The sequence below is a fragment of the Muntiacus reevesi genome, chromosome 12 (assembly GCF_963930625.1).
Source record: "Muntiacus reevesi chromosome 12, mMunRee1.1, whole genome shotgun sequence".
Lineage (NCBI taxonomy): Eukaryota > Metazoa > Chordata > Mammalia > Artiodactyla > Cervidae > Muntiacus > Muntiacus reevesi.
In genome coordinates, this window is record NC_089260.1 from 66,737,920 (window position 1) to 66,810,008 (window position 72,089).

Consider the following 72,089-nt stretch of genomic DNA (forward strand, 5'->3'; position numbering starts at 1 on the left):
TATAATATTCATTCATGTGAAATAATCCATAATGGTAGTAAAAAGACCAAAAAATAAAGGATTCCATAGTTGCCTTTCTGGGTGAATTTGGTAAATTATATAAAATGAAAGATAAATACAAGCATGACCTGTTTCACAAAACTTCAAGGTACATAAGAAAGCAAAATATAAAATGTTCTAAAATCATCTGTGATCACCAAGCATGTAAGATTGAAGTTAAGTCTGTGTTCACTTGATTCCTTCCATTTCATCAGCGCTCCAATGAAGAGCTCAACTTCCATGGGTAGGACTTTTATCCTGTTGGGAAAGCAAGTACTTCTGATAACAAGCCACTATAGTTTTTACTAGGATTTGCCTTAGGGTAAAAATCAGTCAGGTAAAAGTCTTTGGGGTAAATTTAAGTATCCACCTACCACTTCATGCACTCAAATTGCATTGACTTCAGCTATACTTGGAAAGAATTCTTGCACAGTCAAGTTTTGGCCCTCTTTTACATAGCTGCATCCAGAGGCATGAGGCATGTTTAGGGAAAAAGTGAGACTTACACTAGAAGTTTATATTTTTAAATGAATATATTTTTTTTCCTCAAGTAAACTTTTGGTACTGTAGATAAAAGTAGTTCTCAGATGGTAAAGGTATATTTGTTAATGAGCTAAATTGTGTGCTAACCAAATTTTACTCATCAGGTAACCCCCAAATTATATTTGCTTTAGTGTCTATTTCATTAATTACAAATGTAGTTGATCTTCTTTAGGGTTTTTGGTTCAGGGTTTCTTTCATTTCACTTATTGTTTTATTGGAGCATAGTTAATTTATATTATTTTCAGGCATACAATATAGTAATTCAGCATCTTTATTGATTATACTCCACTTAAAATTATTGCAAAATATGGCTATACTTCCCTGTGATGTACAAAATAGGCTTTTTACTTATTTATTTTATACACAGTAGTTTGTATCTCTTAACTCCATAGGATCTTGTCCCTCTTCTCATTGGTAACCACTAGTTATTTCTCTGTATCTGTGAGCCTTTCTCTGCTTTGTTATAAACATTTTACTTTTTATATTCCACATGTAAGTGATAACATACAGCATTTGTCTTTCACTGCATTATTTCACCAGGCATAGTACTTTCAAGCTCCATACACCTTATTGCAAATGGCAGAATTTCATTGTTTATTATGGCCAAGTAATATTCCTGTGTGTGTGTGTGTATGTTTGTATGCCACATCTTTTTCCAGTCATCTGTTGATGGACACTTATGTTGCTTCTATACCTATATATGGTTATCATAAATAATGCTGCTATGAACATTGGGTTGCCTATATCTTTTCCAATTAGAGTTTTCACTGTCTTAGGATATACCCAGCAATAGAATTGCTGGATCACATGGTGGTTCTATTTTTAGTTTTGGGGGGAACCTCTATAGTGTTTTCCACAGTGGATTCACCAATTTACAGTCCCACCAACAGTATACTAGGGTTATCTTTTCTGCACATCTTATCAAAATTTGTTGTTTGCAGACTTTTTGGTGATAGTCATTCTGAAAGGTGTCAGTATGAAGTGATATATCATTGTGGTTTTAATTTGCTTTTCTCTAATGATTAGCAGTGTTGAACAGTTTTTCATGTGTCTGTCAGCCATCTGTATGTCCTCTTTATTCTAATGCCTATTTTTTGTTTGGGTTGTTCGTTTTTATTTCACATTGAGTTGTATGAGTTGTCTATATATTGATGATATTAACTGCTACAGGTCACATCATTTTGAAATACTAAATATTTTCTCCCATTCAGAATGTTGTCATTTTTTTCATCTATTATCCCTTTGTTGTGCAAAAGCTTTTAGTTTTGTCACCCTTGTTTGTTTCTTACTGCTCTTTCTTTTGCCTTAGGAGATAGATCACAAAAATATTGCTTTATGTCAAAGACTGTTTTGCCTATATTTTCTTCAAGGAGTTTTATGGTTTCTAGTCTTAGATTTAGGTCCTTGATACTTTTTTTAGTTTATTTTTGTATGTATTGTGAGGAAATGTTCTAATTTCATTGTTTCACATGCAGCTGTCCAGTTTTCCCAGCATTACTTATTGAAGAAACTCTCTTTTCACCATCATATATTCTAGATTCCTTTTCATAGATGAATTGATTGCAAATGTGTGAGCTTATTTATTGGCTTTCTTGGATCTCTTTAATTCTCTTGATCAATGTGTGTCTGTTTTTGCGCCTGTACCATGCTGCTTTGATGATTATAGCTCTATATAATATTATATCTGGGAGCACGATACCGCTAGCTTTACTTCTTTTTTCTCAAGAATGGTTTAGCAGTTCAGAGTCTTTTGTAGTCCATAAAAAATACAGGATCATTTGTTCTCATTCTGTGAAAAATGCCATGGATATTTTGATAGGAATTATATTAAATCTGTAGATTGCTTTGGATAATATAGACATTTTAACAACATTCTCCCAACCCAAGGTCACGTGATATCTTTTAATTTCTTTGCATCATTTTCAAATTCCTTCATCAATGGGTTGGAGTATTCAGAGTAAAGATCTTTCACCTACTTGATTAAGTTCATTCCTAGCTATTTTATTCTTCCCTAGGTTATTATAAATGGGATTGTTTTCTTGCTTTCTCTGATGGTTCATTATCAGTGTATAGAAAAGCAAGAGATTCCTGTATGCTAATCTTGTATATTGCACCTTAACTGTGTTTGTTTATTCTAGTAGTTTTTGGATGAAGATATTTCAGTTTTCTATATACAGTATTGTCATCTGCAAATAATGACAGTTTAATTCTTCCCTTCTGATTTCTATGTCTTTTATTTCTTTTCCTTATCTGATTGTTGTGCTTAGGACTACAAATCTTCCAATACTACAATGAATGGAAGTGGTGAGAGGGGCATCCTTATCTTCTTTCTGGTTTTACATCTTCATGCTTATTCCTCTACTGATTATTGTAGTTATAATCAATTGTCTGTCTTTAATCTTTGTACTAGTGTATTTAAATGGTTGGTTCTCAGCATTTACTACATTTTCACTTTGTGGAATTTTTTCCTTCCTTTAGCTCCATCTTGTTATGACTGTTAATTTCTACTCGGAGAAGAACTTTTAACAATTCTTTTAGGGTCAGTCTAGTAATGATGAACTATCAGGTTTTGCTTATCTGAGAAATTCTTTCTCCTTCAACTATAAATGATAATTTTGCTGGATAGAGTATCTTAGTTTTGCAGGTTTTTCCCTTTCAGCACCTTGAATATATTATGTCACTCCCTTCTGACCTTTAAAGCTTCTGCAGAATAATTAGTTGGTAGCCTTAGAAGGGTTCCCTTGTATATGACTTTGTTTTTCTCTTGCTTCTTTTAGAATTCTCTCTTTAACTTTTGACATTTTAATTGCAGTATTTTTGGTGTTGTTATATTTGGGTTCATCATGTTTCAGACCCTCTGTGCTTCCTACACATGCATATCTGTTCCCTTCTTCACATTTGGGAAGTTTTCAGCCATAATTTCTTCAGATATACTTTTGACCTCCTCCTTTTTCTCTTCTGCTTCTGGGACTGCTATAATGTGAATGTTTGTATGCTTGATATTGTCCTAGATGTCCCTTAAACTGTTCTTATTTTTTAAAATGTGCTTTTCTGTTTCCTATTCTGATTGGATGATTTCTATTCAATCTTCGAGGCCAGTTTATCATTCTTCTGTATCACCTACTCTGCTGTTAATTCTTTCAAGTGTGTTTTTCACTTCAGTTATTATATTCAGTTCTGGCTTGTTCTTTTTTTATATTATCTAGTTCCTTGTTGAAATTCTCAACTGTAGTCATCCACTTTCTAATTCAGTTCTTCAATTGAGACACTCTCCTGTGTCTATGAAATTAGGTGAAATGCTTTCCTAATGTGGTCTTGAAGGGGAGTCCTTATGCTGGAGCATCCCCATAGAATCTGTGTGTGCTCAGCAGCTTTGGTGGAAGAGCTGACTTTGAATGAACATAAGTCAAATCTTTCCTCAATGTGTGTTGGTGGCTATAACCTCGGTAGAAGGTGGGGCTGGAAATGGAGGGGCTGGAATCAGAGCCAGATGTGAGTGGAGGTTTCCCTTTGGCTCAATAACTATAGCCCTGTGAGGGATGGAGACAGGTCCCAAGTTGCCAGAGCAGAAGCCCTGAAGAGTTGAGGCTGAGCTGGCTCTGTTCCCTCTAAGTGCCTACAGCCTCACCCCAAATGGGAACAGTTCTGGAGCAAGGGGTGGTGTTGGCACTCAGCGTGGGTCAGGGCATTGGCTGTAGCAGTTCAGCTAGAGTCAGAGACCCAGACTGCTTCGACGCACTGCTTGTCTAAGCACCAGTAATGTCTGCCCCCACCTTGCCGCTGAAGATACCGCTTCAGATCTGAGCTTCCTTTGTCCCTTACAGCTGACCTCTCCCTTCAGCCTTTGCTGCCCTCATCCTGGGGTGGAACTGTACCACAGGGCATCGGTGCCTATGTGGGCTCTTGGCATAAGTCAGGTCAGGAGCTGTGGGGGTGCAGTCAAAGAAAGAGACCAGGGCTTTTTCTGATGTGCTGCGTGTGTAAGCAGCTGTAATACTGTACCTGCCCTGCTCAGGTAGATGTGGCTTTGGGTCTGAACCACCTCTGTCTCAAGGCCAAGTTTTCACCTAGGATGTGGAAGTCCTTGCCCCAGTGTGGAACTGTGTGTGAAGCAAGCAGGGCTAGAGGGGTCACTGAACTCAGGTTGGGGTGTGTGCCGCGTCAGTCAGGGGAAACCAGGCGGCCACTGGAGGAACTCTCCATCCACCCTCTCTACCCTGTCTCAAGAGCAAGCATGCATGTTCCTCATGAGCAGAGTCCTGGTTTCCTTCAGCCCTGCTGTGAGTCCCGGTGGCCCGGCAACCAGCCAAGGGGACCTGTCTTCTGGAGGATCCCAATATGTGACTGGCAAAGCTCACTCCCCAGGGAGGGTCTCTGCCCACATTATAGCCCTTTTGATCTGAGTCCCCTCACAGAGGCAGTTCCAGATCTGACCACTTATCTTCCTACCCAATTCTGGGTGTGTCTTTCTTACAACCTTGGTCATATAGGAGTTTTCCAGCCAGTCTCATTAGTTTTCAGTGAGAAGTGTTCCACAAGTCAATATATTTTTAATGATTCTGGGGAGTGAGGGGAGTTTTGCATCCTTCTACTCTGTCATCTTAATCTCCTCTCCCTTTCCTCTTTGTATTAGTGTATTCACCTTTTTTCTTCTCCTAGGAACTGCATTTTTATTTTGCCTATTTTTAGTCTATTTTGGTGTTGGTCTTTTAATATTTGATTTGTTACACTTACTGTGTCTTAAGGAAATTAGCTTGAATGTGTTCCACAAAAGTTAAATTATGAAAAGGCAGATAAGGTAACTCACTAAAGGTGGATAAGTGATAAATCATGCTAAAAATAGTTTTTATAGATGAAGTTTCTAAAAGTTACTTAAGATATTCAATGAATTTTCACATTGGTTTGTTGGCTGGAATTTTAATCCAGGCTTGGTTCACTAAAAAGCCTATGCTTTGAAAGATTTAACTTATTTTCCCATGTGTCGAGAAACAGACATTGGCATTGGTAATGTCGTGTGTGTGTGTGTGTGTTTATGATCACTACAGCAATCTCTGAATTATTGTTTATGCAGGATTCATATTTCAGCCATTCATGGATTAGTCTTAGGAATTTCAGCAAGATATTTAAACTTTGTATGCATCACTTTCTTCACGTGTAAAAGCTGATATGATAATACTTAACCTCTTATTACCTAATTTTTCATATTTGTATGGTTTTCATACAGATAGAGCATAAAAATTACATGTGTTCTCATCTCATATGAGAATCAAGTGAGAAGTGGCAGTCTTGCAGAGTTCAGGAGGCCTGTTCTCTCTTCTCTCTGCTTAGTCTGAGAAGCAATTCCTAAGCATTAGCCAAATGACAGAGAAGAACGCTTCCTCGTGTGTGTGTTTCGCTCAGTCATGACTGACTCTTTGCAGCCCCATGGACTGTAGCCCACCAGGCTCCTCTGTCCATGGAATTCTCCAGCCAGGAACACTGGAGTGGGTTGCCATTCCTTTCTCCAGGGGATCTTCCCAACGCAGGAATTGAACCCGGGTCTCCCACATTGTAGGTGGATTCTTTACCATCTGAGCCACCAGGCTTCCTTAGGCTTCCTCAGATCACACAGCAGCAAAACCCAGTCTCCACCTAAAATATGGGTGGAATTTGGAAACATTTCTGGATGGGTGTTCCTCCTGTGGAGAATTTGTGACAACTTTTCCAAAACTTTTCCTCAAATCTTTATTATATTCTGTTAATGACTCAGTGGACTTTTGGCAGAAAGGACAAGTTTCCTTTGGTTCAAACACTTCTATAGAGAGTTCTGATTAATCTATCCAATGGTCTGAAATCCAAATAACATATGCAATCTTTGGCTGAAAAAGCTCACCCGTGGTGTTATAACAATAATTCCTCTCCATGTTTTCATATATAACCTTTTGGAAATATTTCTGTTGGAGCCAACATTTCTATATTTTGGAAACTTGGCCTATGGACAGATGATGGCTCAAGTCTGCCATTTATTTTCCTTTCAGGGTGTACTGGAACAGGAAGAATGGTTGTTAGACTATTTCTTACAGGAAAGTTTGTAGGACAACCCAAGTTAATGTGGAATAAAGCCCCTTTCTCTGTCATCCATGTCACAATGCATATTCATTTTAAGATGTCTTTCCTGACCACCCAAATTAAAGTAGTTATACCCCAAACAGTCACTTTCTGGAATGGGCCAGAAAGTAAACATTTTATGCTTTGTGGGACATATGGTCTGTGTTGCTGAACTGTACCACAGCTGCATGAAAACAGCTGCCGATAACACATAAACAAATGAGCAGGGTTGTCATCCAATAAAACTTTATTTATAGATGCTGAAATTTGAATTTCGTATAGTTTTTTTGCATCACAAAGTATTACTCTATTTTTGATATTTTTCCAACAACTGAAAAAAATATAAAAGCCTTTCTTAGATCACAGACCATACAAAACCAGGTGGTAGGTCAGATTGTGCCGGTGGACTGTAGTCTGACCTCTTGTTCTGCAATGGTGTTGTATTTAGGATTTTTTTTACATCATTTATTATTTAATTAAAAGATTCTACTTATGTATTTATATTGTTTCTTTACTGTCTTGTGCTAGATTCTAAGTTTTATCTCTGAAAGAAGGGACATAATATCCTGTTCACCCTTCAACACAGCATCACACTCAGTGAATATGTGTTGAATGTGTAAATCTGCAGCTTTCTGCTAAATCAGTTCTTCTAAATAAGTAACTCATTTAACATGTAGACCATATTGAATTCTTTAAGTGATTCTTTTTTTTTTTTTTCAAATTTTACATATAGCAGAGAATTTCATGGTGAAGAAACAGTACAGAAAAATGCTTTTAGGCTTTGGAGTTATGAAGCTCAGCCTGTTCTATCAATTAGTGTTTGTGATTTTGAGTAAGTCATTAAACCCGTCTGTTTTCTCAATATAAAAAGAGAATAGGAATAGTAGCTGCTCTATAAAACTAATGATGGGGTTTCGCCTGAACTTCCATTTCCCTTCCCAAGCCCACCCCCCACTCTTATCCACCCTGTCCTGTGCCTGGTAGACCAGCATGTAAGGAACACATTAGTGACGTGCCTTTCCCTCTGAATCCCAACTGGGTTTTGCTAATGTGGGAGGGAGGAAAATGAGCTAAGAAAAATTTATTCTCTTAAATTGCTCCTAAGTTTCAAGACTGACTGTATTCCTGGAAGAAAAGTATCAGCTCACAAAATTATAAATTTATAGGTGTTCTGCAATGTCCCCAAGCAGTGAGAACAATCCTGCTACTAGCTCAGGGTGCTACGCTGTCTCCCATGGTTTCCCTATACTCACAGCATTAAAAATAATCTTTTCTCAAGTCTCACATAGACCTAAATTCCTTCTGGATCATGAACTGATCGTAGAAGTTTAAAGAGAAACTTCTAGAGAATGAATGGTAGCTTGAATTGAAACTATTCTTAGAAATCTGGTTGCCTTCCTTGAAATTATATTAAAATACTGACCGATTCTTCTTGATTCATGTTTCTCTACAGAGTTATGAACTTGGGGGAAGGGATGTTTATAAGGTATTTCCTAGCTTGCTGAAACATTTTTTTTCACTAAATATTTAAAATCAGGAAAGTCTACATCAAAGTATGAATTTTCAAATTCTCTTGAAAAGACCACACTTTCTGACTACACCAGCCTGGCCCACTTCATAGCCATGATAAACTGGATCTGAGAGCATTTAACCATTCCCATCGCTTTGGATTTGGCAGGCAGCTTTAGTCCCCATCACTCCCTATTATGCACTACTCCTAGTTCTGCATAGGTTTAACTACCTAGCCCCTGTGAACATTTTTCTCAGAGAATAAGAGGCAAAGTCACCAGCTCCCAGGGAGGATGGGGCCAGAGGGGCGTAAGGAACAAAATGGGGTGTAAGGACAATAAAAGATGATAAGACCTGGACACCGTAGGATTGCAGGGTGGGAAAAAGTGCCCTCTTGGAATTCCGGGTTATAAATGGAAATTGTGATCCATGAGCAAGGCTGTGTGTGTGTATCCTGCCCCTTTGTCTTTTCTGGGTAGATGTTGAAGAGACAGTTGAGTTGGGCGTGACCAGAGTAGGGTTTTGTCTGGAGACAATATGAGAGCAAGAGTGGCCAGAAGGATGAACCTCTTTGTGAGGGAAGGAACATTATGGATCGTGGAATCTAGGTTGGTTAAAGAGGGCTGAGGACAGGAATGGGTGATGGACATTGGTTAAGAACATGTGCACAGTGGAGCCAGACTGCATGGATTCAAATCCTATCTCTACCTGTACTACCTGGGTAAATATATATATATTGTCACATATAGAATAAAGAATAGCAATGTACGTTACATATGAAAGATATATATATATATGTAAAGTGCTTAGAACACTGCATAGGTCATGGTAAGTGCTAGGCAGTGCTACAAGAGTATTTTTCGTGCCTTACATTGAATTTAATTTTAAAAATAAAAATTTAACTTACATTTTGATTAAGATACTTATGGAGTGTTTACAATGTAAAAAATATTAAGAGATATTCTGTGGGGACTGCAGAGATAAATCAGATATGAAGCTGATTAGAGACTCACAAAGCATCTTTAGGGCATATAAAGACGGCATGCTTCCCATGAAGGGAAGCACAGAGAAGGCTCACCATGGGGGGTGTTCTCGACAGACCTGGTTAGTTTTGGACACACCGCAGGAAAAAACAAGTGGCTACTATGTGAAGTTCACCAGTAGGTGCTGAGTCTGGGATTTCATGGATTTTTTTCTAACAGTGCCTTTGAAAGACAGTGGAATTTCCCCAAAGTCTGATTCATAGAGAGAATTTCTGATACTGTGTCCATCTAAGTTGGGAGATATTTTCGAGGAGGTGGAACTTTTTTTCTTTAATAACTAGTTTTTGTTTTGAAGTAAAAAAAAAAAGATGAGGAACATGTATGGTGGCAAACATGTCAAGGAGTAAAAATGCCTGTAGAATGATAATGAATTTTGCATCCAACACTCAGTCCCTCAGTTGTTTGTGTCTATCAAAAAATATTCTTTTCAACTGTATTATGTATATTTATACACATTTTTAAAACTTATTTTTTATTTGGAAGATAATTGTTTTACAATGTTTTTCTGGTTTCTATCATGTATCAACATGAATTAGCCATAGGCATACATATGTCCCCTCCCACTTGAACCTCCCTCCCACCTCCCACCGCATCCTATATCCCATCCCTCTATGGCATCCCATTGTCACAGAGCACCAGTTTGAGCTCCCTGCTTCACACAATAAACTCCCATGGCCTATTTTACATATGGTAATGTGCTTCCATATTACTCTCTCAATTTAGCCTACCCTTTCCTTTCTCCATTGTGTTCAAAAATCTATTCTCTATGTCTACTTTTCCATTGCTTCCCTGCAAATAGGTTCATCAGTACCATCTTTCTAGATTCCATACATATGCATTAATATACAATATCTGTTTTTCTCTTTCTGACTTACTTCACTCTGTATAATAGGCTCTAGGTTCATCCATTTTATTAGAACTGATTCATGTGTGTTCCTTTGACATATGCTGATTGCCTGCAGGATGAAAGTGAAGTTGTTAAAATGATGTGTGCACTTTAAAATAAATTATGTTTTAAGAATATTAGGAAATACTGTCAAGTTGCCCTCCAAGAAGATTATGCTAATTAATGTTCCCAACAATAGTTTGGGAGAGAGAATGTTATTTAATATAGTCTCACAAGAACCAAAAATATTTTACTATATCTACTCTGTAAAAAAATAATTTTTGTTTCATTATACCTCTCTGATTTTGAGGGAAGTTAACATCTTTAGAAAAATTAATACTATTTTTTTTAAATATTGAACATTTGTGCCTTTGTCCATTTTATATAGAATTAGTGTCTTTTGTTAATTGATTTGTAAGAATTTTATTTAAGAAATTTATGCATATTCACCTATCGTATTTGCTACAAGTATTTCCCAAGTTGTTTAGATTGTACTAATTTTATTTAGTATTCTTGGCAAGTAGAATTTTAAATTTTTATGAAGTTATATTCATCAATGTCTTGTGACTTCTGAATTAAATACTTTGCTTAGAAAAATGTAGACTGCTGTAAGTATACAAAAATCTGTATACTAAATTATTGGTAAATTTCTATAAATGATAAATTTGGGATTTTTAAAGTTTTATTGTATGCTGTAGTTGATTTATGATGCTGTGTTAGTTTCACATGTACAGCGAAGTGATTCAGTTATGTATATATATCTCCATTCTTTTTCCAATTTTTTTTCCCATACGGATTACTACAGAATATTGAATAGTATTCCCTCTGCTATACAATAGGTCCCTGTTGATTATTATTTTATATATAGTAGTGTGTAAGTTTATCTTTCTCTGTCTGACTTAATTAACTTTTTAGTATAATCATCTCTAAGTTTATTCTTGTTGCAGCAAAGGGCAATATTTCTTTTTGATGGCCAAGTAATATTCCATTGCACATGTATATCATATCTTCTCCATTCCTCTATCAGTGGATATTTAGGTTGCCTCCATGTCCTGGCTACTGTAAACAGTGCTGTTATGAACACTGGAGTAAATGTATCTTTTCAAATTATGGTTTTCTCTGGACATATGCCTTGGAGTGGGAATGCTGAATTATATAGTAGTTCTATTTTTAGCTTTTTAAGAAACTTCCATACTGTTCTCCATAATGGCTGTAGCAATTTTCAGTCCCACCAGCAGCAGGGTTCCCTTTTCTCCATATCATTTCCAGTTACTTATTGTTGTAGACTTTTTGATGATGACCATCCTGAACTGGCATGAAATGATATCTCATTGTAATTTTGATTTGCATTTCTCTAGTAATTAGCAGTGTTGAGCATCTTTCCATGTGCTTTTTAGCCATTAGTATATCTTCTTCGGAGAAATGTCTATTTAGATTTTCTGCCCATTTTTTATTGGGTTTTGTTTGCTTGTTTATTTGTTTTTTAATATAGAGCTGCATGAGCTGATTTTGGGGACTAACCCTTGTTGGTTGCTTTGTTTGCAAATGTTTTCTCCCATTCTATTGGTTGTCTTTCCATTTTTTTGATGGTTTCCTTTGCTGTGAAAAGCTTTTAAGTTTAATTTGGTCCCATTTGATTATTTTTGGTTTTAGTTTCATTAAGCTACAATGTAGATCCAAAAAGACATTGTTGTGATTTATGTCAGAGAGTGTTCCGTTTTCCTTTAAGAGTTTTATAGTATTCAGCCTTCATTTAGGCTTTTGATCCATTTTGAGTTTGTGTATGATGTTAGAGACTGTTCTAGTTTCATTCTTCTATTAATACATGTAACTGTCCAGTTTTCCCAGCACCTCTTATTGAAGAGACTGTCTTATTTCAGTTGTACAGTCTTGTCTCCTTTGTCCTAGATTAATTGACCATAGATATATGGGTTCATTTATGAACTTTTTATCCTGTTCCATTGATCTATATTTCTGTTTTCATGCCTGAATCATATGGCCTTTGATTACTGTAGCTTTGTAGTATAGTCTGAAGTCAAGGAGTCTGATTCCTTTATTTTTCACTTTTCTTTCTCAGGAAAGTGCTAAATTTTGTATGTGATAATTTGTTCATTTCTCAATAGATTGTCCCATAATTTTTTTATTATTCTGCCTTTAACACACTGATTTGAAAGGCTGATATTACCATAATCTAAATATCCACATTATGTGAGTCTTTGTCAAGACTCTGTCTCATTCCTTTATTTATACATAATGTAAAAGTACCAAGCTCTTACTTACAGAAACTTTGTAAAAATGTAGTTTGTTCCTTTATATTCTACAAAATTTTCTGCCTAATCATGACCTGACTATAGACCTATCATGCCTAGTTTTATAAAAAACAATTCTATTGGTAATTTTATTGGGATCACATACAATTTATACATTAACACAGGGTAAATTAGAATCTTTACAGTATTGTATTAGTTTAAATAGAACTGGGCATTAATTCCCATTCAAAATGTATTTTAACCTTTCTTAGATAACTTTAAATTTTTTTCACTTTTGGTGTCCTATTAATTAGAGCACTTGAAAGTTTACTTACATAAATCTAGTACATTCTTACTTACCCCTATTTCTGGGTGTTTAGTTAGTAAGTTTTATTTAACTGATTTTTCTTTAATATAAGTACATCTTATTTGAACAAAATAAAGCCAACAGGGTTTTCAATATCAATTTTTAAATTTTTCTTACTAAATTCTTCCATCATTGACAACAGTTTTCCCAGTTGATTTTGGGCTTTACAAGTTTATGTAATTATCTAGGTATTTGTAAATTAAATTTTTACTTCTATGTTAGAACTTTTATAATCTCATATTTATCATTTTTCAAATCATTGGAAAGTATTTCCCACAGAATTTAGGTAACAGGAGTGATAATCAACACCCCTATCTTATTTCTTTATTTAATAGAAATATTTTTGTATTTCACTATTAGGCACATTGCTAATTAAGTATTATATATTTCTACTTATCAAATTTGTTAATCTAGAATGATAGCGGCATTTTTATCAAGTACTTTGTTAGCATCAAACATGTTTCTCTGCATTAGCCTGTAATTAATATAGAAAACATATTAATGTATTAAATTTATTAAATGAATCACTCCTGAAGAGTATCTCTCAATCTTTAAATAAGCTGCTGAATTTGATTTGCTAGATCATTTTAGAAGTTTTACATCAATATCCATTAGGCAAATCCATCTGTAGTTTTATTTTATTATGCTGCCTTTATTACATTTTCTACCAAAATTTTCCTATATTTGTTAAAAACCTTTTAGAAACTTTCACTTCCTTTATGCTTTCAAACAATTTAATTGCATTCCTTAAATATTTTGTAAAATTTACTTTTGAAATAAATTAATGCTGATGCTTTTTGAAGTGGTTTTTGACAAATTTCTTAATCTCTTGTTTCATTACATATATTTTCTAGAACATTATGCTTTATAGTCAAAATTTCAAATTCATTTGCATAAGATTAAGCAAAGTGATCCTCATATTTATCTCCTCGATATACCTGGTTGTTTATTCTAATGTCTTATTTTTATATTTCTGCCTGTTTCTTTGATTCACCGTTACATGTATTTCAATATATTGTTCATAGACTTGATCATTTTTCTTAACTTGTGCTGAGTGCTAACATATGTTTTAAGCAGGTAGTTGTATTGGTAATCGCTCATATAATCTGTCATTTATCTTAAATTCATTCACCATTTATGATGTCCCAGACACTACGCACGTGCTGTAGAATACAAGAAGGCATCCAACGTTCCCTTTACTGTCAAAGACTTTAGTTAATCATGTTCTGGCACAGTGGGCTAGAGCGTAAGAGTAGCATCAACCTGGAAATTGATGAGAAAATGTAAAGACTTACGGTCTCTCAACTAGAATGAAGCAGAGAAATTCTTAAACATGGGTCTATAGGACATCAAGGTTAAGCCTATGTATTTAGTGATATAGCTTCAAATATATTTTTAGACATATTCCTTAATAACTACTTTCTGAATCAGTAGATACTGAGAATGTCTTCCTGTCGCTCTAATACACGTGCACACATACACAGTCTACCATAATGGTTTGAAAATAGAGTTGTTGAATCATAAAGTTCATTCTTTATGATTCCATGATTTTCTGAAAAAGTCCTGGTCAGGCTTACTTACATTCCCCTGGAGATGAACTGTTTCTTCCTAACTCACTAATCACAACCTTACATTGAGAATTATTTTCATTATCTTTATCATTCTAAAATTTCACAGAATATGTTCAGATGGTTTTCTAGTTTCTTTTCACCTAGAATACAGTATATGGTGTATTTCAGCCTCTGTATTCTGGGTTTTTTTTTCAGCTCAGGAAACTATATTTTATGTCTTTGGTTTTTTCCTTGTTTGCTTTTTCTTTTGGTTGTTGTCATGTGTTACTTTGGAGTTATAAAAGGCAAGGTCACTGAAAGTGCTCCTCTGCTTTATAAAAGTAGGTCCTAGATAAAGCATCATTTCTAGGTCATTGCCGAACTCACAGAAGATAAGCAAAATGATTAAATATCAGTAAAAGCTGTACATTATAAGGAACAGCTAAAGATTCCATTGTCTAGGGGTAAGTTCTGATACTACCACTCCTAAATACAGAATATTGTAAAGAGAATCGACAGAGGAGAAGTGTGGAGAATCTAGTACATAGATCTGAAATGCATATAACCAGAGTCCCAGTCTAACCAGACATATAGCTTCATCACTTGATGGCAGTTGAGGCTTAAGAGGATCAAAACCATGTATTTGCTTATGAATCTGCAATTCAGGCCGGGACCAGAAAGGATGGCTTGTGTGCCCTGTTCAGCATCAGCCAGTGCAGCTCATCAGGGAGCTGCAGATCCCACTTTCAGGATGATGAGCTGGGTTTGGTTGCCACTGGGAGTTCAGCTGTGCCTACGATCCATAATCCTAGGTTTTTCTCTATGTGATACTTCCCACAGTCAGCCTGAAACTCCCAATTAATTGGCATTTTTTTTTTTTTTAACAGCAAAATGGCTGTGTTCCAAAAGAATACAATGTATGGCATTAATCACATAGCAACAACTCCACGATATTCTGTTGGTCTAAGCCTACATCATCCAGTGCAACAACCACTGAACATATATGTCTATTTAACTGCAAGATTAAAGTTCAGTTCTGGAATTATATTAGCTAACTTTCAAGTATCCACTATGGCTAGTGGATATTGTATTGGCAGCACATTTCAGTAATTGCAGACTGTTCTGCTGAACAAGCCCTTGATAAGGAAGCCACTGGGACCCATTCAGGTTTAAGGAGAAGGAGCTAGAATACACCACTTGCTGGAGGAAGCATCAAGGTTGTAGTATGAGAAGTGTGTGGGATGGGACATATTGCTGTGTCTGTCCTTGTGAAATACAGTTTGCTACATCAGTTGGACTTCTCTTGTAGCTCAGCTGGTAAAAGAATTCACCTGCAATGCAGGAGACCCCAGTTCAATTCCTGGGTCAGGAAGATCCCCTGGAGAAGGGATAGGCTACCCACTCCAGTATTCTTGGGCTATCTTGGTGGCTCAGCTGGTAAAGAATCCACCTGCAATGCAAGTAGGCCTGGGTTCGATCCCTGGGTTTATAAGATCCCCTGTAGAAGGGAATGACTACCCACTCCAGTATTCTGGCCTGCAGAATTCTATGGACTGTATAGTCCATGGGGTCACAGAGTTGGACACGACTGAGTGATTTTCACTTCACATCAATTAATTCATACTATAAAAAATGATGTAGAGAAAAACTATCAACTCATATGTGTACTATAGCTTAACATATGCATATCCTATAACCCAGCAATTCTACTCCTAGGTATATCCAAAAGAGAAATGTTGCATGTGCAACAAAAGAACAAGAATATTTTTAGAACAGTCCCAAAGTGGAGGCCATCCAAATGTCCATCAGTAGATAAATGTTTAAGTTATGACTTAAATCTTAGATCTGACTGTGTTTTCTGTGAAAATTGGAAAACCTCTCCAAAGTGTACTTTTATTAACTATAAAATAGAGGTGATTCTATCCAGAATTATTGTGAAAATTAACTAAGATCACATATGCAAAACCACCTAGGATATGGTTAGCACTTGATAAAGTATTAGTACTTTTTGGAACACCAATGACTATCACAGTTACTTATAACGTGTGAAATGAATGAATGTATGTAATAATCTGATTTACACATCTGAATGCCTGCCTCTCTACAGCTCATAGAAGTGGATTCTCAGAATTAGAGTTAGAAAGGACACCCCTCTTTGAGGACAATGATTAGCATATCATGAGTATTCAATGTTGGTGTATAAGTAGATAGGTGTATGCAGAAGGAAACGGCAACCCACTCCAGTACTCTTGCCTGGAGAATCCCAGGGATGGAGGAGCCTGGTAGGCTGCCATCTATGGGGTCACACAGAGTCAGACACGAGAGAAGTGACTTAGCGGCAGCAGCAGCAGCAGATAAATGTATGCAGAAATTTAACACAACTTACTTATTGAGATTCTATCCTCTGTTTAAAAACCCCACCCCATCCCTGCAAGAACTCTTCTTAATTATTGAACCCATAGTTTGGCAAGATAATGATGGAATCTCAGAAAAGGAAAAGAGAGGAAGAATGGTTATGGATCTAATAGCATACAGTGACCCACCTCTGGTCTGGGAATTGAAGCTGGAAGTCTCTTGAGAAAATGACACCCACATGGAATTCTAGGGCTTCAGGTTTCAGCAGGGTTTCAGCAAGGGAGGGAGACCACAAGTATGACCTTCCTGTTGGTATTTGGGAACCTCCACTTCAGGTCCAAACCAGAGACAGGAAGCTCAGTGCTTGCTAAGCAAGAAAAGGGAATCAACTAGAACACATTCCAGCTTGAGGCTGGCATTGGAATAGTTCTTCCTTTGTCTAGGATATTTCTTTCTTTCCTGCTAATGGTCCCAACCGGCTGAAAAGGAAACATTCCTTTCAATAGTATGTAGCAAAAATGTCTCAAGCACTTCCTAGGTATGTCTGTCTAATTGTAAGATCTATTCTCATTTCATATAAGCTTTGTTTTACATTTGGTCTTCGAGAGATAGGTGAAACACTGAAGATGGAGGGTAAGACAAATGCAAGTTAAAAAGATACAGTTTAAAGTCAAAAGGTTTTGGTGACTTGCGATACAGAAAATGTGATCTTGGATTTTTTTTTAGTATCTTTCCCATTTCAGTTAAAGTCACAACAGAAAAAAAAAAAAAAAAAAAAACGTATGAGTAAAGCCATAAGGGGCGAACAAATGAGATATTTTGTAGGAAAGGTAAATTGTACCTTCCTTTGGTGTTCAAGGGCATTTTGAAGGGATAGGAACAAGGTTAAAAAACAAAAATGTATTGAACACCTACTATGGCCTAAACATATACTGGGCTCCTCACTCATGTTACTCACGTGCCTTAGTTAGGGAGTTTAAGCTAATTGCAAAATATCAAACAGAAGTCATGAAGCTAAATTCATATTTTTTGGTGAGCTTTTTTTACAAGGGCAGTTGCATTTTGGAGCATGAAAGATAAAGCACTTAGGACACTTCAGGGCAGACAAGGGGATGTCTTAAGTGCAAAGCTAGGCAGCTAATTTAAGTGCTACAGGAAGTTTGAAGCATGATTCCAATATGATGGAGTCTGACTGTGCTGACTGTTGTCAGTGGGGTGGGCAGGCTGGGGAGTGAGTTACACACAGGGCCTCAGATCCTGGGAAAGCTGGTTCATTCATTTGCAAAATGCCTAGCCAGTGTATGTGGACTGGCTCTGGTTTTCATTATTAACAGCAGAAAATCAGAGTGGAGGCCTGGACGGGGTCACCGCTGGAATCAGAACCAGAACTGGAATGAACTCTCAGGGCACTTGGATGCTAATTACGCGCATGTCACCTCTTGCTACGCCACCTAGGTTCCTAACCTCCTAACCTCAGTATTTCTTTCCTGTGTGAGCTTTGAAATTTTGAAAGCGGATTAATTTATTGTTTTCATCTGGAAGAATTTTCCTATTTGGATACAGATATTTTAAAAATCCTCCTAGCTTTTCTGTGTTTCACATAATGTGCACACTAAGCATACTTATCTAGAAGCCGAAACAAGGCAAATATTTACCATCTTCTCACCACTGGATCTCTATAGTACTTCATCCTACTTCACGGTCCTTCAGTGCAGACTGATTCTAATGAATACGATACCCTCAAGAGGCAGAAACTGTCCCTTCTACTTCAGAGCCCAGAAAATATCACATCTATCTTAGGTTGCTTCTAACTTCCAATGTTATGAACATTGAGTTCTACATGTTTGTCCCTATATCTGCTTGCATATTTGTGACTTTCTATTTCCCTAGATTATTGAAATATTCCCTAGAATATTGGAATATTCCCTAGATTATTGGAATATTACCTATTCCATTATTGAATATCTTAAATCTTTAAAATATTTATCAAAAATATTCTCAAAGTTTCGATTTTTACCCCCTATCAACAAATTAACACATTATTGACCAGGGGATTTTTACAGAAACTAACATCTGTGGCTGGCAATTGTTATGTACGTGAATATTGAAACACTCTAGTCAATAAGGTTTGGGTAGAAGCCTGGTGGGCTATAATCCATGGGGTCGCAAAGAGCTGGACATGACTTGGTGACTAAACAACAACAAAAGACATATTAATACATCTCTGGTCAATAAGTTGTTAAAATACTTTCAGATGCTCTTAAAAAGCAAGTTAAAAAGGCACTGCTTTGAAATTTGACTGAGGAAGTTTCAACTGTTCACAAGGTGAATGACTTACTGTGCCAGGATTTTTCATGTCATCCCCTGACTCCACCCACTGCTCTGGATGGAGCACTGGGGATTACACCTTCCAGGTGTCTTTGTCAGCTGGCTTCCACGTAGATGTGTCCACTGGGTGATGCTGGTGGAAAAGTGCAAAGTCAGCAGGGAGAGAGAAAGCAAGGGATTTCTCCCCTCTTGCTATATGCTTCTGGCAGCGTTTCTGATAGTAGCTGCATCTCTTCTGAAGTTAGTTCCAAATCCTTTCCAGACAGACCCTCCCTCTTTGGTTCAGGCTCCCACATAGTAGCCCCATCACAGTTTAGCTCCTCCTGTTTCATCTTCTGTTCTCTGGTACACTAGCGTCTCCCCGTGTTCTTCCCACCCCTTTGTTGCCAGTGGCCTTCTGCTCTTGTACTCTTTGGCTGTCTCACCATCTCCAGTTTGTCTTAACAACTTCTACCTGTGCATTAAATTGCCTCTGTGGATCTCTGTAGTGTGGATACTGTTTTCCCAGTGTTTCCCTGGCTAATATACTTAACTGAAATATGCTTGTCTGCAAGTGGTGATAGGACAAGCAGGATCTAGACCTGCTAACTGACGTCTGGTGCTCCTCTGCTGAATCATGAAGGAAGTGTTGGTATTTAAAAGAGGGCCTTAAGTGACCAGTGTAGACAACTGCTGTGGCAGGCTAGAGTGGGAAACTATGGCCTGAACTGGTCATAGACGGCTGTGTGGAAAAGGTGTCAGTTAGACAATGTCTCAAGGGTGTGTCTAAAAGCAGACCATTTTTGGACAGTTAAAAATACCATCAAACTACTGCTGCTGGATATCCCCAATCAAATTCTGACCTACATCCTCTTTTTTACTGCCCCTAGGAAATTTTTTTAATGTGAGAAAACATTTTGAAAGATTTTAAATTTGAAATTCCAAAGTACATATTAGAAGATTAAAGATAAATATTATCAGAAATACTCTAATCCTACTTTACTCTTAACCTTACTTTACTGTTAGTGATGCTTTGATTTCTTCAGGAATCTAATGGTTGGCATAAAGTGAAGAAGCACGAAAGAGTCTCTTGATGAAAGTGAAAGAGGAGAGTGAAAAAGTTGGCTTAAAGCTCAACATTCAGTAAAATAACATCATGGCATACAGTCCCATAAATTCATTGCATATAGATGGGGAGACAATGGAAACAGTGAGAGACTTTATTTTCTTGGGCTCCAAAATCACTGCAGATGGTGACTGCAGCCATGAAATTAAAAGATGTTTGCTCCTTGGAAGAAAAGTTATGACCAACCTAGACAGCATATTAAAAAGCAGAGACATTACTTTGCCAACTAAGGTCTGTCTAGTCAAAGCTATGGTTTTTCCAGTAGTCATGTATGGATGTGAGAGTTGGACCATAAAGCAAGCTGAACACTGAAGAATTGATGCTTCTAAAGTGTGGTGTTGGAGAAGAGTCTTGAGAGTCCCTTGGACTGTAAGGAGATCCAACCAGTCCATCCTAAAGTAAATCAGTCCTGAATATTCATTGGAAAGACTGATGCTGAAGCTGAAACTCCAGTCCTTTGGCCACCTGATGCGAAGAGCTGACTCATTTGAAACCCTGATGCCAGGAAAGATTGAAGGCGGGAGGAGAAGGGGACGACAGAGGATGAGATGGTGGGATGGCATCACCGACTCGATGGACATGAGTTTGAGCATGTTCTGGGAGTTGGTGATGGACAGGGAAGCCTGGTGTGCTGCAGTCCATGGGGTCCCAAAGAGTTGACACAATTGTGCAACTGAACAGAACTAAAGGAGAAAGCATGATCTTTTACTAGATGTTTTTATAATCTCTAAACATCATAATCTATTCTTGGGTATGGATAAAAGAAATGAAAAATCACAGAATATCTACTATGTAAGACTTAGATCTTTCTGAATCAGTGATTAATAATGATTTTATTTAAAAAGCACTACTTGATTGGGTCTGCTTAGGTATTCATTTCACAAAGCCCCCTGATAGCTCGGTTGGTAAAGAATCAGCTTGCCATGCAGGAGACCCTGGTTCAATTCTTGGGTCCAGAAGATCAGCTGGAGAAGGGATAGGCTGCCCACTCCAGTATTCTTGGGCTTCTCTGGTGGCTTAGCTGATAAAGAATCCACCTGCAATAAGGAAGACCTAGGTTCAATCCCTGGGTTGGGAAGATCCCCTGGAGAAGGGAACGGCTACCCACTCTAGTATTCTGGCCTGGAGAATTCCATGGACTGCGTAGTCCAAGGGGCTCAAAGAGTCAGACACGACTGAGCGACTTTCACTTCACTTCCCTTTCCTGACTGAAGTATTTCTATTGTCTCATATCAACCTTTTAATTCATTGTCACCAATTTCTATTCCAAGGATCTTTTCAGGAATTTTTTTTTTTTAGCAGTGACTTCCACATCATGTAAAATGAACATTCTATAATAGAACTTCAGTGACCTCTACAAGGTTCATGTCTACAAAAAAAAAAAAGTATAAATATGGCTTTTTGTGTATCTTCCTCCTTGATCTACATTTAGACTGTAATTGATTGATTCTAGCTTTCAAATGTTTTCATGCTCTTTCAGAGCAGTAAAAAGTGAGTAACCTAAAAATCTAATTGACTGAAATGATCAGTTTTACCACAGTTCACTACGCTTGCTCAGAAAGCTGCTCTGAGTGGCAATTTGAAAGAGCTGTCCTTTGAAATTGGCATTCTCTAAGTATTCTAAATTACAGTTGGGCCATAAATACAACAGGTTAAAACTAAAGCAGCTGAGAAATTATATAGGTGAAAAATTACAAGGATACAATCTTTCCACTCGGGCATGTAAAGATTTAATCTCCCAGAGTGAAAACCCAGAACACAGTGATGGGGTCAAGATAACAGTGGGAGGATGCTTCAGGACAGAGTTCCCAGGGTGTTTTCAGGGGACCAGGTCTGTGGCTAACAGGGGCAGGTGCCACGCAAGGGGAGCCCAAAAGCCCTTTCACCACATCGGGCCAGCTGGGAGCTTATCTGTGGTATCTTGCTTTCAAGGAACGGTTCCCCATTGTTTGCTTAAGAGAAGAGAGATAAACCACCAGCATGGGAACCTCACTGCATGTTGACAGGATAAAAAAGTCACAAAAGAGAGAGGCTAGGAGGCTTAGTTATATAGAAGAAGGATCTATTCTGTTAACATACCTGTAGTAGAAGATACTAAAATATCAATTGTCCAATTAACTAAATAAGCAGTGTTCTTCTTCCTAGTTGGTCTCCTGAATCTCTCTTGATCCTAATTCCCATATGGATGTCCATGACCACTGCCCTTCTTTAAGTCCAATTCAGATCGCACTAGAGGTTTGCTTCTTAGCAGATGATGTCTCCAAACCACTGTTGCTTCCTTCTAATGCAGCCTTATTATTGCAATCAGAGTGGTTCCTTTGGAAAAGTAACCTATCCATTGTCCTCCTACCTATAAAACTCGCCTACGGCCACATACTGCCCTCAAGGTCCAGCCTGAAATCCAAAATCTATCATTTAAATCTTCTATGAACTAGCTTCTGCTGACATCACTGGCCTAAGCTTTCAACTCTCTGCCCCATATATCTTATACCATAGTCACAGAATACACATGGACAGCTCTTTCTTAGCCTGTGTCCACATCTGCTTTGGAGAAGTTTAACGAAAGCCTTTAAGAGGAAATAATAGTCATCACATGCACGGCAGTTCCAGGATCTGCAGGCACAGATCCTAAAAGAGACGTGCGGAAGCTACGTTACCTTTTGTGATCCAGGTTGTACATCTCACAGCATCACTTATGTAGCATTCTATTAGTTGTATTCACAGAGGTCTGTCCAGTTTCAAGGGGAGGGAACACCAATACTACTTCTTGTTAGGGGTTAAGGGAGGCAGCATGATTGTGGAAGAGCATCAGAGACTAGTAGCATTATTGAAGCCATTTCTGTGAAACACAATTTGCTACAGAGAAGGAGTACAGATTACTCTCTTAAGAAGCTTGCCTAAGGAAAGTATAGAAAGATAAGAGAACAAAGCAGGATCAAAGTAAATGTTTCTTTGACCTGGACATATAAATGCACCACTGGTAACAGGAGCAGTTTGGAAACAAACCCAGTAATCTGCTTAAGAGGTTGAACATTTTTTAAAAGTTTACACTTTTAAACACCTTGCTAAACAGTAAGGGTCCCCAAACTATAACTTGTAGATGTCTGTTTTTGTAAGCCTGCAAGCTAAGAATACATTTTTTAAAATTATCACTGGAGTGTGTTTGATTTACAATGTAAGTTTTAGGTGTACAGCAAAGTGAATCATTATTCATATGTAGTGATATGTATGTGTGTGTATTGTGTATATACATACACACACTCTTTCTTAGATTCTTTTCCTATATAGGCTATTAAAAAATATGAAGTAGAGTCTGTGCTATACAGTAGGTCTTTGTTGGTTATTCCATATGTTAAATAAATGTGGTGCGAGTGGACATTCTTGTCTTGTTCCTGTTCTTAGGGGGCAATGTTTTCAGATTTTCACTGTTGAGTATGACGTTAGCTATGGATTTGTCATATATGGCCTTTATTATGTTGAAGTAAGTTTCCTCTATGCCTGCTTTCTGAAAAGTTCTGTCATAAATCAGTGTTAAATTTTGTCAAAAGCTTTTTATGCATCTGTTGAGATGATAGTATGGTTTTTATTCCTTAGTTTGTTAATGTGGTGTATCACACTGATTTGCAGATATTGAAGAATCCTGTATTCCTGGGGTAATCCTGCTTAATTATGGTGTGTAATTCACTTAATATATTGTTGGATTTGGTTTTTGCTAGCACTGTAAGTATTTTTGCTTCTGTTCATCAGTGATATTGGCCTGTAATTTTCATTTTTATGGTATCTTTGTCTGGTTTTGATATCAAAGTGATAGTGGCCTCATAGAAGAAGCATAGAAATGTTTCTTCCTCTGCAATTGTTGGAAGAGTTTTAGGATAGGTGGTAACTTTTTCTAAGCGTTTGTTAGAATTCACCTGTGAAGACATCTGGTCTTGGACTTTTGCTTGTTAGTAGATTTAAATCACTTTAAATTTCAGTACTTGTGATAGGTCTGTTCATATTTTCTATTCTCTTTTCCTCTTCAGTCCCTTTCTGAATGTTGTCCCTTTCTAAGAATTTGCCCATTTCTTCTAGGGTGTTCATTTTGTTGGCATATAGTTGTTCATAGTAGTCTCTTATGATCCTTTGCATTTCTGTGTCATTTCTCCTCTTTAATTTTTAATTTTATTGATTTGAGCCCTCTCCCTTTTCATCTTGATGATTCTCAGTTCAGTTTAGTTCATTTGCTCAGCTGTGTCTGATTCGTTGCATCCCCATGAATCACAGCATGCCAGGCCTCCCTGTCCATCACCAACTCTCGGAGTCTACTCAAACTCGTGTCCACTGAGTTGGTGATGCCATCCAGCCATCTCATCCTCTGTCGTCCCCTTCTCCTCCTGCCCCCAATCCCTCGCAGCATCAGCGTCTTTTCCAATGAGTCAACTCTTCGCATGAGGTGACCAAAGTGTTGGAGTTTCAGCTTCAGCATCAGTCCTTCCAAAAAACACCCAGGACTGATCTCCTTTAGGATGGACTGGTTGGATCTCCTTGCAGTCCAAGGGACTCTCAAGAGTCTTCTCCAACACCACAGTTCAAAAGCATCAATTCTTCGCCACTCAGCTTTCTTCACAGTCCAACTCTCACATCCATACATGACCACTGGAAAAACCATAGCCTTGACCAGACAGGCCTCTGTTGGCAAAGTAATGTTTCTGCTTTTTAATATGCTATCTAGGTTGGTCATAACTTTCCTTCCAAGGAGTAAGCGTCTTTTAATTTCATGGCTGCACTCACCATCTGCTGTGATTTTGAAGCCCCCAAAAATAAAGTCTGACACTGTTTCCCCATCCATTTTCCATGAAGTGATGGGACCAGACTCCATGATCTTAGTTTTCTGAATGTTGAGCTTTAAGCCAACTTTTTCACTCTCCTCTTTCACTTTCATCAAGAGGCTTTTTAGTTCCTCTTCGCTTTCTGCCATAAGGGTGGTGTCATCTGCATATCTGAGGTTATTGATATTTCTCCCAGCAATCTTGATTCCAGCTGTGCTTCTTCCAGCCCAGCGTTTCTCATGATGTACTCTGCATATAAGTTAAATGAGCAAGGTGACAATATACAGCCTTGAAGTACCCCTTTTCTTATTTGGAACCAGTCTGTTCCATGTCCAGTTCTAACTGTTGCTTCCTAACCTACATATAGGTTTTTCAAGAGGCAGGTCAGGTGGTCTGGTATTCCCATCTCTTTCAGAATGGCTCAGACGGTAAGGCGTTTGCCTGCAATGCGGGAGACCCGGGTTCAATCCCCGTGTTGGGAAGATCCCTTGGAGAAGGAAATGGCAACCCACTCCAGTACTCTTGCCTAGAAAACTCCATGGATGAAGGAGCCTGGTGGGCTACAGTCCATGGGGTTGCAAAGAGTCGGACATGACTGAGCGACTTCACTTGATGATTCTAGCTAAAGGTTTATCACCTTCTCAAAAGAGCTTTTGACTCTAGTTTCTTCTCCAGAGGATGTGCAAGATAAGCTTGTAAAAGATAAATCTGATCACTTTATAGTGTTCACCATAAATGATCAGAATATCTTAAGTGTGGACACACAGACCTTTTAGATGTTGCTTGAAAGTTTCCTTTCCAACCTTAAGTCCTTCTCTCCTTCTCCGAGGATTGTCTCAGTAAATGCTCGGTTCTTGACACAGAACAGGGCCCCTTCTTCAGTCTACTCTTTGTCTAGGATGCCCCATATTTTTACATGAAACTCTGCCTCTTCTACTTCAAGATTCAGCGCAAATATGAAACCTTCCCCAGCCCCCCAGGGAGAGTGTACGCTTCTGTCCACCGTTTCCTGTCTCTGTGGACCTGCTGGGTTCTGTGACTCTCCTGGCGTGGGTTCTGTGTCTCTAACTGTGTTCTCTCTGCCTCTCATGGGAACAGAATGCATGATGTTATAGTCTTCCTGTGTCCAATCTACCTTTGTCCTCCTGCTCAATTACACTGTGTCATGTTTCAGACCAGCAGCAATTTATTATTCTTTCTGAATCATCAATCCTGAATATATCTCCTAGAACACAATTTTTGCTGGAAAGAAAGAGGAGGAGGAGAGGAAGGGGGTAAAGAAGAGAATAAATATAGGAAAGCAGTGTCTGTAGAAGTGAGTGAAATTGAGTCAGCAATGACTATGGAAATGCTTTTTAATGGCTACAGCACCTGTGCTGAATGGTCAACATCACTCAGCCAGGGAAATTGATTCTAGAAATGATGATGCCCCAAGAGGCCACTGAAGTGGGTTGAATTGGTGGAGAAGATTTGTCATCTAAAGTCAAATTTCCTGGTTTCCTTCTTAATAGCTGTACAGCTTTGGGAAAATTGAGTATCTCCTGAGTACTTCCACTTCCTCATCTGGCATCTGGGATAATACTATATTTACCTTGATTTTTAAATTTTAAAATATCACCTTAAAGATAGATAAATGTGAGAAATATTTGTTTAGATCAGAGCCCAGTACACTGAAAATAATCAAAGCTAGACCACGTAAAAACTATAAGCAATGCTAAGATAATCAGACTGAGCCATAACTCAGAAGTCTTTTCATAATTGAGAAAACAGGTCCAGGAAGTGGGAGGAGAATAAGCCCTTCTTAATCAAAATCCAGAAGCAGTGGATTTTGGTGACTTCCCAGAAGTCACCAGAGCTAAAGGGGCAGTGAGGACAGATAGGAAAGGACTATGGAGAAGAGGACAGGGTTAGTAATTAATAATTATTACAAAGCAGAAAGCATGTGCCAAGAGCTAGTTCATCTGTCCCTCCTAGCATCCACCAGAGGTGACATTATTCCAGCTTTGCAGATGTGGAAATCGAGGAAGTGGCCACTTAGCAGAGACAGAGAGGAGAACATACTCACTAGTGCTGCCTTAAAGCCCTTATTAGACAGATTTGCCTGTGAAAACACAGACCCCATACCTGCTGTAGACTGCCAAACACTGGTGGGGAAAAAACGACCAACAATGCAGTGAGTAATGAGGATACGGCCTCCGAGTTAAGAGAAACATTATTCTAAGTCATTGTTGTAATAATTAAAAGGGAGAGTGGACTGTAAAATACAAGTTGTCTCAAAAAAAGAACATAAATTGATAGTTGGGCTAGTTGCATAGTCCTGGTTTATATGTTAAAATGTACTAGCTTTGAATAGCTTCTTTGAAATGCTCAAGGGAGACAACAAAGTATAAACCGCTTTGAGATTTTCTTTTCTGTTTTTTTTCTTTTGTGTCTCTCAAAACTTTTAAAAAGTACCTTAAGGAAAACTCACCAGTTTGTCTTAGAAACCATTTTTTTTTTAAAGCTTGTTAGGCATATACTTTCTGAATATTATTCAGAATTATTCTTGCCTTCATCATTTACAAGCCCTTAAAGCATCAGGGTTATCACTCTCCTTCTAAAAGATAGTTACTGGTTTCTCAATCCTCTTAGGAAAGTGTCCTCAAACCTATGCATGTGGAGAATTGTCAGAATACAGCTTTAAGGGGATTTGTAAGTTATACCACAGTAATGTGTATCCAGGTTCCTGAAACTCAGGCATCTAATGCCTGATGCTCTGAGGTGAAGCTAATGTAATAACAATAATAGAAATAAAGTGTACAATCAATGCAACGCGCTTGAATCATCCCCAAATCATCTCCCAGCCCCCGGGCTCCATAGAAAAATTATCTTTCACAAAACCAGTCCTGGTGCCAAAAAGTTGGGGACCACTGATGTATATGGAGTTATCTGTGTGACTAAGATCAAATTATGCTTACTCCATTACTGAATTCCCAAGAATGTATGTGCAAAGTCATTTCAGCAGTTCTGGGTCCTAACCTCCAGTAATACTTTATAAGTTTTTTTAAAAGTTTCTGTTTTTTCTGGAGACTTCAGTTAATGACAGTTTCACATTTATCACTCTATTTTCTGGTGACTCAGACAGTAAAAAATCTGCCTGCACTGCAGGAGACCCAGGTTCGATCCCTGGGTTAGGAAGATCCCCTGGAGAAAGGAATGGCTACCCACTCCAGTATTCTTGCCTGGAGAATCCCATGGACAGAAGAGTCTGGCAGACTACAGTTCACGGGGTCACAAAAAGCTGGACATGACTGAGCGACTAACTCTCTCTCATACACACACACACAAGATTCAAGAGCTAAGGATACCTAAGAAAAATTCAGCAACTGTCTCCAAGTAAGGAAGTTACAAGGGATACCGAGATTTGAACCGTTTGAATGGTTTCACACGTAATGCGTCTTCAGATTCTTGTGAGGTCCTGATTGACATGCATCGTGGCAGAGTATCCATATCATACCCTCAGTGGTACTGCCAACTCTAGACACAATGGCTCAAAATAAATAAGGAAAACCTTGTTGCACCTAATGCCTTAGTGCTCACTCCTAGTGCCACTGGTGCTGAGGTTAGGGTTTTGAGGGCTAGAATTGGTAGCAAGTTTTTTTTCTGGAAAGATGAAGATGAGGAGCTTAGAGAAAGCAGACAGCAAATAAAGGGAACCAAACTCAATTGTGTGCAAGGAGGCTGTGGGTTATAATGTTTCGAGAAATCTTTGACTGTAGAATATACGGTGTGCACCTGGGTTTAATGGGCTAAACAGCTCAAATCCAGAATGGTGTCTATTTTTTCTCCATTTTTGATTTCTTCTTTATGTCTTTGAGTCAGTCAAAAACAGCCAAAGTAATCTCTACATTTTTTTTCAAATACCCTTTTTTCTGTTTCGTCACTATGATAACGTTCCTATAATATGTAATTATGATAAAGAAATTTCTAGCTAGAAGCTATTGACACAAAGCATTGAGTTTTTCAACCTGTGGGACCACATACCTTAGAGGGCCACATTGGAACAATAAATACAAGAAGAAAAATATAGCACATATCAGAGTGTGGAATCCAGATATTTGGGAACTAGCCAAATTGTGATCAATATTGTAGCATATTTTAATCAGTAGTATTAAAAAAAAAGAGTTGTTTGAGGAGATGTAATAAACTTACATAAGCTACAAAATATGTAAATATATATAATTATGAAATAACAGTTGAATATTTATCCTATTGATATATGTTAAAACATCTATTTGCAAATAGAAGCTTTCTATACTGAGTTAGTAGGATTTATATGAAAAACAATGGTATTTATAACGAAGGTGAAAGTGAAAGAAGCTCAGTCATGTCCGACTCTTTTCAACCCCATGGACTATACAGTCCATGGAATTCTCCAGGCCAGAATACTTTCCCTTCTCCAGGGGATCTTCCCAACCCACAGGTAGAACCCAGGTCTCCTGTATTGCAGGTGGATTCTTTATCAGCTAAGCCACAAGGGAAGCCTTGGGGTTCAAATACTAGGTCTGCCACCTAGAAGGTGTTTGGTTTGGTGTCAGGTAAGCCATCATAACCTCTTAGCTGGTTGATTCCCTTTTAGAAGGGTAAAGATTTAAACTGAATATGCACAAACATAATGTGTTTAGAATAATCCTGAAACCCAGTGGGCATTCAATTGAAATTAGCTTTTTTTACATTCAAATTCTCTCTACTTGGATTTTCATGGATGTTAAACAGGTATCAATAACAAGTCAATAAAAACAAAATATACTCACTGGTTGGTTTCAGTTGACTGTGATCCTGAAGTTCTAAGAAACCATGAAGGTTAAATGTTGTAATCTACAGTTAACATGCAAGGAAGTTGTCTATTGATGAAGAGAAAGTCACTGCTTATATAAATGGGGCAGCAGGGAGAATTTATTAATAGAGAGGTTTTCTATCATCTCTGTGCAGTTCTAGAGTTTGAGGAACTAATACAGAGAACAAATTGAATTTATATTGATTTCCGTCCAAATTCACTCAGATCAAAGAGAAAACCAATGATTTTCTTGAGCAACTCTTATAGCTGGACAACACAGTCTTCAGATCCAAGAGGCTTAAACTCTCATGAGAGAGACTAATACATAACACCTAAGACGCACAGCTATTGAGAAAGCATACACAGAAGTAGAGGAAGTCAGCTCAAGGAGTCATGTGTTCTGACGCTGGCTGCACAGAAAGTTTCAATTTATGAAGGAATATCAACAAATAAGACTCGAAAGTCTCACAAGCCATCGGCCGCTGCCTCCTGAATACACCGTCCCCGGGCTTCACTGGCATCCTCTTCTGTGGCTACTAAGAGGCACTCTGATTGGAGAGGAAGAAGACCGACATCACGTGCGTCTTCCTGTCCCCCGAGACGTGGCCTTCTCACCAGCAGAGCGACAGGGACCGCACTGCCGTCCAGCCCTTCACAGTGCCTGCTTCTGGTGGGCTCTACCTGCCGGTACTCGTTAGGCTCCTGAGCTATCAACGATGAGAAAGGCCTATATGCAGTCCAACTGTGTGCAAGTCAGCACTTCCCACCAGCTCCAGGGTGCCTGTGTAAATATTTACACTTATATACAAACAGATAGACTCTGGGGCTCCCCTGGTGGGTCAGTGGTAAAGAATCCGCCTGCCGATGCTGCAGAGGTCGGTTTGATCCCTGGGTCGGGAAGATCCCCTGGAGAAGGAAATGGCAACCCACTCCAGTGTTCTTGCCTGGAGAATCCCATGGAGGGAGGAGCCTGGCAGGCTACGGTCCTGTCACAAAGTTGGACACAACTTAACAACTGAACAACATATATATTTATATAAGGGATATGTAGCTCAAGTTAAATACAAATAACTTATAAATTCTATACATTTATAAATTTATATTTATATAAATTTATAAAGTGACTCTCACTAAATATTTCCAATGACTGTACTGAATTCTTCACTATAGCTAACCTATGACAATTGACAAATGAAAACTACCAACTAATGTTCATTTATGTTAATAAATAGAAAAAAAAAAAAACCAAACTTGGTTGGAACTTTTCTCATTTAAAGACATTGAGTGCTTTCTTTTATGAACTGGATTGTAGTTTTCAAATATTGGGAGAATATTACTTTTTGTGCAACTCGGATGAAATGCCTATAGATGTGACATTTTAACTTTAGTCTGTATTACATTTTCTATCACTTTCATAAGTCAATACAACCAACAAAAGAGTAAGCTAAAAAGAACCCAATAAACCAAACTTTGATTAGTGGTATTTGCCAATTTTCATTGTGTAAATACTCACATCTGGCAGATATTAAGCTATAAAATGATCCCACAGAATGGGAAAAGATGTCAGCAGCACAGCTATTTTATAATATTTCCACCATGGAGGTGCAATAGCTAATAATATCATTATCCTAAAGAGAATAGATCATAGTCAAATGAAGTCAAATATTAGAAAATAATGATTTGGGGTACTTTGTTTTAACGCAGCATGTTAAACGTGCAGTCTATAGAGTATGTCAGTGGTGCTGTGTTCCTTTCTAACTTTTTAGTGGAGTATAGTTGCTCTACAATGTTGTGTTAGCTTCTGCCTTACAGCAAGCTGAATCAGCCATCCATACACGTATATCTCCTGTTTCTGGATTTCCTTCTCATTTAGGTCACCACAGAGCATTGAGTAGAGTTCCCTGAGCTATACAGTAGGTCCTCATTAGTTATCTATTTTATAACTATCAAAAATGATGCTGTTTAAGACAAGTTCCCAAAATTTCTGAAAATAAAACCATCATCTCTCAAATTCCACACGGGCTCCAACACACAACTGCATATATAAACCCTAAGATTCAAACTGCTCATTTTACAGATGAGAAACTGAAGCCCTAGGAAGAAATAAAAGTGGTCCAAATTTCAGTAATTTCACTATTTTAGGTTTAGTGAGTAGAGCTATGGATTTGATTCTCATTACTATTTACTCGGTCTTCCTAAGTAGTTTGATTCTCTAAACCTCAGCTACCTTTTTGTCTTTTATAGAAATAATAGTTTCAAAATGTTAATAATTCCAAAATAATAAAGTTATAGGGAATAAAGTATATTCCAAGTCACATACTTAGCTAATATTTAGAAAGTGCTTCATTATTAATAGTTATCATTTGTTGTTGTTTAGTCACTAAGTCATGTCAAATTTTTTGCGATCTCATGAACTATAACCCATCAGCTCCTCTGTCTATGGGATTTTCCAGGCAAGAATACTAGAGTGAGTAGCCATTTCCTTCTCCAGTAATAATTATTAGTAGTAGAAGGTTACTACATGCAATGAAGACAACTTGAATCCTAGTTCCACATGACAACCTTTCAGATACCTGTAGACAGTTCTCATATTCCACTAAATAAAAATCACTCAACTGCATAACCCAAGTTCTTTCAAAATCTCAATATTCAACTTGTGTTATGCTTAGCACTTGGTGCTAGTAATACAACTTCTAACTAGAGTGGTTTTCCTTTTTGACCATCTACAATTAAAAGTATCTTGAACGAAGGTTTGTTTGGTTTTGCTTTTGGTCCACATCTAGAATTATTAATAGGTTCAGATCTGAGCAGCATTTCAAGAATAACATTAACAAACAGAGTGTGTCACAAGGAGGCTTTTATGATAAGGGTTCTAGAAACCCTCGTACTTCCAGAGAGAGTTAAAGGAAAGGGGCCACTTTGTCCTAGAGGAGAGAAGATTTGAAAAGAATTAGATGCAAAATCACATAAAACAGAGCTTATTTGACTATTTGACCCTTGCTGTAATCCCAACTTGCCATTTGTGTTCTCACTGGGCTTTTGTGAAAGTATAATGAAATGCTGAATGAGAGAATGCACAAGTGAATAGATGTATGAGCCACGTATAATATACTGCTACTGCTGCTAAGTCACTTCAGTCGTGTCCGACTCCATGTGACCGCATAGACGGCAGCCCACCAGGATCCCCCATCCCTGGGATTCTCCAGGCAAGAATACTGGAGTGGGTCGCCATTTCCTTCTCCAATGCATGAAAGTGAAAAATGAAAGTGAAGTCGCTCAGTCGTGTCCGACTCTTAGCGACCCCATGGACTGCAGCCTACCAGGCTCCTTCGTCCATGAGATTTTCCACTGTTTAAATGCAATTGGACTGTTTACTACAGGCTCTTGACCCTGAATTTCCTCATTGGTGATAATGGGATGACAGCAACCTCTTCAACAGGTTGTTATAAAAATTATGTAACAGAAACACTCAGCACATGACATACACTTGATAAATGGTTGTTATCCTTATTCTTGTTCTCCAGCTTTCTAACTAGCTGATCAATCACTTGAGTCCCTATAAGAACTGAGGGGAAACAGGGCAAGAACTGGACAGTATGTTCCAGGGATCTGTGTGCAGCACAGTAACACATATCAGAAATGCGGGCTTTATAAAAAGTTTTTGGAAGGAATAAGGGGGATTCATAGAAAAGTATTGTTGGTGAAAGTGACATAAGCTTAAACAGCCTAATGTGATTCCTACATCTTTAGACCTATAATGAATTTCAATCAGACTCAAAATATTATGGGAAAGACTTATAAAAAGCTAGTGAGAAAGTATACACCAATGTCCATACATGGGTCTGAGATATTTGGGAAGAGTAACAAGGGAATTGTGTGTAAAAACTTGAAAAATTACCTCCTAATATCTATCCTCTGACAATGCATTCACCTAAAAGACTATTTTTGATCCTAATAGGTAGATGAAGGTATGTGCTAATTCTGGCCTAAGTGATTAAGGCAGAATTATTTCCTAGAATTTCTTCCAAGAGTCCTTTAAAAGAGTCAACAAGGGTTTTTTTGTTTGTTTGTTTGTTTTCCACCTTTTAAGAAGTCTTTCTTTGGCCTACAACTAGGAATTGAAGCCTGAAGTTTCACCAGCAGCATTCTGGGACTAGGAAGTGACTATATGGAGGAGCCTGGTAGGCTACAGTCCATGGGGTCGCAAAGAGTTGGACACAACTGAGTGACTTCACATAGGAATGGAAGGCATGAAGTGGATCCAAACGAACAGAGTTGCCACTTAACAGACGGTCACTACCCTACACTGAACTGTACGACCTCCTTTTACATGACAGAGAAAGGTACTCTATCCAGTTTCCTACCCCAGTAACAGTATCAGGCATGTTCAATAGTAAGGGAAAGAACTCAACACTTTCCCTAATGTTTGAGTCCTAGTATATTAAGACAAAGCTAACAAAATCTCTAACAGGCAGAGGTGCCCCAAGCGATATGAGTTCATTAATAACTAACAATAGGGGATTTGACTTCCAAGTCTGTGAATACTGATCAAGTTTCTTAAGTGTCTGTATTAAAAAATATAACTCTCACTACAAATGTTGAAACTGAAGTCCAAAGAGGAAAAATGACATTTCCAAGTTTGACTGATACTAATACAGTGTCAAGGTTTGGGAGCCTCATTTCTGTGTTCTCTTCACCATGTCATGCTGTCCTTAAAAGACATGAAATATTCACTCACTACAAGTATCTATTTTTGTCTATTTTCCTAAACCATGGAATCACAGTGATTGCATTCACTTGAAAACTATGGCAGAAAATGTAAATTTACTTGAGTCAGTCTATTCTTAATGCATTCAGAGATTACAAATGATCTTTTTTTCTTAGCGTATCCTGAAAAGAATTCCAACCTTATTTAGCAAATAGGAACTAGAGAGAACATGTAGACAGGCCATGGCAGAAACCCCATTTTTTTTATCTTCAAGTTGAACCCCTCGTCTCCCCACATTCCGAACACTGAGGAATGAGTCTGTACTTGACAAATGGCTGGCTGGTAGAGAGGCCCCCCATCATTACCCAAATCCAGTTCGAAGAGGAATGCACCCTCGAGAAAGGGGCCTGGTGAAAAGAGCTTAGAGACAGTCTGGGCTGAAGCAGGGTCCTTCTGATTCCATTTATCAGTGGTGTGGTGGTGTCTTTTGAAGTGGCTTCCTTCAGTCTTGGCAGGAGCTCAGAGAGCCACCAGCGTAGGAGGAAATGCCACCCACTGCCTCCATGAGGCTCCTCAAGGAGGGGGCACAGCTGGAGCCAGGCCTTGCTGAGACCAGGCTGTGCCAGGGAAGAAGAGGAGAGAAGCACGCTGACTCATGCCTTTGGCCACTTCCAAATTATTAGGAATTTCCTGAACCAGGGATTGCACATACACTTATTTTTTCTGGGGTAAGAGAAATCATGAGGCTTTTTCTAAATATGAAGGGAAAAAGAACTCACAACCATGAAAGTTTTAGGGATATCATATACACACGTATTTTTCATTAGCCCCTACAGATCCATGTTCCAGCCTTCTCTCCTCTAGTGTGTAACCTAGGAGGCTGACATCATATATACTGTATCAGTGGGCTCTGTTGCCATCAAGCTACCAGTTGACTTTGGCCAGTTGGAGACACCAGTAAAGAGATCAGAAGGGCTGGAAAGAAGTTTGGTCAAACTACTTAATACTGCAGTCCTCTTTCATTTAGATCCCATAGGTTGGTTGAGCCCCTTTTCCATTAGTCAGGCCCTATCAAGCAATATTCATGGAGCAAATGATCAAGATCCATCTTCTCTATTATCTGTTGAAGTCTTAGTAAGACTGTCAATTGAGGTGCATACAATAGGCACATGATCTAAACTAGGCCAATGAATATTTTTTCTCTTGGGGAGCCTGGTGATAGAGATGGAAAAAGAGTTGGAACAGATTGATGCCTGTGTTTGAGCCTCCTCATCACCACCAAAAAAAAAGTCCATTGGTTCCTTAGATTCCAAGAGCTACACACTAGTTTTCTATTCTTTTTATTTTTTTTAAGTCCTGGTTATTCAGTGTTTCCTTAAGTTTTTTGATCCATCCACATTCAATCAAAAAGAAAGCTATAACTGAAGAAATTAAAGCTCAGAGCATTGTAGCAACATGTCCAAAGTCACACAGCTAGTAATTAGAAATCATGGGATTCAAATTAGGTTTGTTTCCAATATAAAACACTGCTTGCAGGTAGGCAGGATTTAGGAGTTCACGACCTATGTACACAAAGACATGAAAAAATGAATCTTGCTATTAAAAACTGAGTAAGCTCATGGAAAATGTCTGTCCAGTGCCCAGATACAGGAAGCAAACAAAAAGCAATTTAGAAAGTTTCCATGACCAATAGAATTATATTTGATACAGTGTATGCCCTCCTGAAGAAAAACTAATTATCAGTGTATGAGTCTATGGTCATTTTCAGAGCACATTTCTTTTCTCATGTAGCGCTTTTTCTTATATTTTTCACTGTTTGCTCTCTCTTCTGAACGTAACTGGATAAGGAAACATGTATTTATATATTACTGACAGTGGGGTTTTGTAGTATACGGTATCTGATATAGATTGAATGTGTGTCCCCCAAAATTTATGTGATGGAATTAGGAGATGGGGCCTTTGGCTCTGCCCTCATAAATGGGATTAGGATCTTAACACAAAATGACCCAGAGAACAACTTTGCCCCTTTCACCATGTCAGTACACAAATGAGAAGGCACTATCTATGAACAAGAAAATGGACCTTCACAAGACAACAAACCTGCCAGCACATTGATCTTGGACTTCCCAACCTTCAGAATGTCAAGAAATAAATTTTTGTTGCCCGTTAAGCTATCCAGTTGACAGTGTCTTATTATAGCAGCTGAACAGACTAAGGCAATATCTCTTTTAATTCTTAGTTATCCTGTGCAGAAGTCATTTTTGTCCTACCTTTCAGGAAATAAAGGCACCATTGCCCAAGGTCACATTATTGTAAAAGAGAGAGCATAACCTTAGAGTACGGACCATGTTTTAAAGAGCACTTCTCAGCAAGGATGCTATCTCACAGGCATCCCTGAGATAACCACAAAAATACTACCCTGATTGAGAACCTCAAAATTACACAGGCCTATGAGCATATATTTCTACCCCATTTTTCTTCTTAAAGCTCTACTTCACTCTTTTTTTCTTTTCCTACATGCAACAAAATCTTTGTTGCTGTTTTTAAGATATAGTAGGTGGGTATATCTAGCAGAAGATTGGATGTAACATCCTAAATAAGGAAAGTGTTAGTTGCTGAGTTGTATTCAACTCTTTGCGACCCCACCAGGCTCCTCTATCTATGGAATTCTCCCGGCAAGAGTACTGGAGTGGGTTGCCATGCCCTTCAGGGGATCTTCCTGACCCAGGGACTGAACCCTGGTCTCCAGAATTACAGGTAGATTCTTTACTGTTTGAGCCAGCAGGGAAGCCCCATCTGTGAGCAGCCTTACATAATGTAAAAGCCCAGTCATTAAATATTTGAGTATACAATATGTTCCTGACAGTGTCCTAGTCATTGTGAATAAACTGATACATTCTGGCTTTTATTTTTTTTTAAAAAAATCACATATAAGCAAGTGAAAAAAACTTTTAAAAAAATGTACTCAAATATGCTATATACAATATCTGTAAGATAACTTTGACTTTAAAAATTAACTGATGGATTTTCAACAAATGGTGCTGGGACAACTGAATGTCCTCATGCAAAGACTAAAGTGGAACCTCACCCTCACACCATATATAGTAATTAACTTAATGGATAATAGACCTAACTCAAAAAACCTGAAAATATAAAACTTATAGAAGAAAACACAGGAGATAATCTTCATGACTTTAGATGATGGTTACCTACATACAGGCTTCTCAGGTGGCTCAGACTGTAAAGAATCCACCTGCAATGCAGGAGACCTGGGTTTGATCCCTGGGTTGGGAAGGTGCCCTGGAGAAGAGAATGGCAACCCACTCCAGTATTCTTATATGTGTCACCAAAAGCACTAGCAATAAAAAATATTGATTAACTAGACCTCATCAAAAGTAAAATCTTTTGGGCTTCAAATAATGTGTAAATAAAGTGAAAAGATAACCCACCAAATGGAGGAAAATACTTGCAAATCATATGCCTGATGAAAGACTTGTATTCAGAAGATATAAAGAGATCTCACATTTTAGGTCATTTTTTTAATTTGTGATTTCTTCTTTCTCTGAGATCAATTTTTTAAATGGGTAGAGAATTTGAAGAGACATTCCTTCAAAGAAGACATGCATATGACCAGTAAACACACATGAAAAGGTGGTCAATATTAATCACTAGAAATATGTAAATCCTAACCATAATGAAATACCCACTTCTTTCCCACCAGCATGGCTATTTAAAAAAACAAAAAACAGACAAGTGTTGGCAAAGATTTGGAGAAACTGGAACCTTGGTACTTTGCTGGTAGAACTGTAAAATGTGCAGCCACTGAGGAGAACAGTTTGGCAGTTCTACTCTTAGGAATACACTCCAAAATGAAAACATATGCCTACAGAAAAAGAATATTCATAGCAGCAGTATTCGCATTAAGAGTTTGGGATTGACATGCATGCGCTACTCTACTTAAAACGGATAAGCAATGAACATTGGGGTACACGTGTCTCTTTCAGATCTGGTTTCCTCGGTGTGTATGCCCAGGAGTGGGCAATAAGGAACTGCTATATAACACTCAACATTATGTAAACAATCTAAAAGGGAAAGGAAGTTGAAAAAGAATGGATATATGTATATGTATAACTGAATCACTTTGCTGTACACCTGGAACCAGCACAACATTGTTAATCAATTATACTCTAATAGAAAATGTAAAGTGAAAAAAAAAAAAAATAGGTAGCCAGCGTAACCATCAACAGATGAATCTATGAACAAATTAGGGTACTTCCCTACAACATAATATTATTAAACCATAAAAAAATAAATTACTGGTACAGGTTACAATGTGGATGAAGCTTGAACACATGCTAAGTGAAAGAAATTCTGCGCAAAAGACCACATACATATGATGCCATTTATATGCCATGCCCAGAATTCCATAGAAACAGACAGTGGATTAATGGTTACTAGAGGCTGCAAGGAAAAGGAAACAGGGAGTGATTACTAATGGGTGTGGGTTTTCTTTCAGGAGTGATGAAGTTTAATTAAGTAGAGTTGATGATTGCAACCAAATATATCATATATATATATATATATATACACACACACACACACACACATATATATATGAACATACCAAATATATCTGAATATACCAAAAAGGTCTAAAATATACACTTTAAATGGGTAAATTTTATGGAAGGTAAAATATACCTCAATGAAGTTGTTATTTAAAACAAAAACTGGTGGGGCATCCAATTGCTCAGTTCCCATCATTGCTCCCATCATATTAAATGACAGATGTGTGTGAACATTTTAGTAATAAAAAGGGTTTGCATTATAACTGCATGTGTATGTGTGTGTGTGTGCTTTGAAAACTTGAAGCAAAAAAAGGCCTAGAACACAGAGTATAATGGTTCTGGGGTACTCTGGAGTCAGATCACTTGGGTTCAGATTATAACACCACACTTTCAAACTATAGAACCTCAGACAATGTTACTAACCTCTCCAAGTTCCAGATTCCGTATTAGTAAATAGGAAAGAAGAGCGCTTATTTTCTGTGTGTGCACGAGCGTATTCAATTAAGCAATGTTTGCAGTAGCTCAATTTATGTTAACAGTTGTTATTTTCATGGTTATTATGACTTTTTCAATAGGCTCTGGACTTACTCTGAACCACCATGAAGTGGTGACCAAGACAAAGGGCCATTCTCCCTTTCTGTTGACGTTCAATAGATGGCTGTCCCCTGCTGCTCATGTTTCTCTCCCTATTTCAACTTCTCGAACTAGCTCCCCCACTATGCACCCCACAAGTCACTGGGGATTGTTTTGCTTTGGGGATGAACCCATGTAGGTGGACGAGGGCTGGGGGCAGCTGAGCCCCATTTCCATCCCCTCTCTCTCCCCGCCTCCTCCTGTGCCCAGAGATGGGAATCATCAGCAATACCCTGGATGTGCTTTATCCCTCATGTGACCTCTCAGGGGACTTCTGGAACCATCGTTTTGGTACATCTCTGAACTAAATGTGATGCATTCGATGGTCCAATCAAAACAGTTCTGTCCTACTTTGGAAAGAGCAAAGTCAAAGTGATGAGGAGGGAACTGTAGTTGTGAGAAGGCAGAATCATCCTTGAAGCTCTTAGAAGAAAAGAAACACAGACTGTAGACAAGTGAGTACCAAATGTGTTCCAGGAATGAACACTCCACCAGCCACCAATGCTTCATGTCCAGGCCCCTGACTCACCATGCCTGCTGCTCCTCACCCCTCCCAACTTTGGATCCAGTGACCACTACTCAGACTGAGGGGCCCAGACAACCCTATCCTCCCTCTGGTTGGGGGCTGTAGACGAGAAGTCAAGGAGCACACCTCCTTTCTCAAGTCTAAACTCCGAAAAGTGCAAGTGTTAGTCGTTCAGTTGTGTTCAAGTCTTTGCAACCCCATGGACTATAGCCCGTCAGGCTCCTCTGTCCATGGAATTCTCCAGGCAAGAATACTCATAAAAGGGAAACTTTTGTTTCTTGATCACTTGCCCTGAGACAGGCCTAGAATAAGTAAGTTATTGGGGAACCAAACTTAATGAAAGAGGCTGAAGGGACAAATGTCTGTACAAGGGAGCCTTGTAGCTAGACATGGGGTAAAATAGCTGCCTGTGAAAATCAGGGGTGGCTTCACAAAGAAAGCAGCAGTGAAGCTGCGAGGAGATTCCCACTGAGCTGTGATGTCCCTCTATGGCCTTCCCCATGTCATTGTACGGTATTTTATATGAATAAGCTAATCTATTTTATATAAATGTGAAATGTTGGTCGTTCAGTCATGTCTGACTCTTTGCGATCCCATGGACTGTAGCCCGCCAGGCTCCTCTGTCCATAGGATTCTCCATGCAAGAATACTGGAGTGGATTGCCATTCCATTCTCCAGGGTATCTTCCCAAGTCAGGAATAAAACCTGGGTCTCCCTCATTGCAGGCAGATTCTTTACTGTCTGAGCCACGAGGGAAGCCCATTTTATGTGAATTAGCTAATCTAAACTAGATAGCTTGAACCCACTTCAGCTCATGTCCAAAATCAGTCTTTTTCAACCTTACATAAATATTTATCTCTGTGGGGCTCCCCTGGAGGTATCTGAGGAGGGCTGTAAGAACCTTGGCAGGAATATTACATGACCAAAGAGTAGGGATGGGATTTACACAGTCTTAGCAGGAGCACAGCCTCTTAGGAGATCACTGACCATCAGCATCTATCTGGCTGAACACCTGACCTGCCTCCTGAGAAATCTGTATGCAGGTCAAGAAGCAACAGCTAGAACCAGACATAGAATAACAGGCTGGTTCCAAATTGGGAAAGGAGTACATCAAGGCTGTAGATTGCTTATTTAACTTATATGCAGAGTACATCAGGTGAAATGCTGGGCTGGATGAAGCACAAGCTAGAATCATGATTGCAGGGAGAAATATCAATAATCTCAAATATGCAGATGACACCCCCTGATGGCAGAAAGTGAAGAGGAACTGAAGAGCCTCTTGATGAAAGTGAAAAAGGAGAGTGAAAAAGCTGGCTTAAAACTAAACATTCAGAAAACTAATATCATGGCATCTTATTCCATCACTTCATGGCAAATAGATGGGGAAACAGTGGAAACAGTGACAGACTTTACTTTGGGGGGGGCTCCAAAATCACTGTAGATGGTGACTGCAGCCATGAAATTAAAAGACGCTTGTTCCTTGGAAGAAAAGCTATGACCAACCTAGACAGCATATTAAAAATCAGAGACATTACTTTGCCAACAAAGGTTTGTCTAGTGAAAGCTATGGTTTTTCCAGTAGTCATATATGGATGTGAGAGTTGGACCATAAAGAAAGCTGAGCACTGAAGAATTGATGCTTTTGAACCGTGGTGTTGGAGAAGAGTCTTGAGAGTCCCTTGGACTCCAAGGACATCCAACCAGTGAATCCTAAAGGAAATCAGTCCTGAATATTCATTGGAAGGACTGATGCTAAAGCTGTAGCTCCAATACTTTGGCCACCTGATGTGAAGAACTACTCATTGGAAAAGACCCTGATGCTGGGAAAATTGAAGGCAGGAGGAGAAGGGGACAACAGAGGATGAGATGGTTGGAGGGCATCACTGACTTGATGAACATGAGTTTGAGCAAACTCCAGGAGTTGGTGATGGACAGGGAAGCCTGTTGTGCCGCACGCAGTCCATGGGGTAACAAAGAGATGGACATGACTGAGCAACTGAACTGATACTATCTGGCAGATGTCATAGGTAAGGCTCATCTTTACACTGGCAAACATGACCTGAACACCTCTATGTCACATGCTGGAAATATTGTGTTGAATGTCCCCCACTGGCTCCCTTCCCCTGTTCTCAACACGCAAGCAGTCCAGGCATTAACTTCCAGAGCCACTGCCTTTGGAGCCTGGGGGTCCTCACCCCACCTGTTAGCAAATCTCTCAGCATCCATCCGTGCACATCTGAGAACCCCCCTGCCAGATAAAGAGGGGATTAGGGCATGTATATTGGAGATAGAGCAAGAGGCTCTTTATTGGAAGATCAGCCAGAGAAGGTAATATGATAAAAAATAAATGTCAGACCATTTTTAAAAAGAGAGAAAATATACAAGTGGCTTTAGAGAGGTTTTCTGCATTGGGAATGTTTATGAGCAAGCATTTGGCAAGCAGGTATAGAAGCTTCATTTTCCTCCCTCTGTTCTTTGTCAGCAGAGCTATTAGTGCAAATCTAAGAGCTGACATCAGCCATACCGATGTTCCATGCAAAGCCTAGCCCCAAGTTAGAGAACCTCGATAAGGAAATAGTGAAGAAACACACCAAGCAGAATGTTAGCCAAAGATGCTGGTGCAATGCTGGGAGTGCAACAAGATCAGAGAGTCAGCCCAGTCTCTGGAAATTCAGACCCACTTTCTACAGCCAAAGAAACTGACTTCAAGCACTTGCCATGTGCAAAGTCCATAGATTCACACTTTCATAAAAGAGTCTCCTGTTCAAGGTACATTAACACTTGTGTCTAACTTTATATCGACTAAATGACTTCTCAATATAAAATGAACTGGCTCTTTTCTCTAAGGGTTTCACTGTATGGAATGATGGCCATTTATTGAGCACCAGGAACCTGGCCAGATTCTCTACCTTGTTTATTTAATCTAACCTCACAACAAACCTGAATGTAGGTATTATAATAGAAATCTTTGTTACTGATGAGAAAAATCAAGGCTCCAGGGGCCTATGGAAACTGCCCCCAAGCCAGAGAGCTGAGAATTGAAGCCATTAACTCAAGTCCATAATTAGACAAAAAAAAAAGAAAATCCCTGATTTTTTGTACAAAACTTGTTCTTCCTTTTAACATGTTCATAATTATATATTATATAAACTGGGAAAAAAAGTAAAAAGCTTCTATGTTCAACCTGGACCATAAATGAAGAAGATGGTTTCCAGTATTAGTTTGTTTATCTTTTTTAAAATAGCACATTGAATTTTTAGTTAAGGGTATCTTTATGTTACAAATATCTAATAGATTCTTCTTAGGAAAGATAGAAAATATGTTATTTAAGAAAGAAAAAGCATAAAGAAAAGGAAGCAAGCACAACAATGTTGGCAATACCCTTCTCCCTGTGTCACACCCATTTTTACTCTGTAAGTGGAATTTTTGGTGAGCACATGTAGACTCTCTGAGGCTTTTGAATACATATCAGTGAATCACCCCCTGGAAACATTGTGGTAATTTTTCTCCAGTCTTGAGTTTTATCTCAGTGTTCACTTAATTTTCTATTGGATCACTAGAAAGTATGAAATTTATCTGATTATTGTATTCATTTTTATTATATTTACTCAGTTTTTTTGATAGGCTCATTTTTCTTATTGACATATTCACAATATTATTTTTTCTGACACATATGTTACTGTGTACCATTTACCACTAGGTAGTATGATATGCAAAAGTCCTATTTTCAGAGTATTTATATTATCAATCTTTTTATTTACTTTTTCTGCTCAATAGCAGTGTCTTAGGTAGGTCTACTTTTAGCACTTGTTATATTTTTATAATTTCATGATTTTTGCTTAAACATTTGATATATATAAAGCTATTTTGGTGTGTGATAGGAGTCAGAAAGCATTTTTTGAAAAGTGAAAGTGCTCGTTGCTCAGTCGTGTCCAACTTTTTGTGACCCCATGAACTGTAGCCCACCTGGCTCCTGATTTCCCAGGCAAGAATACTAGAATGGGTTGCCGTTTCCTTCTCCACGGGACCTTCCTAACCCAGGGATCAAACTCAAGTCTACTGCATTGCAGGTGTTCTTTACCACCTAAGCCACCAGAGAAGCCCCATATCTTTAGTAAAATGAAAGACAAACAATATTTAATACTTATATTTGTTACGATTTCCCTTACAAAGAAAAAGAAAAAGAACTCCTTTGGTCCAAAATGTGCCCCAGTTGCTTAGAAATTTATAGGCACTGTTAATATAAGATATATAAAGGAAAACAGAATATGTGGATCTTCCTCATATGAATGTATACAGTGTCAGGGAGGTAATAAAAATATGAAAAAGTGTGTTATGGTAATTATGGCAATTGTGAAATATTAATGAAGGCCAGATGGATAGGGCAATTTGGGGGAAGAGTGAGAATGAAGTTGAGCTTCAGAGAATAAGTAGAATTTGGCTAGATGGAATGGAGGACAAAGGGCACAAATGCTGAGAGGAATTACTGGGCAACAGCAGGACATGTAACAACAGCAAGGACACCAAGCTGAACAGTGCTGAGTTGAACAGGAGATGAAATTAACTAAGGGATGTGTTATAGCCGACAGTGAGCAGTTAATCTGAATTTTTACGTTTATAATCATTTTGCAACAGAATTGGACTATTCTTTAATAGATTAGATTAAGCCAGCCATTGATCTAGAGAAAACCAAGAAGAAAATACAGTTTGAACTGGTAGCAACAATTTGCATAATTCATCCCTATATTCCGTTGCCCATTGCCATTCCATCGAAATTTTAGCCACTAGTTATTTTTTTACTCTTTCATTCAACAAATAGTTTCTGTGTCTCCATGAGGTTCCAGGCACTTTACAAAGTACTAGGGGTTGAAGGAAGCAACCTGATTCCTGCTCCACAATCGCTCACAGCATCGAGGAGGGAAAAGGACACGATTGAAGAGACTGACGGCTGTCACACGAAGTGTTAACCGTGAAAGCACAAGAGAGGGTGTAAGCTCGTGCACGCTGATGTGCCTGAGTCTCTGCCACCCCATGGACTGTAGCCCTCCAGGCTTCTCTATCCATGGGATTCTCCAGGAAAGAGTACTGGAGTGGTTTGCTATTTCCTTCTCCAGGGGATCTTCCTGACCCAGGGATCAAACCTGTATCTCTTGTATCCCTTACATTGGCAGGCAGATTCTTTACCACTAGCACCGCCGGGGAAGCCCCATGAGAGCAAGAAGGAGCAAGGCATGCTACCTGGGTTCTTCACAAAAGCTTGACAGTTGATGGCATTGAGCTGCTCTCTGAAGGTTGAATAGCAGTCTATCAGTTTGGGAAGGCATGGTACCTCGGTGAATCTCAAGGGATTGGAGCCCATGGTGTGTGTAGGGTAAGATCATCAGAGAAGAAGTATTTTATAGCCCTTTTCCCTCTGAGGGTGGGTCTTCACTGAAGGTTTTAAGCCTACTTAAATCCCTGTTCTTAATCAACACATGCTGATTGGATGTTCAACCACTGATTGGATGTGAGAAAAACCATCAGTTGGATATCATGTGGGCATCTATGCAGTAAGGAACATAAATCATGACATATGACATTCACTGAACACTCATTATGTGCCAGAAAGTGTTCTATCCATTTTTATTTATTTCATCCACACATCTCTTACAACATCTTCTTTTTGCAGCTTTGGGAACTGAGGCCCAGAGCTATCAAAGAAATTATCCAAAACTCCTGAACACTAAATAGTGAACTTGAGATTCAAACTTAGGCAGCCAGACTCCAGAGCTGTCCTACTGAATATTAAATACCATCCTAACTTGAGTTTCCTGGAATTAGGAAAAGAAACCACAACTCTGGCCTAGAGTAACGCAACACTGACAGTTATCTCCCAGGTTAATCCTAGAGATTAACCTGGAAGGGAACACAGAAGAGTGAAAATGATCAGAGAAGAGTAGATAGACTTAGATTTTATGGCTTTTAGGGTAGACACACTGTAGTTCACACTGAGTTATAACATCATTATGTTATTTTTTCTTGGTTAAACAGGCTATGTGTGCACAGTCAAGTAAAAATATATGATCCCATCGATTTGGTTGCTTTTTCTCCTCCACTTATTCCAAAATAAGAGTGAGATTTTTGCTTTCTTCATACTAAGATGCAGATTAAAATGATCTGGTATTTATTTTAGCAAGGTCTCTATAATTATGACTTAAGTAAAAATGCATCTTTTAGTTACAACCTCAGAGATTGTTTAAAGCTTCTTCACATTATCTGGGTAGAAAAGCAGAGCATCTCCAGCAGGTACGGCAATGAGACTAGATTAGCCCTCCCAGCTCCCCCTTCAGCCATCCCCCCCATCCCAGCACTGACAATTCAATCAAGTGCAGTAGCTGTCTGTGATGCTCAAATCCTTGTCTAGAGAATATCCAGTTTGACCCCATCTAGATGAAAATAACATGAGAGTGAACAATCAGAAGTTGAATCGGAACGGTCAGTGGTGGTCTTCCTTTCAGAATGGCCTTAGGATGACTCTCCCAAGCGGGATAATGAATGACTTAACATCTTCATGATTTCTCATCATCATTTAGAGCTGAATTCTTCAGCAATGGCTAGTAGACCACAGCCAGCCCCATAATGTGTTTTTGCTCAATTCACTATTTTAAATGAATGAATGATGAACAAATACTACACTAAAGTATTCAGAAATTTCCATAAAAATCTGGTTTTCCAATTTCCTGTGAAATCAGAAGACCTGGCAAACAACAGCCCACTTTTCTGCATGGTGCCTGTCAGCAACTCACTACAGTTTACTAGAAGCTACACCACTGAGATGGGAATTCCTTACCCTATGCATGTGCCCTGTTTCACTCAAGGTATCTGTCTGGTCCCAGTCTGGATTGGCTTTTGAACACTGACGTAGAGCATTGGGAAGAATGAAACCTAATCTTCACAGACTACTCTCCTATACATTTGTATGGCTCTCTGCTAAGTGGTAACTATGCCCCGCCCGAGAGGAGCTACCCCACGCCCGAGGTCAGGGGCCAAGGCCGAGAGGAGCAACCCCACCTCCAAGGAGCAGCTGTTGTGTGGGCACAGGAGGGCTGAGAGGAGCTACTCCATGTTCAAGGTCAGGAGGGGCAGCCGTGAGAAGATAGCCCTCGTCCAAGGTAAGGAGCAGTGGCTGCGCTTTGCTGGAGTAGCCATGAAGATACCCCACGTCCAAGGTAAGAGAAACCCAGGTGAGACGGTAGGTGTTGCAAGGGGGCATCAGAGGGCAGACACACTGAAACCATAATCACAGAAAACTGGCCAATCTGATCACAGGACCACAGTCTTGTCTAACTCAGTGAAACTAAGCCATGCCTGTGGGGCCACCTAAGACAGTCGGGTCATGGTGGAGAGGTCTAACAGAATGTGGTCCACTGGAGAAGGGAATGGCAAACCACTTAAGTATTCTTGCCTTGAGAACCCCATGAACAGTATGAGAAGGCAAAATGATAGGATAATGAAAGAGGAACTCCCCAGGTTGGTAGGTGCCCAATATGCTACTGGAGATCAATGAAAAAATAACTCTAGAAAGAATGAAGGGATGGAACCAAAGCAAAAACAATACCCAGTTGTGGATGGGACTGGTGATAGAAGCAAGGACCGATGTTGTAAAGAGCAATATGGCATAGGAACCTGGAATGTTAGGTCCATGAATCAAGGCAAATTGGAAGTGGTCAAACAGGAGATGGCAAGAGTGAATGTCGACATTCTAGGAATCAGCGAAGTAAAATGGACTAGAATGGGTGAATTCAAATCAGATGACCATTAAATCTACTACTGTGGGCAAGAATCCCTTAGAAGAAATGGATTAGTCATCATGGTCAACAAAAGTGTCTGAAATGCTGTACTTGGATGCAATTTCAAAAACTACAGAATGCTCTCTGTTTCCAAGGCAAACCATTCACTATCACGGTAGTCCAATTCTATGCCCCAACCAGTAACGCTGAAGAAGTCGAAGTTGAACGGTTCTATGAAGACCTACAAGACCTTTTATAACTAATACCAAAAAAAGATGTCCTTTTCATTATAGGGGACTAGAATGCAAAAGTAGGAAGTCAAGAAACACCTGGAGTAACAGGCAAATTTGGCCTTGGAGTATGGAATGAAGCAGGGCAAAGGCTAATAGAGTTTTGCCAAGAGAACACACTGGTCATAGCAAACACCCTCTTCCAACAACACAAGAGAAGACTCTACACATGGACATCACCAGATGGTCAACACCGAAATCAGACTGATTATATTCTTTGCAGCCAAAGATGGAGAAGCTCTATACAGTCAGCAAAAACAAGACCGGGAGCTGACTGTGGCTCAGATCATGAACTCCTTATTGCCAAATTCAGACGTAAATTGAAGAAATTAGGGAAAACCACTAGACCATTCAGGCATGACCTAAATCAAATCCCTTATGACTATACAGTGGAAGTGAGAAATAGATTTAAGGGACTAGATCTGATAGACAGAGAGCCTGATGGACTATGGACGGATAGGAGACAGGGATGGAGACCATCCCCATGGAAAAGAAATGCAAAAAGGCAAAATGGTTTTCTGAGGAGGCCTTACAAATAGCTGTGAAAAGAAGAGAAGTGAAAAGCAAAGGAGAAAAGGAAAGATATTCCCATTTGAATGCATGGTTCCAAAGAATAGCCAGGAGAGATAAGAAAGTCTTCCTCAGTGATCAATGCAAAAAAATAGAGGAAAACAACAGAATGGGAAAGACTAGAGATCTCTTCAAGAAAATTAGAGATACCAAGGGAACATTTCATGCAAAAATAGGCTCAATAAAGGACAGAAATGGTATGGACCTAACAGAAGCAGAAGATATTAAGAAGAGGTGGCAAGAATACACAGAAGAACTGTACAAAAGAGATCTTCATGACCCAGATAATCATGATGGTGTGATCACTCACCTAGAACTAGACATCCTGAAATGTGAAGTCAAGTGGGCCTTAGAAAGCATCACTACGAACAAAGCTAGTGGAGGTGATGGAATTCCAGTTGAGCTATTTCAAATCCTGAAAGATGATGCTGTGAAAGTGCTGCACTCAATATGCCAGCAAATTTGGAAAACTCAGCAGTGGCCACAGAACTGGAAAAGGTCCGTTTGCATTCCAATCCCAAAGAAAGGCAATCCCAAAGAATGCTCACTACCACACAATTGCACTCATCTCACACGCTAATAAAGTAATGCTCAAAATTCTCCAAGCCAGGCTTCAGCAATACGTGAACCATGAACTTCCAGATGTTCAAGCTGGTTTTAGAAAAGGCAGAGGAATCAGAGATCAAATTGCCAACATCTGCTGGATCATCGAAAAAGCAAGAGAGTTCCAGAAAAACATCTATTTCTGCTTTATTGACTACGCCAAAGCCTTCGACTGTGTGGATCACAATAAACTGTGGAAAATTCTGAAAGATGGGAATACCAGGCCACCTGACCTGCCTCTTGAGAAATCTGTATGCAGGTCAGGAAGCAACAGTTAGAACTGGACATGGAACAACAGACTGGTTCCAAATAGGAAAAGGAGTACATCAAGGCTGTATATTGTCACCCTGCTTATTTAACTTATATGCAGAGTACATCATGAGAAACACTGGGCTAGAAGAAGCAAGATGGAATCAAGATTGCCAGGAGAAATATCAATAGCCTCAGGTATGCAGATGACACCACCCTGATGGCAGAAAGTGAAGAGGAATTAAAAAGCCTCTTGACGAAAGTGAAAGAGAGAGTGAAAAAGTTGGCTTAAAGATTAACATTCAGAAAACTAAGATCATGGTATCTGGCCCCATCACCTCATGGGAAATAGATGGGGAGACAGTGGAAATAGTGTCAGACTTTATTTTGGGGGGCTCCAAAATCACTGCAGATGGTGACTGCAGCCATGAAATTTAAAGATGCTTACTCCTTGAAAGGAAAGTTATGACCAACCTAGATAGCATATTAAAAAGCAGAGACATCACTTTGCCAACAAAGGTCCGTCTGGTCAAGGCTATGGTTTTTCCAGTAGTCATGTATGGGTGTGAGAGTTGGACTATAAAGAAAGCTGAGCACTGAAGAATTGATGCTTTTGAACTGTGGTGTGGGAGAAGACTCTTGAGAGTCCCTTGGGCTGCAAGGAGATCCAACCAGTCCATCCTAAAGAAGATCAGTCCTGGGTGTTCATTGGAAGGATTGATGTTGAAGCTGAAACTCCAATACTTTGGCCACCTGATGCAAAGAGTTGACTCATTGGAAAAGACCCTGATGCTAGGAGGGATTGGGGGCAGGAAGAGAGGGAAACGACAGAGGATGAGATGGCTGGATGGCATCACCACTTGATGGGCATGAGTTTGAGTAAACTCTGGGAGTTGGTGATGGACAGGGAGGCCTGGTGTGATGCGATTCATGGGGTCGCAAAGAGTCGGACACGATTGAGTGACTGAACTGAACTGAACTATATCAGAGCAAATGACTGAGCCATGGCTAAATCAGGCAGCAAGTGTTGAACAAACATCATATGTGTTTATGTTTCTATTTTGATTGTGTATAGTCTTTTATTTCCAACATAAATCAAAGCCTGTTGGGAGAATTTCTTTATCTATCAATGTGATTAATGTAAGAAATTATATGTAAACTACTTAGCTCCCTGGGGTGAAATTCAACTACTCCTGCAATGTGCAAAGAATACTCATGTTTCCTAGGATTAATAATTAGAAAAGAAACCCTTGAGTTAAATGATTAACAAAGAAGATAGTCTCTTAAATAAAGTGTGGTGTCTATGTGCAAAAGCTCTAAAAATTATAGCCAGCAACGGGAAAAGCATCCAGATTTAAGGAAAACCTAATGTAATCAAAGGCTTCCCTGAGATACAGAAAAGCAAAAGTACAACCTGTTAAATGGGTATCATATTTTCAAGCCATTGTTCTTTTAATTAAATATAATAGACTTTTAGGCAAAATTAACATGATATGTTTTTCACATGTTTAGCTACCTGGCAAAATCTTATCTGTCAAAAGCCACATCAAGCAGCTTCTGTGAAGCATTTAAACAAATCTCCATCTCTCCTTTGTAGATCCCCATGATGATCTCAGTCCTTAGTTGCTGTATTTAATTTACTTAAGTATGATTATTAGTTACATGCTAGCTTTTCTTTTAAAATTGTGAGCCATTTGGTAACAGAAAAGTAAGCCATCTTTTTTAATATACTTAGAGAAATGTCTGGTCAATGAAAAAATTAATATTGTTGAAAGAATATGTGGATGAATAAATACATGAATGAATATTAAGTAATCAAACATTAAGCAAGCTTTGGGAGGCAACTGTATAGCTATGAAAACAGCACTGAATATGTTTGAAATATTTAGAAATAAACTTTGTGTCTGTCACCTACAGCTTTGAGACACTGAACAAGGAATTTTACAGATGGACAGATATATTTCCTAGTTTATTTGCCTAATGGGGCTATTGTGAACATCTAATGACATATATCCTGTAAAAGTAACTTGAAATTGTTAAGAGTTTATCAAGTATATGGGGCTCACAGACATGAAGAGTTCCATCATTTTCAGTTATTTGCATTCTTTCTTTTTTTTTAACACCATCTTTGGCTAAAACTTGCAATTATGGCCAATAACATTTTGTTTTTATATTTGTCAGCTGGGGCTCTCTCAACAGAGGCATTCCATAATGTCCATAGTGTTTCCATGGGTACCACTGTAAAAAACCAAGATGGTGGTGCATTTTCAAGTTAGTCAGACTTGACATTCGATTTCTGGTGGGAGCAGGGGATGGAAACAAAGAATTTTGAAGAAAGTGGAGAGAAAATGATTGCGGGTTTCTGAGCAAAGAAGACAAAACAAATCTAAATTCTTACCATTCCTAACAGGAGAGGTGGAGAATTGATGTTGGGGTGAGAGTTAGTATGCAGAAATTCCATTTACTCTCACAAAACCAGTGACCCTGGAGCCTCAGTATTCTCATGTGTAAATTGGGAATGATGATAAGGGGGCTTTCAGGTGCTGGGAATTAAACGAAATAACCTGTATAGGGCATCTGGTACGGCATCTGGCACCTTCCTTTTGGAGGGGAATGTTCAGCCTCCCCAGGTATGCTGACAAGGCAGAGCTAGACTGGCAGTCTATGGTTTGCCTAAGGGAAGATTTAATGTAGCCTTTCATGTGGGACCCAGCCCCAGCAGTCTTCAAGGGGAGTTACTGCATCTGGCCCCAGAAGCCGGGCTGACATATCTGACAGCTCTCCCTAGGGTGTTGTAACTGAGACAAGAGAGGGCAGGTGGCAGTAATTGGCATCACATCCACTCAGGGACTGGCTATAACATGGATTACCATGGAATTCTCTTTTTCTAAGAGAGGCTCCTATGAATCTTAGCCAGTTTTAAACCCTTTGATAATTATTTCTATCATCAATTACACAGCTGAGGGTTGAAAGGAAAGGCCATATTTTCTTGGGAATAAGCAGGTTTACCCTATTGTTCCCAAAGAGAACAGCGGTATTAATAGCTAGCAGTTTCTCATCACTATTTTACTGCTCAGATGTATACATCAGTGCTTGGACCCAGAGGGTACCACTTCATTTCCTGATACAATTCACCATGTAAACTCTAAAATTCTAAGTTCCCTAGACACACCATGCCCTTCCACATTTTCATGCCTTGCTTCTTGTAGATCCTTCAACTTAAAAATAAAAATCTGCTCGATTTTCCACTTCTATAACATCAAACATCTTTAGGAGGCAGCAAAGACTAAACCCAGATCCTAGGGCACAAGGCTTGTCCTTTCTAATCCTCAGTTATGTGCAAAATAGGAGCAAAACCCTATCAAGTGGGGTCAGTATATATATATAACAGCCACACAGAATTTGGCAGAAGTAACTCCAATGTGCTTAGGTCTCTGCAAACCAGCCCTGCCCCTCCACCTTGAAATTAATGGCAGCATATTGCCACATATTTCAAAGAGATTATATATATTAATAGGTGGATAAATAGATAGACTAATGACAGATTCCAAGAGCAATACTTGAGAATGTGGCATTTGCTGATGGTTTTCTGGGGAATCAAAGGATATGGTTCCTTTGCTTATCATCATTCACCTTCAACAGGTACTTTTCAGCTCTGCCATCTCAAAGCTTAATTATATTCTGAGTAGAGAAAGAAGAGGATATCACATTTATAAACAAAAAGATCAAATGAAAAATTACTTTTTAAAAGCAATTATTTTTAAAGGTCTGTCTATTAGTTAGGATTATCTACAAAAAATGTATGTGTGTATGTGTGTGTGTATGCTTCCCAGGTCAAGAACCTGCCTGCCAATTCAGGAGACTTAAGAGATTCAGTTTCAGTTCCTGGGTCAGGAAGACCCCCTGGAAGAGGGCATGGCAACCCAATCCAGTATTCTTGCCTGGAGAATTCCAAGGACTGAGGAGCCTGGTGGGCTACAATCCATAGAGTTGCAAAAAGTTGGACACAACTGAAGTGACTTAGCACACACACCCATGTGTGTATATAGATTTACTTTAAGGTACTGCTTCATGAGATTTTAGAAACTAAATCCCACGATCTGCCTTTCAGATCTGCATCTGAAAGATGCGCAAGGCCAGTGATACAGTTCAAAGACCTGAGAACTGATGGTGTAGACTCTAGTCTGGGTCCGAAGGCTTAAGAACTAGGAACATGGAAATAGAAGATTATTTCCAGCATGGTAGTCAGGCAGAGAGTGAATGCAACCTTCTTCCATCTCTTTCCCCTATTCAGGCTCTCTATGAGTCAGATAAATAAGTGATAAATGGCTGGATTAATGTGGTCTATCTCTTTGAAGAAGGCCATCTGATAGTCTTAATCCACCAATGCAAATGCTAATCTCTTTAGGAAATACCCTCACAGACACACTCAGAAATAATGTTCAACTATTATCTGGATAGCCGAAGGCCCGGTCAAGCTGGTGCATAAAACTAACCATTATAGTCTCCAAAGGCTTATACTGGGAATTTGTGAAGAGTAATGGACTTGGGGTAGTTACTGGTACCTCTATTTCTGATAATGACATTGACACAATTTCTTCTTACTCTGGGTGTGAGATATGAAACTGGGCTTTTCAAATAATTTCCCCTTCTCATCTGCTGTTTGGAATCATTGATTTAACAAATATTTATTAAGCACCTACTCTCTGTGAGGTAACAGTAAGGAAAAAAGGAAAGATGATAAGAGAGAAGTTAGGCCCTGCTCTCATGTAGATTATACTTTAATGTAGGAAAACATTCACACCAATTAACATATTGCAACCATGAAATAAGTGTACATGGGTCTGTAAAAAAAATAACAGGAAGATCTATTTTATATTAGAGTGGGGGCACAGAAAAAGCCTCTAACAATGATTATGTTTCTCAGAAACAAAGAGCTTACTTTCTAATAGGGCAATATGGGTTCTGTTCTTCATTTCTCCTTTCCTCCCTTCCTCTCTCTCTCTTTTCTCTCTCTTTTTTTTTTTTTTCCATTTTGGTTATAAAAGATAAAACATGAAAATGACCCATTTTAAAAAAAAAATCTAGACAAGAAGGCTTCACCTACAACTTCCCAACAGCAGAATTCAAAAATAAAGAAATAATAGTCCTAGTGAAATTGGGCTTTGTTCACCCATCCTCAGAGCATAGGGGATGATTATTCAGACAGACCTGGAAGCTACAATAGATTTGGTTGTTGTCAAGAAGACAGAGAAGCTGAAGAATACATATTTAATAATAGTCCCAAGTGGATAAGCAGAGTCGTCTTCTAAATTAATAATAATAATTGCAGTGAGAATGATGACAATAGGCTCTGAACCATGTGCCAGCTCCTGTTTGAGGGACATCCTGTACAGTGTCCTTTAATGCTGGTAACAGTGTTTTATTCACATAAATGTCCAAATGGCTTTGTCTAAAGAGCCATACAAAAACTCTCTCAGCTGGCTCTGGCCAGTAAACTCTCAGGGAAGCTCAGAGAGAGGACCCGGCAGGGAGATGTGTAGTGAGTGGGGCTGGTGTCATGGTCCCAGGCGAGGACAGAGGAAGGAGGATTCAGTCATCTCCAGGTATAAAAGCCAGCAAGATGCCAGAGAGTAGTCTTAGTTCCTGCACAAATTTCAACTTATTGTTTAATCTTTCACCAAACAAAAAACATTTTGAAATCAAACATATGATATATCAGTAAGTAATTACAATTAGCCTTTATAGCTATGGCCCTATTATATTACCATGGACAAAGATCCTGGGATGCAGGGAGGATTATCCAGCCTATGGTCATCTTCTGCTGCACACAGAGGCCCAAGGTTGGGAAAGAGTATCCCATAGGCTATTCTGATCTAAGTCCAGGTCTTTTGTTTTCCATACAGGAAAAGTGGAATAGGGAGGCCATGCAAAGGGTACAACTGGCTCAAGGTCACGTAGTATAAGCTAGGGTCAGAGCCATAATCTATACCACATTGTTGGACTCCTAGGCTCAATGGCATTTCAACGTGCCAAGCTACCTGTGTCAGAGATCAGACTGACCCTTGGGTCAGCTGCCCCTTTAAAGGTTGAAACTGAGTTAAATCCTCCACTGATCACTACTCAGGAAAGATAGTTGGGGAATGGCCCGTCACATAACAAAGCCAGACAAAAGAATATGCATGACTCAGTGCAAGTCATATCTACTTTTGGAAGAGCAAGTCAGAGCCTAGGCTTGTCCCATTAAAGGCGAAACAGCATTTTCTCCGTGTGCAAGAAATTGTGATAATTAAATCAGGGTCAAGTTGCTTTTCTCCCTCACATATAAGCTCTCACATCCAGCAACTCTCACCATCACTCACAAAAAGAAAATAAAGCTACTTAGATTTATTTTGTTTCTATGAAGCATGGGCTTGATGAATTGTGCACTTTCTATCCATTTCTTAAGGGTGTTTTACAAAAGGCAAAATGATTACCCCCAGAGTATTGGGACAGTGTCTCAAAAATACAAGCAAACAGTTAAAGTGTCAACGAGCAGAATACAAAACTAAAGAGTACTCTAGAAGCCATCTGAATAAACTGGGTTTTAGTACTACTCTACGTTTAGCCTTGGGCAAGAAACACAGTTCTTCTAGGCTTTGGTTTCTTCCTTCATAAGAAGAGAGCTCTAAAGTCTTTGATGGCTCTACCTTTTTGAAAGTTTCTAATTAAGAGTATGTATAAACTACCACATGTAAAAAAAAGATAGCTAGTAGGGAGCTCAGCTCAGAGCTCTGTGAAGACTTAAATGGATGGGATGGAAGAGGTGGGGGGGAGGCGATGTGTGTATAGGTACAGTTGACTCACGGTGTTGTACGGTAGAAATTAACATAACATTGTAAAGCAGTTATACTCCAATTAAAAAAAAAAAAAGGATATGTGTAAAGTACATAAGGTTATTCCAAGGCACAGGACTACGCGCCATCTCTGGAGTGGAAAGTCAGGGTTCGTGCAAGAGATGATCATTGGGTACTTACCAACGAGTCCACAAGGTATTCATAACCCAGTCAAGTGTCAAAGGATCATTGAGGGGAAATTCCACTCTCATCCCCAGGCTGTTTTCCTATGAATTCCCATACAATTTAAGCACATAAAAAGGGCTTCTTATATTAATATTTGCATATCCCAACTCTAACATTTCCCACCAAAATAGAATACTTTTGTATCTCCTTCAATTCTTCACAAGAGATGTCTAAAATCCACACATTTATAAATTAAAAGTACAAGGTACAATTTGTATCACTATCAAAGAAGGCAAAAAAGAGGGGAAGGTGTGAATAGTCTAAACAAAATGTCATGTAAGAAATAGAATAAATTATCTGGCAATAAGATTAATGTTCCTATTACTTGGTGAAACAAATTCAAGATGGTATGAATTCAAGGAATAAAACTGACTGTATCTATGAAATTTTGAATTTTAAAAAGAGCCTTTTTATAGGCTTCATCTAATTTGTAAGCACTTTTTAATTTTTAAATTAACACAGTGTAAAATTAACTTTTTTATGTGAGTACAGGTCTATGCATTTTAACACAAAGTATAGATCTGTGCGCTCACCACAAAGTCACAGGAGCATCAGACTCATCACTCTTAATAACTCCCTCACGCTACTCACTACGGTCATCATCTTCCCCTATGCATGACCGCTAGCAACCTCCTGATGTGTTTGTCAGTTTACATGGCACCATGTTTGAAACTTCTTTCATTCACCTATGGGATTCATTCAGGACTTGTGTTTATCAAAATTTCATTTCTTTTTATTGGTAAGTATTATTTCATCCCATGGAGGTACAACAGTTTACCTGTTCTCCCATGAAGAACATTTGGGTTGTTACAGTTTGGGGCAATTACAGGTTCAGCTGCTATAAACATTCATGTACAAAGTTTTGTGTGAACAAACATGTCTATTTACCCAGGGTTAAATACTTAGGAACAGGCCACACTGTATGCATAGGCTTAATTTTATAATAAATTGTTAAACTATTCTCCAGAGTGCCTGATACTACAGGTATCTGAATGAACGCACACATTTTCTGCCACCGGCCCCCACCTGTCTCCTGGTTCAGCCCCACCCTCTTGCACGTGTATCCTACCCTATTGCCCAGCCAAACCAAAGGATTTGCATGTCTTAGAGACCACCATGGTCTCTCGCTTTTAGGCCTTTGTTTTCCTCTGCCTGAGGTGGCTGAGTGTTCTAGAAAACTTAGCATTTTTGAAACAGAGTTCAGGCCAACATTCTCTTAAATCTTCCTTGATTTTCATTCAAGCAGGATAGTGTTTTCTGCATTGTTCTCTAATCATGCTTCTTTCACCAAATCCTGAGTGTAAATAAGCAGTAACAGTGAAGTCTCTGATGTTCTACTTTCATTCATTCACTTACTCATTCACACCTTCAGCAAATATTTATTGAGGATCTACTATGCTCCAGGCATTGCCTAGATGTTCAGGTTAAAGCCCAGTCTGGTGTCTGGCACAAGATCAGGAGAGGTATTCTGGGTGCTCTACAGCATAAACAACATGGCTAAGGTTACACATGCTTTAAAAATTAAAACCTAGATCTATCACTCATCCAGCTGCCTCTCAATTAAACATACGTAACCCCAGGGGCAACTGCATTATTCTAAAAGTCTCTTTGCAGGGACGGAACTGTTTTATTAATCTTTATATCACATGAGCTGACATGTGAGTACTCAGTAAATATTTGCTGGAATGCATTGAGTTGGTAGTGGAAACTGTATTTTACAGTGTTAGGTTTGCCATTTGATACAAAACCAAGCTTTTTTTTTTTTAATATTTTATTGGACAATAAACTTCTTGTTTTTATATTGAAAGATTTTTGTCCAACAAAAATTATGTCTCCTCATCATAGTCAAGGTTCCCTTAAACATAAAATAAAACATATCCTCTCATTTCATATTTCATGTAGTAAGCATATTTCCTCCATGGCAGCTCATTTTCTTTGGCATCTAAGATTTGCTCAAATAATTGACTGTAGTCTGCAGCAGCAGTTTGTAATGCCTGTGGTAGTGCCTAGATAATAAGACATTGTGGTAATTTGGTCATTTTGTTCAAATAGCTGGTGGGTTTAATAAATGCTTATTGAAGCTGTTATTTAACTAATGTATCATTTATTCATCAAACACTGATTGAGTGCCAGCACCAGAGTAGGCGCTGATACTGTAGAGATGAATAACACATTGTCCTGATCATTCTGAATAAGAAAAAGACACTGTGTACTCTAGTCCAGGAAGGATGGGGACAAATGCTTAGTAAAGGAATGCATTCCACAGAGATCTGAAGATTACCACCTACCTCTATATCTTTGCCTGCTTATTCTTTTGTTTCAAGTTCAACAAATGCAAATCCCTTAGGGTTTCTTGTAGATGTACAGTAAAGGGTGTTGGATTTAGCCAACATTTCTCAGATACTCTCTGCATCTAAGCATGATTAATATTCTTTTGAAGCACTCCTAAAATGTAGCTAGACATGAGCAAGAGTGTTTTAAAGCAATCTAAAGTCAAAAATTGCCTTAACTAGGTACTTGGAATATTAAACCTTTACTCTGTCCTATGTGCTACTTACAACTAAATTGTTGTCTATAGTATGTTAATATGTATAACCACCACCACCACGTCTTTCCAAATGGAGCCCACAGTTTAAGTGGAAAATAGAAAAGCCTGTGATGATACTATGAGAGCATAAAGAACAGAGTAATTAGCTTTGTTTGAAGGGAAGGAGTCATCAGTGACTTCATAAAGGAAAAGATACTTAACTGAGTCTCAAAGGATTATTAGGTGTTTATCAGACACACAAGGGACCAAAAGGGGTTATAGAAGAAAACAGGGAGTTACATAGAGCATGATATTTGGAAAAAACTAAGTACTTAATGATGGTTTGATGAGCTGGTAGAACCTATTGCCAGTAGACTATATGGAATCTTCCTCTATTTTTTCCACTGAGGCATTTCAAAACATTGAAGAGTGCCTCACTCACATTAGATGCTAAATAAATACTTGTCAAATGAAAAGCAAGAAAGATTGGCAAGAAGGAGGCCACACATACACACTCTTCCATATTTATCTCATTTTCACAAATGCCAAGGTATGAACACAGCTTAAGTGCATATCAGTGGCTGAATAAGTCAAGACAATGTACCATACATATGCAATGGAATATTATTCAGCCTTAATAAAGAATGAAATCCTGCCACTTCCAATAACATGGATAAACCTGGAAGGTATGCTGAATGAAATCAGTCAGGCTACAGTGGTAGGAGAAACACAGAGAGGTTTGTAAAAGGGTTTAAACATTTAGTTATAAGATGAATAAGATCTAAAGACCTAAACGATAACATAGTAACTGTAGCCAAAGACACTGTACTGTTTAACTGAAATTTGTTAAGAAAGTATACGTGTTTTTACCATTAAATAAATAAATATGGGATGTTATGACTATGCTAATTAACTTAGAGGGAATTCTTTCACAGTGCCTACATATAACAAAGTTGTGTTCTATACACATATTATAATTTTTATCTGTCAATTGTATCTCATTAAATCCAGAGAAAAATCAAGAAATGAATCCTGCTGGCCTGGGGAATACCAATTCTGTGACTACATCCTCTAACTGCCCAGATAGAGAAAAGGAGGTTCCAAGTGCATCTTTGGTGATATTAGCTCCAGATCTCCTACCTTGGCATAGATGAGGAGGGTGGGGGTGCCCTGGAGCCAGCTTGTATTGGGAATTTTGCTTGCTGGAGGTTTTGCTAGCCAGTTGTTAAATACAGCCATCCTTGAAATCAGCCATACTGGGAGTATTCACATGACAAAGATCAACAAAAGCTACACAGCAGGGTTGCTTTTGTTTTCTGAGAGCTGGTTCAAACCACCTGAGTGGAAAATTGATTAGAAGCTGCCTTTTCGTAGAAAGTGAAAGCAAAACTGGTTCACTTGTGTTCAGCTCTTTGCGACCCCATGAACTATACAGTCCATGTCCAAGGAATTCTCCAGGCCAGAATAGTGGAGTGGGTAGACTTTCCCTTCTCCAGGGGATCTTCCAAACCCAGGGATTGAACCCAGGCCTCCCACATAGCAGCTGAGCCACAAAAGAAGCCCAAGAAGACTGGAATGAGTAGCCTATCCCTTCTCCAGGGGATCTTTCCGACCCAGGGGTCGAACCTGGGTCTCCTACATTGCAGGTGGAAGAAAGGCTACCCACTCCAGTATTCTGGCCTGGAGATTTCCATGGACTGTAGAGTCCATGGGGTCACAAAGAGTTGGACACAACTGAATGACTTTCACTTTCACTTTTGTAGAAAACCTACTGTTTTCCCTTTGAGTACATGCTTTTCTGGGCAACACATGAAGAGATGTAGTGAGGAACATGAAGAATTCCCAAAGCTATCCCTTGATTTTATGACTTCACTTGGTTGACCAGTTGAACCACAACAAGTCCACTTTGGGACAGAGTAGAATTTTTCCCATAAAAGGAGATGCAAAGGGGACTGCAAGGGTGGATGCCTCCAATCTTCTCTAAGTATATATGATTAAGTTGTAACACACAGGGTGTGATATTACTGATGAAAACGGTCTAGGATCAATTGACCCATATCTGTAAAATTACAAAACGGTACTATATCCACCAACATTTGTTTTCCAGTAAGAATGCAGTTATGTTTTACATTATGAATTGTGGGCCTGCATAATGTTCACTCCTGGAGATGATGAAAGCTTACATATTACATGTCTTCCCAACTCCCACAGCTCCTCTCTTAATCAGATAAGCCTTTCTAGCAATTATAAAAAGCTGTCCGGTTGTAGAAAGGCTTTGTGAAACTCTTCAATGCTCCCCAGTCTGTCTTACATCTTGTGTATCACCCAGCCCTCCTGGATCCTCTCATGTTGCTACAACACCCTTTAATGCTCAGTCACATTTCCTCGGAACTTTACAATCATTTTGTTCTGTATTTTTGGCTCATCTCAGGTAGAGAGAAAAGAGTAGCCAGCTGTGGAACATGGTTTACTTTGAGGAGTCCTTGGAGCAAAAAATACCTTTGACTTTGAGAAAGTAAAGGATCCCTATCAAGTTTTTATATGACTTTACATATGGCCGAGCGTTGAGATTTGGGCATTAGCCTTGCCCATCTGAAGTCAGTTTGTCTTGGGTTTGGATCTGAGTGGACTCTGCCATATCTCACCTTTGAGATCCTGTCTAATCTATTCAACATTTTCCCTCCTCCATGTCCTTACCTGGAATATGGAGATAAAATGCAGCAGGGGCTTGTGAGTGTTGGCTAAACTAAATGGTGTATGCACAGTGCCTGGCATAAAGTATGAACTTAATAACTGCTTTTTGGTATATTTTTTAATGCTATAAAACCTTAGCTCAAGGGAAATTTATGTCACATATGGTCTTCTCTGTAGATTATAGTGTAGAATGCTGTAGTTATTTATAAGACAAGCATATAAGACAGAGAAGGTTAACAATACAGCTGCATAAACACCAATAACAATAAACACTAACAGACTTAACAGCAGCTACCAAGCTCCAGGAACTCTTCTAAGTGCTTTACATAATCTAACTCATGTAATCAACAAAATAACCCTATGAAGGTTCATTTCCAATTTATAGATCAAAGGAACGGAGGCCAAGTTTAATTCACCCAAGTTCACCCACCCAGAAAGCTACAGAGCCAAAATTTAAACTCAGAGAGTTTAGAATCTTTGCCCCAAACCACTAAACTATCTAGCCCTTTACAACAAAGAAAACATTTTTATGTACATTGTCTCACTGACTTCACAAAACCCTGGGAAATAAGCCACTTCAGAAATTCCCTGGCATTCTTCCCTTTGGGCTTCAGCTTGATTTGTTGTCCCTGAATCTTAGTCGTAGCTCTGCCCAGGGCTTTCAACATTCAGTTGTGCTGTCTTGAAGTTGGAAACTGAACTTCCTGGTTAATTTCTAGAATTGTGAAACACATGGCCATCCCTGGAACACCAACCTCTGCTGGCCTCCACGTGATTGACAACTTAGGTGTTTTTCCTTTTTTTTTTTTTTTTGAGTATGATTGCTTTACAATGTTGTGATAGATTCTGCTATACAAGACAGTGAATCAACCATATGTGTATATATATCACCTCCCTCTTGAGCCTCCCTCCCACCACCCCACCCATCCCATCCCTCTAGGTCATCACAGAGCCCTGAGCTGAGCTCCCTGGGCTATACAGCTTCCCAGTAGCTATCAGCTATACACATGGTGGTGCATATATATGTCAATGCTGCTCTCTCAGTCCATCCCACCCTCTCCTTCCCTGTGTCCACAAGCCCATTCTCTACATCTGTGTCTATTCCTGCCCTGCAAATAGGTTCATCTGTACCATTTTTCTAGATTCCATATATATGCATTATGTACTATATTTTTCTCTTTCTGACTTACTTTGTTATATGACAGACTCTAGGTCCATCCACTTCCTACAAATGGCTCCATTTAGTTCCTTTTTATGGCTAAGTAGTATTTCATTGTATATATGTACCATATCTTCCTTGTCTATTCATCTGTCAATGGACATTTAGGTTGCTTCTCTTGTCTTGGCTACTGTAAATAGTGACAGTCTGGGGTTTTAATCAAGGCTCTTTGGGTAGCAAGTAAAACAAATAAAAAACATTCTGCACAAATGAGCTTAAGCAGAAAAAGCTAGGAAATGTAGAATCTAAGAAAAGGAGGCAGAGATATTTGATGGAACCCAAAGAAAAGGAAACACAGAAAACATTAAAACCCAGAAGCTGAAATCTGCCAGAAAAACCAAATCTCAACATCCCTAAGCCCCTCTCTCTATGACATCATGCTTCAGTCCATGTTTTGTTTACATTTCCTTTATTTTTTTTCCCTTTCTACAAACTGGTTTTCTCTCCTTTCCTGGATAACACAGAATGGTCATCTTATACCTCCAAAGTTCATATGCGTCTCATGTGAGACCAGCAGACCTTGAATTTGCATTTTAAATCCTGGATTGGGAGAATATGCTTAACCTCTGGGAGGATTGTGTGTGTCCACTCTTGGTTCTGTACCTGTATGGAAGTGTTGGGAAAATAGGGTCACACAGTAAAATTCTAGTGGACAAAGCAAAGCCCATGCCTGTTGAAAGATGGCATTTGTTAGAAAATGACATATCACTTGTTGGCTGGGTAGAAACCCCAGGAAAAACATACTATAGAAAGGTCTCCTTGACTCAAATCTCCCTTCCCTAAGGAATTAGTGACATTTCTCGGTTCTGTCCTTCTCTTTGCCATTAAGGTCCCGATGACTATATTATTTGCTGGGATTCTTGCAGATGGCTTTTTATCATAGCAATGAAGAATCTACTTCAACATAAAATTCTCTATCAGAACACAGCTCAATATGGGCAGTATAACCTAACAGACGCTGTAATAAATGGAGAACATCCTCCAAACTGTGAACTGTTTTTCAAGATGAGAGTTTAAAATGTTCTCTTATTTTAAAATTCAGATTTTTCAAATGCACATTTACTTATCACAGGGTGGAATCTTTGTCACTCTTAGAAAAAGAAACTGCAGATTCTAGCTTTAAGTCAGAACATTTTTTACACTCAGAAAACATTCTCTGCTTGCAGAAATATTACTGAGAGCAGGAGATGACTGTTTCTGCTGCTCAAAGCTGTCTCTTTGCCAGGTGATTTTAAAAATCATTAGTTATATTCCAAAAGTACTTATTTAACACATTTTTTCCTTAAATTACATTAGGGTTTTTTTTTAATCCTTGAAGAATAATTTAAAGCTGAGTATAAAGCATGGGTTTCTGCTCAGCTCTTCTCTCTGGTAGCGAGTTGGGCTTAACATAACCAAGTATTAGAAATCCCAGATCTTCTCTTCCTTATCTGAGAACTTCAGCAAGTGATTTAATCTCTCAGAGCCTCATTTCCCCATTTTAAAATAAGGATAACCATGCCTAAGGATAAGGAAACATGTAAGATTCTTAGCAGAGACCCTGTACTTACAGCATAAACTCCGTAAATATTTTTTCTCTATTTGTCCAACCATTTCTCTGTCACTGAGCCCATTTTATTTTATGCTGGTCCATTTAATGAGAGGAGTTACTACTTTACTAACCTGAGATTTACAGGACATTTTACTAATTGGCTCTATATCCAAACATGTGCAACATGCCACCTAACACTGGAGAAAAGAAGGTACAACTACTTCTGGGAAGAAATTGCTCCTATCATGTGTCCTAACACAACGTATTTCATTGTAATCAGAAAGAGACCTGGGATTGTATGAGAGGACCCGTGTTAAACTGACATTCTTCCCAACCCAAACTCCACCTCTACTGCCCCAAAGACCATCAAGGTACCAACTCATAGTCCCTTGTCTATGTGGTCCCCAGAACAAAAATTAATGACGTGTGTTATGGTTCACTTAAATTTTTTTAACTACTAGTGAGTCTTCTCAGTTTTTCTTAGGTTCATTTGCTAGTTTTATTTCCCTTTTCTAATTATAACTTCATGTCTCATCTATTATTCTGTTCACTGATAATCTTCCTTTGATTAATTTGTAAGAGACCTCACTTATGACACTGTCTGCCAAATATGTCACAGTGTTCCCAGCTAATTGTTTGATCCATCCATGTTCCTTTTTATCAACGTGGTGTTTAAAACTTTACATATTCAAAACCAGATATTTGGTTTCAAAATTTGTTTTTTCTTAATTTTCTACTTACTTCTTCTTTAGGAAAATGTTATCATTAAATGACTATCACCAATTACTGTAGGATAGCTTAGGGCCACCTCAGTAAGTAGAACTTACTAAGTGAAATACAAATAAACAAATTTGAGTTAATGAGACGAATTCAACACAAATGATGTCCAGAAGCAGAGAATCTGTCCCAAAGTAAAAATTTAGACTTGATTATCAGGACTTAGTATTCAAAATTCTGAATCTGAGGCTGTTTAATAACACTCTGCTCTTTCCAATGAGCTGCCCAAATGAACAGTAACCAGATGTAGAGGGATAAGGACTCTTCCACAAGGGTTGGAACAAATTGTGAAGGCTTAATCAGAGCAGGGGAGAAGGCAATGGCACCCCACTCCAGTACTCTTGCCTGGAAAATCCCATGGACGGAGGAGCCTGGTAGGCTACAGTTCATGGGGTCGCTGAGAGTCGGACATGACTGAGTGACTTCACTTTCACTTTTCACTCTCATGAATTGGAGAAGGAAATGGCAACCCACTCCAGTGTTCTTGCTTGGAGAATCCCAAGGACGGGGGAGCCTGGTGGGCTGCCATCTATGGGGTATCACAGAGCTGGACATGACTGCAGCGACTTAGCAGCAGCAGCAGCAGTCAGAGCAGGAATTGATGCCAGAAGATCCATGGCCCAGAGCTGCGAGCCTAGGACACTTACAATTGCCCTGTCCAGAGAATGGACTGGCTTTGATTCAACTCCCTTTCTGCTACACAGCGTACCCAAGGCAAGGTTGCAGCAAAGCAGCCAGCGAAACCCATGGAGCCACACAGAATCCACTTACCATCAGCAGGGAAGGGCCTCATACATCCTGGGTACCTGGCTCTGTGACAGGCATCTTATCTTCCTTACCTCATTTAATATTCACAGTAATACTCTGTGATGTGATTCTTTATTCCCATTTCACAAATTAGGAAACTGAGGCTCAGAGAGCTGAATTGTTGTACTAAATATTAAACAGTTAATAACTCGTGGGGGGAAACAGGAACTCACGTCTGATTATCAAATATATTTTTCTACTTATTGTATCATAGAACTTCTTCTCCAATACTTTGGCCACCTGATGTGAACAGCCAACTCTCCATTAGAAAAGACCCTGATGATGAGAAAGCTTGAAGGCAGAAGAAGAGGGCGACAGGGGATGAGATGGTTGGATGGCATCACCAGTGTAATGGACATAAACCTGGGCAAACTCCAGGAGATCGTGAGAGACTGGGAAGCCTGGCATGCTGCAGTTCATGGGGTCAATGAAGAGTCAGACGTGACTTGGTAACTGAACAACAAGAAGAACTTCTTGTGGCCAAAGGTTCCTCCAAAAAGCCAAATTATTTTTAGTCAGAATATACTTCTCATTGTCTAGTGACGAGGACCATCTCTCTACTCTAGAACACATGGCTTTCTTTCACTTGGAATATCTGCACATATTTGTAGCCAGAACATCCATCCATCTCTGAGACTGCTGTGGGAAGTCCCAGGACTGCCTAAAATAGGCTACAGTTCCTTGAGCTGAGCTAAAAATAAGAGCCAATCTCCTTGAGGGACTTGCTCTCCCACTGTAACTGCTATTTCATTAGTGGAAAACACTGCATTGCCCTTTCCCTGACCTCCTTTGCAAAGAAGGAAATGTTTCTCTCCACCAAGTCTTCCAAGTCTAAAAGACAGCTAATGAGGTCATATGGTCCAAACACCTGCATCAGGGCAGTATGGTACATCCTCTTCAGGAGAGGGACACAGTCAAAGGAATAAACATGATTTAATTATAGGAATAGAGATGAAAAATAGTATAATAATAAAAATAATAATAGTGAACATTAACTAAATGTCTGTAATGTACTAGACCATAACACAATATCAAGTCTGAAAAAATTTTGTGCTCTTAGCCAAACTTAGGTAGGTTATATTATATTCCTTATATTAAATAAGAAGCAGGAGAAGTATATAAGGATCCCTAATGGCTCAGATGATAAAGTATATGCCTGCAATGCAGGAGACCCTGGGTCAGGAAGATCTCCTGGAGAAGGAAATAGCTACCCACTCCAGTATTCTTGCCTAGAGAATTCCATGGACAGAGAAGAAGCCTGGCAAGTTACAGTCCATGGGGTTGCAAAGAGTCAGACACGACTGAGCGACTAACACTTTGACTTTCTGAGTCCCCCAAGGTCTCACAGCTAACGTAAGTAAAGCTAGGATGTGACCCAAGATCTGTCTGATTTCTGCTCCATTGCTATTGTAAGGGACCAGCAAAGGATGGTGAGAAGAATGCAGAAAAGTAAGGAAAAAGCTGGTTTTAAAGCAAAGTACTGAATTCAGTTGACTGATTTGGGATTGCCAGAATATTTGGAGATGTCTGAGAAGGCCTGAGAAATCAGCAGTAAATACTTGGGGGGAGACCCAAAGAAGAATGACAGGACCCAAGAGGGTGTTCAGACAGAGATGAGTGGATGGAATCCTAGAGAAAACCTGAATTCGAGAGGTGAGATATAATGGAAACAATTTTTAAAAAAAGAAAGAAGAAGAAAAAGAGGGAAGTATTCCAGAACAACAGTAGCCAATATTTATTGAGCACACAGGTATAAGCACTCTTAGAGCTTCAACTGAGTAATGTATTTCTCACAACAACTTAGGAAATAGACACTATTAGTATTTTCCTCTTACAGATGAGGCAATTGGAACACAGTTACATAACTCAGCTAAGGTCCTTCATCTAGGGAGGAAGAGAGCCAGGATTTGTACCCAATCTAGTACCAGAGCACATGTTCATTTTCTTCCCTAATTTTTTTTTTTGAAGCATAACCTATAGAGAAAAAGTTAACAAATCCATAAGCATAAAATACAACAAACTTTCACAAATTGATACATTTTTATAACCACCATTTGGTTAAAAATTAGGTTACTGCCAGCAATTCCAGAAGCCCCTTTCTCACACACCTTGAATGACTATGCATTCCCCTCCCTGAAATGTAACAATCATATGACTTCTAAAACCATGTATCAGTTTTGAACTTTATATAAATTGAATGGTACAGTTTATATCTTCCATCGCTAGTCTTCTATTCAGAATACTTCTGTGAAATTTATCCACTTATTGCTTTAGTTATTATGAGTACATTCCATCTCTGTGCAGTTTGATTTTTATGAACATAGCAAAATGCATTCTACCGTACTGGTGATGGACATTTGCACTGTTTCCATTTTGGATCTAACACAAATAGTTCAGTCACAAACATTTTCCAATCTTTTGGTCCATATGTGCACACATTTCTGTTGCATATATAACTAAGAGTAGGATTGCTAGATGATATGATATACAAATATATTCAAACTTACCAGATAATACCAGAGTTTTTAATGCAACTAAGTTATACATATATATTTGCAAATAATATATCTGATAAATTATATATATCATAGAAAACTCTTGCAACTCAAAAATAAACATCACAAAAATGTTAAAGGGTAAAATATACAAATAGATTCTCTACTAAAGATGTCATACAAATGGACATCAGCACATGAAAAGATACTAAATATCATTAGCTAATAAGCAATACAAATTAAAACCACAATACAAATACTTCCGTATAGCCACAGAAGAAAGGCTATAATCAAAAGACTGACAATACCAAGTGTTGACAAAGGAGTCGAGAAATTGAAACTCTCATACATTACTGGGAAGAATGTAAAATGGGACAGCCTCTTTGGGAAACAAATTGGCAATTTCTTATAAAATTACCTTTAAAATGCATTTAATTGAATACTTGAAAAGGTAAATTTTAGGATGTATGATTACAACCCCACTTGCATGTGTGTGTGCTCACTCACTCTTGTCTCTTTCTTTGCAACAATATGGACTATAGCCCCCCAGGCTCCTCTGCCCTTTACTATCTCCTGGAGTTTGCTCAAACTCATGTCCATTGAGTCCATGACACCATCCAACCATCTCATCCTCTGTTCTCCCTTCTCCTCCCGTCCTCAATCTTTCCCAGCATCAGGGTCTTCTCCAATGAGTCAGCTCTTTGCATTAGGTGGTCAAAATATTGGAGCTTCAGCATCAGTCCTTCCAACAAATAGCCAGGGTTGATTTCCTTTCATATTAACTGGTTTGATCTCTTTGCAGTCCAGGGGATTCTCAAGAGTCTTCTCCAGTACTACAGTTCAAAAGCACCAATTCTTGGGTGCTTAGCATTCTTTATGGTCCAACTCTCACATCCGTACATGACTACTGGAAAAACCAAAGCTTTGACTCTAAGGACCTTTGTCGGCAAAGTGTTGTCTCTGCTTTTTAATACACTGTCCAGGTTTGTCACAGCTTTTCTTCCAAGCAAGTGTCTTTTAATTTTGTGGCTGCATTCACCATCCGTAGTGATTTTGGAGCCCAAGAAAATAAAATCTACCACCATTTCCCTATTTGCCATGAAGGGATGGGACTGGATGCCATGATCTTAATTTTCTGAATGTTGAGTGTCAACCCAGCTTTTTCTCTCTCCCCTTTCACCTTCATCAAGGGGCTCTATAGTTCCTCTTTGCTTTCTACCATTAGGGTGGTATCATCTGCATATCTGAGGTTTTGATATTTCTCCCAACAATTTTGATTCCAGCTTGTGACTCATCCAGCCTGGCATTTTGCCTGATGTACTCTGCATAGAAGTAAAATAAGCAGGGTAACAATATACAGCCTTGTTGTACTTCTTTTCCAATTTTGGACCAGTCTTCTTGCATCAAATCTCATGATTTGATTTTACAGAGTTCTCTGAGAAACAATAAAATTACATATACAAACACATACTCATGTACACATGTGTGCACACACATGTTTGGGTGGTTTTTTTTTTTTTTTTTTAAACAGGAGGGGAAGAAAGATATGTCTAAGAAAAAAGTTTATAAAGCTAGGTTTGTAAAGCTGTAAAAATAAAGTTTGTAAAGCTCAGAATGGAAATATTCACCCATACTGAAGGAAATGAAATCATGCTCTTCAGGCTAAACAGAGGTGTATTCCTTGGGTGGGAAATTAGGGTAATTTTGTATAATCATCAAGCGTTTTATTTGACACTTTGTCTCTTTAACCTACTTTGTATTCTACTTAAATGGTGCTTCAAAAAGAACCACATGACTCCTCTAGCTGCAAACTCATATGTTTTATTGGAAACTAAGATATTACGTCTCTCTTGACCCATATCTCCCACTCCATCATCAAAACTTGTACTCAGGTTTGATGCATGAGACAGGGTGCTCAGGGCTGGTGCACTGGGATGACCCAGAGGGATGGGATGGGGAGGGAGGTAGGAGGGGGTTTCAAGATGGGGAACACATGTACACCCATGGTGGAGTCATGTCAATGTATGGCAAAACCACTACAATATTGTAAAGTAATTAGCCTCCAATTAAAATAAATAAATTTATATTTTAAAAAAATCTTATACTCAGACACAGATGCAAATACACGTACAAATTCTCACAATAGGAAATCTTAGATATATTAGTCACATATGCAGACATGTTCCTACATAAATGGCATCTTAACCACACATACATCGGTATTCATTCAGGCACATGAACATACATTGCACAACTCCAGGGGATGATATTCACACCACAAACCATGCAAATGGTGACTCCTTTAGTTGTGCAGTACTCAACCTATACAACCAAACATGGCAACCTTGTTCACTCATCCAATCAAAAAGTCATAAATCTATGGTTCCTTTTTCTCTCTAAAGCTGTCTTTCACCAAGCATAAAAAATCAAAATGAAAAGAAAAATAAAAGCAAGAAGAATTTTAAGAAATGAGGTAGTGACCTAGACATGAAATGAGAGAATATCACTAAGATGAATTGCCCACAGCTTGCTGACCAAGACCATCATCAGATGGAGAAAAATGAACCTATTCTAAAACTTCTAAATGCAAAGCCAAGCATGCTGCAGCCAACAACTATGACTGCTTTCCCCCCAAAAAATATAAAAATTAGATGAAGACAAAGCTGTCAGAACATGGGTACTCCAATCAAACCAGTTTCATAGTTGTCTAGTTCTACTTATTGTTTAAAAACACAAATTTCCCTTTTCTCACTTCTAATCAAATAAGAAAAACCATAGTGAACCATTACATTTCAAATTATAGATTCTTTAAGCCAGTATTTACTAGTAGGTTATGAAGTTTGCAAATCTTAACCCTTATTTGAGGACTGAATTCTAAAAATATTCTGTTACGGTTAAGTCAGAGGATCCCAGAATCACCTGTATTGAATCTCATCAGCATTACTTCTAGTCATGTGATATTGGGTAATTATGTTAACTTTCACCTTAGTTGCCTTATCTACAACATGAAAAATATGTTTCATGAAGTGTGGCGAAGATTAAATGAGTTAACATGTATAAAGTCTTAGAAATTTCCTGAAAGATAGTAAGTGCTCAGTAGATCATGGGTTAAAACGTCTGTGACTTGCAATTTCAGATGTGCTGCTTGAGCTGAGTCTCCCAGCCGCACACACACTTGCATTCAAAGCCCAGCTTTGCCACTTGGGATCTGGGGAAATCTTGTGCAGATAAACATCTCTGAGCTTATGTTTCCTCATTTGTAAATGTGTCTAGTGGTGGAGGATTATGGTGGTGATAATGAAGGCAATAGCACAAAGTAAATATTCAAATATCAGCTCCCTGCTTCACCAGGCCATATGTAGAGCACTGCTGTTTCT